Raw genomic sequence first — 72,089 nt, forward strand, 5'->3', positions numbered from 1 at the left:
TGTGACCACGATTCACAGGCAAGTGTAGAGCGGGCTTATTCAAAGACAGGTGAGGGTAATCACGCACTGCGAAATTTCACCGCAAGTCAACGTTTTGCCGGCAGCTATGGCAACTGCAATTGGTTGATATGGCAACTGCCCCGATAGACGATGAGGTCGCAAGGTGCTGGAATGGCGACCTCGCACATCGCTCGCGCATCGACCTCGCTCAACCGACAGGTGGGCCGACATCAAACGAGTCGCAGGGAACCGCTGAATTCAGGCAAAGCAAGACCCCTAATCCCTACAAGAGACATATTATTATGTCCAGCAGTGGACGTCTATCGGTTGATAATGATGATGGTAACTAGCAACGTCTGACCTCTCAGCAAACCAGAGCCAGAAATTATTTAAATATATAAAATGAAAAGCTGACTGACTGATCTATCAGCTCAAACTACTCGACGGATCAGGCTGAAATTTGACATGTAGATAGCTATTATGACGTAGACATCTGCTAAGAAAGGATTTTAGAAAAATCAACTCCTAAGGGGGTAAAATAGGGGTTTGAAATTTGTATAGTACAGTAGTCGACGCGGAAGTCGCGGGAATAAGCTAGTAAATTATACCTGGGGTCGAACCTTGGTCATTCCATTTATAAGACCTCAGCGCTCACCACTGCACCTGGGAGGTCATCTTTCTACTTTAATTAAATAGCATTTGGAAACCGATCGTCCCGATAGTTGAGGTACGCTTTTACGGAGCTTTGTTTATCAATGGACGAAAGCTTTGATCTTCTGAGTCCTACCACGTTTTCCTGTCGGTTCAATATCCCACTGCCGTCAGACGTTCCTTATTTTTCTGAGAAACAAAATGTGTGGTAGGTATAGAATAGTGCTAGTGTGTACCTACTTTTAATGTACGCATATTTGCTAGCTTGTACATCGGGCCAATTTAAAGTCGCTATCAGTTGCTAAAGGCGCGTAAAGTATTACTCATTTTTCTTAAAGTCTGTACTAAATTTTATGTATATTTCCTGACTATCATATAATATAAAAATTAGGACTCAGTCTATAGGTACGATTTAACTATGTTATTTTTTGCGAGCTTTAAAGTGTTTGGCGAAAATTACCGCCGGCAGGAAGTGTTTGGCAGTCATCATGATGATCAACATGATGACTGCCAGTTCTCACTCTGAGAGGGTTTTGGCCACCATGGCCATGTGCGGATTGGCAGACCTCACACACCTTTAACAACATTATGGAGAACTCTCAGGCATGCAGGTTTCCTCACAATGTTTTCCTTCCCCGCTACATGAAAATCAGCAGTCAGACTTTAAGAAAAGTGAGTAATTTTTTTAAATAGGTACTTTCAGTAACTGATACCTGTAAATTGGCCCACGATACAAGCTAGTAGATATTATGTATGTATGTACGTACGTTAATTGACCGACTACTCGATGCCACACATTTTGTTTCTCAGGAAATAAGGAACGTCTGGCGGCAGTGGGATCTTGTGCTACGCTGGTTGCATGCCTAGTTTTAAAGTTTTATTTTTACTTCTAAGTAAACTTGGCTTGGCTTGAATTAAAACAATTTATTATTATTAAGGACCATACCTACTTATTCGATAATCGTTGAAGCCGAAAAGTTCTAGAACGGCTTTATTATTGTAACTAAATTATTATTTTTAACCGACTTCCAAAAAGAAAAAGGAGGTGGTTCTCAATTCAGCCCGTTTTTTTTCTCATTTAGGTAAAAGGTGCTTTAAAAACCTTACCCCCCCCAAGGTAAGTTCCGAACTTTACTTACCTACCTAGCCTTATTATAAATATTGATATCTTAACTGGCCGCATAATATTGTTATACTCGTAGGCAAACTATAAAATTTAACAGTTTTTTTATTAACTCTTTACGTACAGAATGGCGTAAATTATGAAAGTCGTAAATATAGAGTTGAGCGGATTATATTATGCATAGTTCCGGGTGTAAAATAGGAAACTAATAAAATTAATGATTGCCTATTGAAGGTTTTTTATTGACATTTTAGTATTGGCATAAAATCTCATCTCTTGGTACCTACGTAAAGATGATAGAGATACCATATTAAATTTGTTTTGGGCTTCTTCTCAAACCAGGGCGCGTTTGAAACCATCGTTGATATAGTTTTAGCTTTACTTAGGAACGAGGGAATTCGTAGGAGAATCAGAGTAACCGACATAGCTCAACGAGTTAGTCAGCTGAAGTGGCAGTGGGCAGGCCACGTCTGCCGCAGAACCGATGGCCGAATGGGGCAGACGTGTTCTGGAGTGGAGACCGCGCGACCAACCCGCTGGACTGATAGACGAAAGGAAAGTTAAGAAGGTAGCGGGAAGTGGGTGGATGAGGAAGGCGGAGGATCGTGTGTGGTGGCGTGCCCTTGGGAAGGCCTATGTCCAGCAGTGGACGCAAACAGGCTGATTAATTGATTGATTGATACTTAGTAAAGATGCTATCTAAACGCTAAGTGTCAACTAGCAATAATACTTGCAGAAGTCGTTGTCCATATCATGTCAACTATGTCAATTTCTACAAGTTTTCAGCAATCATAACTTGCAGAAGTTGATTTCCTCGTGCTACTTGCGAATTGTACAACGCAAAAAGCTGACTTGTGCAGAAAATTACGGGAGTTACTTGAAAAGACACTAGATCTATAAAGGAAAACGGTAACATGGAAGGGAGTTTTCTCCAAAATTCTGTTATAATCGATAGTATGGATTAGGACTATTATCAAAAAGGTGTTATTAGGTATAGTACGCGACAAGTTGTAATGGCAATCAAGGGATGAGGCGAAGGGACGCCTCGGACACCCGCACTTCACCAGCCCTCGCCCGCACCGGGTTAACACAGGGGCTGTAGGGGTGTGCGGGGTGTTCCCTCCCCGATTGCCATGTCCAACTGTCTCGCATTATAGGTATATTTCTTGATAATTATGAAATAACGTTTATCCACGCGACCACATATTTTTATTTATTTATTTATTATCAAATCAAAATGCAATTCAAAAAGCTTAGTCTAAAACACCGAAAAAACCACAGAGGTTTGTCCTCAGTGCCTAGCTGCAACGATTAGGTATTAACTAATTACTTAAGAAATAATCCATGAAAAACATCGATGTATGAAAAACGTCACACAAAAACTATAGACTCCATAAATGATAAAGCTACAGCGAATCCGCTAAAAGCTGTGAAATTAACGGCTTCGCGCCCAAGATAAACCGCCCCCGTGTAGTTTTTGTTTGTTTGATAGCAATGCACGATGCACCGCGCCTACATATTTTCCACTGCACACGCATCGCCGCTGTGGTGCAGTCGCGCGCACGCATCGCGGATGCAGCACGGTGCATCGTGTGACCTCGCCCTTACATTCCGTACGCAGTAAAATAGAAAAGTTAACCCTGACGAACTTTGGACCAATTTTTTTTATAAACTTTGGTCAAATTTTTATTTATTTAAGTAATGTTATGGTGGGTTTAGGCAACTATCGCGGATTTTTAATTAATTTGAGTGTTAGTTTTGTAGGTATTTTTAGTGAAATTTAGTTATATTTTATTGATTAAAAAATTTGGTTATCTATTTGAAGTTTTTAGTATGTTCTTTTTCGAGTGTTGCTTTTTTTGAAAGACTTTGTTGCTGAGAGTTTTGCGAGAGTGCTGTTGATTTAATAATAATATATTTATTTTCTTACATTTATTGAAAGTGAAATTTAAACAATAAGTATGTGTAAAAAGTCATATTAAAAGTCTTCATAATTCACAGTTTAAATTAAAATAGAACTTTCATGATGATTTTTAATGACTGCTTTGAATGACTAGCCTTTGCCCGCGACTTCTTCTGCGGTACATAACTTAAATGACTTTCGGATAAAATAGCTTTCTGACGGTGAAAGAATTATTATAATCGGTTCAGTGGATTTTATTTTCTTAATTTATTGAATGTGAAATTTTAAATTTTAAAAGTACAGATTATTGAAAGTGAAATTTAAACTATTAATTTTGTAGAACATCATAACGTCTTCATGATTTACAGTTTTATTTAAAATAGAAGTTTCATGGTGATTTTTAATGGCTGCTTTGAATGACTAGCTTTTATCAACAACTTCGGCTGCGTTATATAGTTACTATATGTTACTTCTGGATAAAGAAGCTTTCTAATGGTGAAAGAATTATCAAAATCGGTTCAGTGGTTTCAGGGTTTATCGGTTACAAATAAACAAACTAACAAATAAATCTTTCCTCTTTATAATCTTAAGGGAAATAATCCCAAAATGTTGAAAATCTGAGTTAAATCTGTGGCGTAAATCGTGAGATAACAATTAAGGCTAAATCAGATTACAAGTCATGAATAGTAATACAATTTGACCAAAGTTCGTAGTGTAGGTGTCGGATATAACTTAACCCTTGCATTTCGAACACAAAAAAATATCCAAAAAAACTATTCTATTGACTCCCGTGGTATAATCTCAATAGCAAAGCATCACTATGGGATAAAATGCACATTATTATACACCCATAACTGTCAGCTTCCACTTGCTGGGTGAATAATTTAGTTTTACACGTTCTTTCGTTTTTGGGCTAGCTCTCAAATGTTGAACCCATTTGTCAACATCGCATTGAATTTCAAATATGTCTTTATAAGCGTGATTGTTTTTTTATTGTGGACTATTCCCAATTTGTTGTCCCACGGAGGTGGTTTGTGTTTTAGAACAGTGCAACGAAAAAGGAATATGAGGTAAGGGTTTTTTACTTTTTTGCTTAACGGCTTTGTGATGGTTCTAATAAGTTTCAATAATTTTGTAAGCGGTGATAATAAAAAGAATACTCGGCTGAGTTTGTTGTGGGCTCTTCTCAGACCTGGGCGCGTTTGGAACCCTCGTAGCTTTAGTTTTAAGTTTGCGTCATAATTATCACCACTATATCTTACTAATCCAACATCTGACCATCAAAAAGAGTAATTTATTACCTATTTTGAATAAATCATTTGACTTTGACTTTACTATTATTTCAAACTCAAATTATGTATTCAGAATTGGTAAAATTTCACGCTTCCTGATTGTCATAAATTTTTATGTTGATAATTAATACGTAAAAACTAATGCTACGAGGGTTCCAAACGCGCCCAGGTCTGAGCCCAGAACATACTTAACTAGGTAGTGCAGTTTTTTTTAAGAAAATATTCTTGAAACATTCTTCATCTTCTTGTTATCTTCTGTCTAAGCTCTATATCTTTGAGATAATGACTTTGAGAAATTTTACATTTTAGTAATTTTACCCTTTTCCAATTACCTATAAGTATACTGCTAATATTTTTCTGAAATCTATAATTACTCCAATTATTTATTAACTGTCGATGTTGGTAAAATTGCTTAAAATAGATAGGTACTATTTAACCGATCGATCCACTTATATTTTCGTAAGTTTAAATTTATAATAATAAATATACCTACATTACCTACATAGGTAAAAAAAAAAAAAAAGTACAATTGTTAAAAAAATAGTAAACTGAACATTAAAAAGGCTTGGAAAAGTTATTTTTCCCTTGTATTAATTCAAAATGTTTTGGCGGCAAATTCATTCATTTTATTGCCACCAATAGAAATCAAGCGGCAAACTTTGTTTTAAGGTGGAAGATGATATTTCTAGGGGCGAAATTTGAATGCCGTAAGTCTACTTTGTCGCATTAGTTTACCAATTGTGAAAAACCAAATTAAATTTGAATTTCGCGGGCAGACCCGTGTCTTAGGCCTTAATGAGAATTAAATAACGCAAATGAGTAATTTAGATACACACAACATAAACTTATACGGATAGATGAACCGTGCACCAGGAAATAACAATTATACAATGCAATTATACCAAAATCAAAATGTCACGTTGTCAATACATTGTTCTATAATTTATATTCTAACCGAATATTGAGCCACAAGGACGTTCGGTATACGAAACTGTAATTTGCCGTGCCATTTTTAGACTCTCATAGAGTCAAAGATAATATGTTATACTAGCTTATGCCTGCGACTTCATCCGCGTGGACTACACAAATTTTAAACCCCTATTTTACACCCTTAGGGTTGATCTTTAACTATGAGATTTTAACATATGAGCTTAATAAAATATGTAATACTGCTAATTGCAAAAATATTAACTAAATTGTTAAAAACAGTTATTAACAAAACTGACAGACTTTCATACAAACTTCAAACCCCTATTTTACCCCTTTAGGGGTTGAATTTTGAAAAACTCTTTCTTAGCGAACGCCTACGTTATAATAGCTATTTGCATGCCGAATTTCAGCGTGATCCGTCCAGTAGTTTGAGCTGTGCGTTGATAGATCAGTCAGTCAGTCAGTCAGTCACCTCTTCCTTTTATATAATACTAGCTTATGCTCGCGACTTCGTCCGCGTGGACTACTCAAATTTCAAACCCCTGTTTCACCCTCTTAGGGGTTGAATTTTTAAAAATCCTTTCTTAGCGGATGCCTACATCATAATAACTACCTGCATGCCAAATTTCAGCCCGATCCGTCCAGTAGTTTGAGCTGTGCGTTGATAGATCAGTCAGTCAGTCAGTCAGTTATTCAGTCAGTCAGTCACCTTTTCCTTTTATATATTTAGATGTTATACTAGCTGATGCCTGCGACTTCGTACGCGTGGATTTAAACTATATAGACTAAAACTGTTCAGTTACAATGCAATCACTCCCTTTCATAATATAATATTTATAAGACAAGAAAAGCAACAGTGAAACAAAAGTATAGGTAATCATTGATTGCGTGCAAAGTGGAGGGTTAACTTGGCGCCATGATAAGCGCTTCAGTCTAAAGGCGTATTCACACTGGTGTATATTTTAATCGGAACACATAACCAAACGTCAGAATACGGTATTTTACACCAAGCGAGAAAAAAATGTAAAATTGTATAAACAAGAATTAGCAATACGCAATCAAAAATTTTTTTTTTTTTTTTAAAAGTATGTAAAGGCGGCCTTATTGCTCTCAGCAATCTCAACTGTTCAGTTTATAAAATTATATTATGAATTTTATAAACATTTTAAAGATTTCACTTTTTTTATCTGTTCTACAAATATCCAAAACGCATGATACCGTAGCCGCCATGTTAATTCCGACGGTGACGTCACATGGATTGAAGTTGTAATATATTTCACTAAGAAAAACTTTTGCTTACCAATCCGACGTGTGACGTCATGACAGCTCATGAACCTAAAAAGGTGGCGGGTAGCGTTTTCACGGCGAAATTTGACATGCAAAATTTAAATGCATTTTTATGCACTTATCGATCGAATTTTTTTGTAAAATTCTTGTAAGCATTTTATTATCACTTTAGGATCAAATTAAGACACTTTTCCAAAAACTGTAAAATTTTGGTTATCCGATGCACGAATGAGTTGTGAAAAGCGGATCCCACATGATTAAAAAAAAACTTATCCGCGCGGGTGAAGTCGCGGGCATCATCTAATTTTTTTAACACACAAGGTGTCGTAAAGCCTCGTCCACACTTTCCCTGAATTAATTAGGCAGGTATTAGATATCGATTCGATACACATAGCAACTTAACCCCTTGTAACGGAATCGCGAAGCCCCGCTGCGACATAATTACTACATCGTTAATGTTAGGGAACATAACACTCGCACGCAACTCAGCTTGTAACGAAAGGGTTAATTTTTCAGTAACTCACAGCTTGCTTCAACGCTGATTCAGCGACGAATTCAATGGAATGCCTACTAATAAATGCGAAAGTATATTTGTTACACTACTTCCCAAAAAAAGGAGTGTAGGTATAGTAGTGACAGGTTGAGATCGCAATCGGGGTATTAGGCGGGGGGGGGGGGGGGACTTTCGCCTTACGTATGCTATAAGAACTACCTACCTGTCTAGTACCCTAAAGCACGGTAATATTATCTATGCAGTATTCCAACTTCATACAAACGGGCGAAACGCGAGCTATACCTACGCGCCTCGATCTCGCGGTGCGCTCGCGGTGCAGCCAGTCGCGACTGTGCCGCAGTGACGAACGGACGGTGTTTTGTTTTTTTAATAACCGCTCAATTTTTTCACAAAAAATAAGTTCAAGTAGGTACATATTTAATATGACAAATACATATTTAAACACAAAGTAGGCAAATGACAAGTACATATTCAAACACACAGTAAGCAAATGTAATTAAAATGCCGGAGGCGGGCAGCCCTATCGCATGTTTACGTACCACGCTGCTGTAGGTATTTATTTCAAAATACGCCCGAGTTACAATACTGTATAGATAACATTACCGTGTCTAAAGGTTTCTTGACAGACACGACAGACAGACAGACAGACAACGAAGTGGTCCTATAAGGGTCCCTTTTTTCCTTTTGAGGTACGGAACCCTAAAAATCTAAAAATAAGTTCATTTCGTTGTCGCCTTGAAAAGTTTCCATCGTCCAAGGCTTTTATGTTTTTAAACAAAAAATATGGAATTCGTTCATCCATACTTATCCTTTGACGCCTAGATTTTTTTCTCAGGAGCTAGATATTCATTCAACCACTTTATTCATGCAGTGAACAAGGACGTAATAGGAGCCGATGGGATGGATAGAAAAATATCTATTTTATTTTCTCAATTCTGCTTATGTTATACCTACTAGCTGAAAGTGGAATTTAGAAAATCGGCGTGCGGGTAGAATTCAAAAATCCTGAAATAGGTACCTAAGCATTTTTCTTTTGTAACCGAAAACCCAAATATCAATTTTCATGGAAATAACTTATACATAGAGTAGAATTTTCAAAAATCGTGAAACATGTATTTTTTATCCTTAACCAAAAGCATGTATACCAATTTCAATGTAACTTTAAAACTGATAAACTTTCCATACCCTATTTACTTTAATTTCGAAACATCCTTTCTTAGTGGCCATACCTACTCTTTACAAAGAACACACCCTCCAAATTTCATGTCTCTAGAACCAGCGGTTTAGGCTGCGCGTTGATATATAAGTCAGTCAGTCGAATTTTATGTAATACTAGATGATGCCCGCGACTTCGTCCGCGTGGATTTAGGTTTTAAAAATCCCATGGGAACTCTTTGATTTTTCGGGATAAAAAGTAGCCTATGTCCTTCCCCGGGATGCAAGCTATCTATGTACCAAATTTCGTCAAAATCGGTTGAACGGTTGGGCCGTGAAATGCTAGCAGACAGACAGACAGACACACTTTCGCATTTATAATATTAGTATGGATATAGATTGTGTGTCCTGCACTCTATTGGCTATCGCGAATCGTTTATTAATCAAACATTACACTCCATTTTTTGGGTAGTCTTGTAAAAAAGGAATAAATACAATAAAATACAAGTGTTCCACACAAATAGACACTTCCTGGCCTTTGAGTTTGAAGGTTGGTAGACATGATAAATTCCTACAAACAAAAAATGTTTTATAATATTACAAGGGTACCAATACACAATAGCGAAGGTAGCCTCCAAAGCCTTTTAATCCTAACCATTGAGACAGAACTCGTTATTTTTCCCGGCCCTTTTTACGAGTACATCCCTTTTGAACTTCCGCGTGTGTTTAATTGTACAAAAAATACATTTGGACGAATATTTTTAGGGTTCTGTACCCGAAGGGTGCCAACGGGCTGTATCTCGTGAACCTATAATAATTAGTGACTATAATTTATAATTAGTGATAATGAGTAAAATAATTATGAGTAAAACAACGGGTTGCGAAGCTGAAGTGGCAATGGGCAGGGCACATAGTTCGTACAACCGATAGACGTCCGGGTCCCAAGGTCTGGAATGGCGACCTCGCACCGGAAGACGCAGCGTTGGAAGACCCCCCACTAGGTGGACGGGCGACATCAGACGAGTCGCAGGGAGCCGCTGGATCCAGGCGGCGCGGCGCGGCGCAAGACCGTAGCGTGTGGAAGTCCCTACAAGAGACCTATGTCCAGCAGTGGACGTCTATTGGTTGATGATGATGATGAGTAAAATAATTATTTAAAAAGATGTAAAATTAGTAAAACTGATAAATAAGTAGAAGGGCAATGTCACAGTTCTCGACCGATAGGGAGCTTGTAACAAAACGTCGAGGCCAGGCGACGAATGTTACCTACATTTGACGCTAGGTAGACTATGAAACGACTATTTTTCTTTAGTTTCACGTCACCTATAATAGCCTAATAGCTATTTGACAGATCGTCTATTCAGGATCAAATCGAGAGTTCTCTCACTCTAGTTCACTCTCGCAATGTTAAGAATCTGACAGTAATGTAATTGTTGTATAGAAGCAGGCGTTACTTTGCGGAAATCCATGATATGGAAATCCATGATGGGACCTATAAAATCTAAAGCTTAATTTGCTATAATCCGCTGAAACAGGTCGAAACTCGAATCTATATAGTGCAACATGCAGCATGCGACATGCACCGCCCGCCCTCCTACTGCTAAAAATGCAGGAAAAAGCAGCAACCAGGCAAGCAATACACGCCACCACCACGCAGCACCACACAAATCCTTGACGCACGTTTCGCCCCGACACTTTTTCAATTGTGGATTGTAAGGTCTACATTTCCTGAGGATGCTCCGGTGTCGGGGCGAATCATAGCAGCGAAAAACTTTTGGTTCATTGTAGTAATGTAATTCGCACACGGACAAACAATCGAATCTAAAGTGTAAACAAAAAGGCAGGTTACTCGGGTCGATAAACAGACATCAAAGCTGGCTATAAATAATATAATGTCGTTACTCGTTGTCCAAAGTACTTTATAATTATCCGTCTAACCTTTGTATTGTGAAATAACTGACTTACTGGTGCGCGGATAAAGGGAGTCTCTTTCTTTTCTTTGTTCAGTTGAAAAGTTTCTAATACGCATCATCATGATCAACCCATCGCCGGCTCATTACAGAACACGGGTCTCCTCTCAGAGTGAGAACGGTTGTGGCCATAGTCTACCACGCTGGCCATGTGCGGATTGGTAGAATTCACACACCTTTGAGAACATATTGATAACTTTCAGGTTGCAGGTTTCCTCATGATGTTTTCCTTCACCGCTAAAGCAAGTGATATTTAATTACTTAAAACGCACATAACTCCGAAAAGTTAGAGGTGCGTGCCCGGAATGGAACCCCCGACCTACGATTAGAAGGTGGACGTCCTAACCACTAGGCTATCACAGTTTCTTTCTTCACCATATAGAGCAAGTGATATTTAAGTAGTTGTCGACGAAAAGTTAAGTTGGATCAATAAATTTCTGGCGATCCCTTAAACTCTGATACAGACCTACTGCAAGTACATGGCTTTATTCACATTTGATGAAGTGCCTCACTTTCTAGTTTATCTGCTATCTTCTATCTATCTTCTTCCTCTTCCTCTAAAAAGGAAAAGTGACTGACTGACTGACTGATCTATCAACGCGCAGCTCAAAGTACTGGATGGATTGGGCTGAATTTTGGCAAGCAGATAGCTTTTATGACGTAGGCATCCGCTAAGAAAGGATTTTGGAAATTTCAATCCCTAAGGGGGTGAAATAGGGGTTTGAAAATTGTGTAGTCCACGCGGACGAAGGCGCGAGCATAAGCTAGTTGATTTATAAACAAAATATGGTTATTATTGTATTCTTTATCTTTTCAGTTAAATGATAGGATAGACTTGTTAAAAATCATTTTATCAAAAAACGAATTTAATCAAGATCTTGTGCTACTTATGCCAACACGGATGATTTTCTACTGGTTTTATGAGCTTTAGATGGGACCTATAAAATATACGGTTGCCGTAAGGAGAACCGACGCCTTATCAGTCCATAACTCCATATTAGAGAAAAGGAAGCGAAGGCTTCTCACGTAGGTACCTACTGTTGGAATTTGACGTGTGACATGACGTCATGTAATCTATTTACACATATTTTTATACAGAACTCTCACGAATGAAATTGATATTATATTGTTGTTTTTGTAGTGATCAGTGGTCTCAGTGGTACGGAGATTTTTAAAAACCTAAATCCAAAGTCGCGGGCATCAGCTAGTTACCTAATGATAGGTAAGTTGTCAAATGATAAAGGTAGAGCGGAGCGAGACCATGAGACCAATAATTATTGATCAATGGATAAAACAATGTAATTCATGACGTGGAAACTCAGTATTCCAAAGTTGTTTTACCACAATATTAACATCAACCTAATTACAACAGTCTCGAATTCTAATTACCAAACGCAATATCACGTTCCGAAATAACAAACTATGTATTCAAACCAAAATACACGAAACATAATAATTTGAGATATACAAGTAATAGCTAACACAGACGACAGAATTTCGTCTGAACCCGATTTATATCCATCAACGGTCGATTTTAGGTGGGACAGTGGAAAATCGGGAGCCGATTTTACGCCAACGCATAGCAAAATCTATATTATAAACTAGCTAAAGTAAGTTAAAAAAATATATAAGTTTGAAAAACCTGTTGACATGTCCGGGTTCTAGGCTCTAAAATCCGGGGTTTTAAAGCGTCATATCCTGGTTGCCAAATTTTAGAATAATTATGACTATTATTCCCCTTTCCCTTCCAACTAAGCGTAAAGCTTGTGCTAGGAGTAGATACGACAATGGTACAACGGATGGGATTTCCGCCAACCGCCAACCTTTCGGAATTCAGTCCGCTCCTTAACCGTGAAGCTATTAAGAAATGAACACGTGCACTTATCTATTAAATGTTTTTTTCTTCATCCAGGAATCGGACTGAGTTGACGAGAGTTGATTAAGTAGCTTACTTAATCAACTCTCAATTACTTACCTACTTTTGCAGAACCGTTTTCATGCGATTAGGTACGTCTGCTCTAGCAAATATCCTGTGTTTTTTTCCAATCGAATATTTTATCGGTAGTGTGCGCTAAGATTGCATTGTAACAACGTTGTGTGTTCAAGAGGCACGTTTCAGTTTAGAAACGAATATTCAGGAAAATGTAAACACTGGCGCAATTGTGATTCGGCAATCGAGGTCGGTCTCAATTTTTTTTTTAATTTTGACCGTTATAAAAATTGGTATAGTAGACGTTTACGTAAGATTTTTTTTTTCTTATACAAGTTAGCCCTTGAATTGCAATCGCACCTGGTGGTAAGTGATCTTGCAGTCCAAGATGGAAGCGGGCTAAACCGGAAGGGGTATGTTTCTAGAACATCTAAGATACCTACTTATAGAATGTGCCGGAAACACAGAGAATTCAACTTCAAGATTACGCATATAAAAGGTTTTGCGTGAAAACAAAATCGTAATAATATGTTGGCGGGGACTTGCAAATAAAATATAAATAAGTCTGTTGTTACAATGTGTTCTTAGAACAATGAAAACAAACACAGATCCAGTGATTAAAGGATTTCAAAAGTTGTAACATCCTGTAGCTTAAACACGTGAATTATTATTATTCAGGGGTGTGATATTGATATTGGCAAACATTATACTTGTACGCTAGAATTCAGAATAATGATGCAATTATACTAGCTGTTGCCCACGACTTCATCCGTGTGGATTTAGGTGTTTAAAAATCCTATCGGATCTCTTTGATTTTCTAGGATAAACAGCAGTGTGCGTCCTTTTTTGGGTTGAAAGCTGTCTGTATTAATCGTGGAAAATCGGTTAAATCGAGGGTCCGTGAAAAGTTAGCAGACAGCTAACTATCTAGCCTATATTGGTATAGCTATACTAACTGTCAGCAAGGTTTATGAGCTATGACGTAATGCTATTTGAGAAGCCTTATAGACATATTTTATAGTTATACACCATTACTTTTTAACTACCATCGAAAAAGTTAAGCGCAAATACAGGAAAGGTTTATTGTTTTAAATGTGCAATCGATTTTTTTTAACTTTAAGTAATTAAACAAAGTTAATATAGTAATTTCTTTTATTTTAAAAATAAAAGTAAATATAATATAATAAACTGACTGACTGACATATTGGCGTATAACCACATAATACAATAATTACTCCGAGGAGCGTAGGTATACCACCTCAAACCACTAGGTCAATAAACCGAGATGAAAGTTCTGTCAATATCATAGAGCCCCCAAAAAGAAAAGGTAAAGATTAAAAATACTTTCAACGATATCTTAGATTTTAATAAACATATCATTTTTCTTGTCATATTAGACGAGCAAAGTTCGTAAGTTAATCCAATTTCGTTCTCAGAAGCTGTCTAAACGATTTTCAATACACTAAGGGATTAGGGTTTCTTTGCTTCCAAGAATCAATATAAAGCCAATTATTTTTGGCTAAATAACCTCGATATTATGAAATGCGATAATAATTTTGACTGTTTATAACCTTTTTACACTTAAACCACCGAGCTCAACAAAATTTGATAGAGAGATGCTTGCATCCTTCAGTCAGACATAGGATAGAATTTATTCCGGAAAATCAAAGAGTTCTCATTTTTTTTTTATATATTTTTATAATAAACCACACGGACGAATACGTGGGCATCAGCTAGTCTTTCAATAATTTTGCTAGACCAAGTTAAATTGTGAGAATCTGAAAAGAAAATACGGATCGAGAAAATTTAGTAAAAAATTGTAAAAAAGGTTGACTTGCAATTGATTTTTTCTAAAATATTTATTGCCACTGATCAATGGGAAAATTAAGCGATCCCGACTGATAAATTAAAATTGCACAAACTTGGCGTAATAGCAAACAAATATAAATTATTTGATGTACCTAATGTTAGCAGTATGATGAAAACAAACAAGACTCAGTGGTTAAAATAATATAATATTTAGACAAAGAAGCATTCATTCACATTGAACAGATGTTTACTCGAGGATGATTAAAAGGCTTTTATAATAGGTATACTTACTAGCTTTCTCATTGATATTTTCTGAAAATCCATTATTTTTTATCCATTCCATTACTATCCGTTAATACGCGATTAACTGCAATCACTCCAAACAGTAGGCGATGCAGCCTTACGGCGGTTATGCACTCATCCGATCCCAGTCCGTGAAATAACGTTCCTTTTTGTTTTGTATGGTAGCTTATGAGTTATGACATAATATGTTGTAGATATTTCTTATATCAGTATTTTCACGGCTTCGGATCGGATGAGTGCGTAATCGCTGTAAGGTGGAGCGCGCCTGCCTAGATGCCTATTCTCTTACATCGTGGGTAAATTAAGCTCAATTAGACACCATAATGTTGCAGCTATACATAGGCATATTTTTTTCAGGGTTGCTACCTTCTGAATGTATTAAAAGCGAGAGCCAAAAAGCCAAATTTTAGTTTTTTAAGCAATATTTTCACGTACCTAATGTATAATTTTATTCATCTAAACAATGAGCAATTTGTGGCAACCCTTGCTATTCATATTTGTATAAGGGATGTTCAAGAAACGTCCTGTTTATATAAAGATTGCACAGTCTTAGTCATTATACATACCTACATTAATCCTAATATTACAATCCATACAAAATGAGATGTCACGCGCCATTTTAACTCTAGGTATAGGTATGTCAATTACTGTCATGTCAAAAGTACGGTTCACCTTTAAAATAAAGACTGAAATCGTACTTTGGACATAGCAATTGACAAATAGATAAAGTTAAAATGGTGCGTGAGAACTCATTTTGTACGCATTATACTTACTTTTATTGTCTAAATAATTTTAAATACATATCAAAAATTGCGAACCGGCAGGAATCGAACCCGCGTCTCCTGGCATCGCCCCCGACGCTCTGACAATTTTTTGATATGTATGTTTACTCAGTACTCATACAGTAAACATACATATAAAAAATTTCGTCACTGGCAGTAGGCGGGCTGTAGCTTCGTGGTCAGAGCGTCGGGCGCGATCCCAGGAGACGCGGGTTCGATTCCTGCCGGTTCGCAATTTTCGATATGTATTTAAAATTATTTAGAAATTTCCCTGAAGTGTAGGTAAAACACTATAAAAATTATAAAAATACTTTTATTGTGTTTGTTTTACTCATATTGTTCTGCTGGTGCCTTCAAGCTTTTATCTGACGAAGTCAACAATTATTGTTAATAAAAAGTGAAAAAAGATAACAATGGTACTATGAGGACTCCATATGTACTGTATGACTCCACGTCAAATGTAAAAAAATTCGTAATAAATAAATATTCATTCATTCATCATGGTACCCAATTTGAATAAAAGCTTTGACTTTGTCCTAAATGATAAATCAATCAATTTTCTTTTTGACAAGTAAGTACGGCAAAAAATTCTATTCTCACCGATTTTATTATACACAAACTAAGACAGTAAAAAAGACAAATGTGAGGAAAAATTCGTTCCAATGCCAAAACTCATATTCACCGAATTAATTAACCATTTCGCCAAACTTCCTTACAAATGTGAAATGAATCTAAATCGGCCGGCACCGCGACGCTTTTCTGCAAACCGTGTAAATCCTTGAAGTTATTTATACGCAGACGTCTCGAAAAGCGCTAGCATTAAGAAAAAGTCAAAGACATTCAAACGTTATTATTAGTGACAGACAGGACAAACGGCAAACAGTCCGTCGGATAATAAAATCCTTTTGGCTACTTTTTACTCTTGTATAAAGTTCAAATAACAAAGCCTAAGGCTCAAATAAAAGGCCTCCAATTATACAAGGCTCAGATATTCGATAAGTCGAATTGCAGCAACATGTTTTTCAATATTTCAAAGTTGGCTGTACTTTCACGTCTCTGTAATTGAAAATAACCTAGGGATAAAACCATGTCATGGCAAAAACCACACCAAACTCGCTCCAGTAGTTTTAGAGGAACATAATAAGTATACCTACTTGAGACAAATACATCCATAAATCAAAGATTTCTTCAAAGACGGCTTTGAAGAAACAAACTTCCGTTTATTTTTTCTTAAAACTCAAAACAATCAAAAACTCAAAACTGTCACTGTGTTTTCCTCACATAATATTGTGTTTAGGGTTATTATTTAAACCTACCCAAAAGCCCCTTAGGGCAACAAAATCGGGATCAAAGATAAAAATCATTGCCTTTTCTGCTGGTGCAGTCGGGTAAAAACTTAAGCGTGACGATGAGCGACTCTACCCTTTAAATATCTTTGACTAAAATACATCAAAACACAGACAGAAATACAAAAGCGTGGCAGACTGACGGGCAGACGGCTTATTTATAGTGATTTTTCCTCCCATCCCGACATTTATTGATATATTTGTTACACTTTACTCATTGACTTTGCATTTTCTGTAACTTTTGTTAATGTTTCAATTTATTGGTGACATTTTTCATTAAAAATTAAAGTTGATTTTGTTGTGATTGTCACACTACACTAGAAGCACAGAATACTAACTATTACTTACATAATTAGGTACCTACTTAATTATTATAATTTATAGTGGTAAAATTATTATTTAAATATATAAAAGAAAAAAAGCTGATTGACTGATCTATCAACGCACAGCTCAAACTACTGGCCGGATCGGGCTGATATTTGGCATGCAGATAGCTATTATGACGTCCGCTAAGAAAGGATTTTGCAAAATTCGATCCCTAAGGGGGTAAAATAGGGGTTTTAAATTTGTGTAGTCCACGCGGACAAAGTCGCGAGCATAAGCTAGTACCTAATCAAAGCTATTAAAGTAAAACCTAACTAAATAGAAAAGGTTTCCCTCGTAAAGAACAGTAATTCAAAAGAGCTGTCATTTACATCGTAGGTATTTGTTCCCAGAAAAATGATTGCTCATAAATCTTTTTATACTGTAGCAACTGGAATTTTGCTGGTGTGTAGGTAATAAACAGGGCTACCTCTTGTGGTAGCCTAACCTACGTTTTGAATCTGAAAATTAGGTATTAAAATATTACAATAAAACTTTAAATTAGCCTTATCTAATTACTATACAAATCATGCCCGCGTGAAATGGTGCCAAGAATACTGGCTGCATTTCCGCGCTGGACAGCCAGGCTGATCCGTTGCGCGAAAAATGAGCCAGCCCTTCTGTCACCAGATGAGGCTATTAATCGCGGTGAAATGTCTCGTAAAAAAATGACTCCATGGCCCCAGGGTCTCCACGGCAAACGGAACAAAAATGTAACTCTTGATAACAGAGGCATACTTGCGCCGCTTGCCGTTTTCAGCTGTTTCTGCTGCGGCTCCGGGTCTTGGTGCTGTCTCCCTGATATGACACGGGGCCAATGTGTCAACACATTTGCGTCCCACATTAGTGCCCGTCCAACGGGGAACCAGCGTCAATCCATCAGGTCTCTTTCCATGATAATGTCTAATCCTTGCCGGTTCAGTGAGCGCAGGAATATATATGGTGGCAACTGGCAAGATAGCCCGTTTAATCGTATCTTTCTTCATTATCGTATATTATTAAATTTTTATATTTTTTTTAAAGAATATTAGCCATGTTAAATGACTAATATTCCCCTTTCCTCTCCAACTAAGCGTCAGGCTTGTGCTCGGAGTAGGTACGACAATAGTGCAACGAGCGGGGTTTGAACCGACCTTTCGGTTTTCAGTCCACTCCTTTACCGGTTAAGCTATTGAGGCTCTAAAGCATTTATTAGCTCCGCAAATTGCTAATGCGCGTGGCCGCCATTTTAGTGACGTCAGCACTAGACTAAAGTTTCGAGTTGATGGTATATTTTTACTTAAACATACGTCAAATGAAGTTATAATGACGTCATTTCGATGTTAATGAGACATGGTTCCCGTGCAATAGCAATTTGCGGGACTTATACTTCCTATAACAGTCATCCATAGAACGTAAACTTTTAATACCTTTTCTCGTTAAGTAAGGCATGCATAAATAAGTGGATCATACAGTATGTGTGTCAAATCAAAAATTCGCTGACATACTTTCAGCGTTCTCACCACATGCTCGCATTAGTTATACGTTGCATCACTATGTGTAATGTGTCACTATGATATGTTACACGGGATTTTTGCTAAACATATAATATATAACTGTCAGACCACCAAATACAGCGCTTGTAACGACTAGGTGTTGATTAAGTGCCAGAATTAGGGACACCAGATGTTGCTGTTCACTTTCCGGACATTCCAATTTTCACAATTTACTAAAGTTGAAGAAGTTGAATTCGTACAACCGATAGACGTTGGGGTCCCAAGGTACTGGAATGGTGACCTCGCACCGAAAGGCGTTGGAAGACCCCCTACTAGGTGGACAGATGAAATCAGATGAGTCGCAGGGAGCCGCTGGATTCAGGCGGTGCAAGACCGTGGTGTGGGGAAGTCCCTACAAGAGACCTATGTCCAGCAGTGGGCGTCTACCGGTTGATGATGATGATGATGAAAGTTGAAGAAAATAAGCCGATTGCCAAGCATTTAAACCTAGACGACCGACGAAAAATGGAAAAGTATTCTGACGAAACGTTTTTGGTTAGTAAATAAGATTCAATTTAAAAATAACCATATGATGCTCAAAAAAAACAATTTTTTTACCAATAAAATATCAAAATGTATAAAGTTGAAAAAATTAAACATAGGTACACTGAAACGCAGAAACGAAATATGATTAGTACTTAACGGCCTTTATCGGTTTAAAAATAATACGCAACGATAAAAAAAATTATCTGGAAATTGAATACTAAGTTTAGTTTTTAATCTACATATATTATGTAAGTAGGGAAGGACTAAGGAGGCGCAAATATGAATATAGAAAATAGTTTCATATTTGTGCCTTTTGGGATGGAGACCATGGGTTCGTGGAGCGAGGGTGCTAGATAATTTTTTTAAGGACCTGTCATCTCGTCTCCTGCCACAGGAGACCGGAAGGTTGGCAGTTACCTCGGTCAGCATATTAGTCTGGCTTTTTAACGAAGTAACGCTTGTATTCTACTAATAAATAAATAAACTATATACCTACATAAAACTGCGATCAATTAAAAAATCTATCTTTTCTTGTCACCTAATATAATAGGTAGTTACCTGATATTGTACCTATATCTGAAGGGTTGAGATGATAATATAAAATTATTGACCAATATTTTAGGATTTTCAAATCACAAGGATGTCGTCTTGAAAAGATGTTTTGTTATGGGAACACTATCCAAAACATAAAGTGGTCGTACATTACCGATTCGTCATAACACCTATTCCTGTATCACACCGTTTACCGTTTTATCTTGATCAATGTACAGCATCAAATTATAATTGAGGCATTAATAATTCAATAAGTTATTGCGCACTCACGTTGATCATTTTCTTGATCTATATTAAGAAGCAATCGTTAGTTATACTATGTTTGTTTACATTAAATCCACAGCATACCTGAGATTTGAAGGAAACTTTAATTTAATAGGTAAAAGTTTAAAACCCGACTAACTTCTCAGCCATATTGGTTTTTTTTTTAATTTATAGCCAGTGTCATTCGAGATGGTGTAAGGATTCTAACGATATCCCATACATTCAAATCTGTTTGCAGCGATCACGCATTCACCCGATCCGTATTCGTGAAAATACGGATATAAGAAATATCTACGGCACATGTCATAAGCTACCATATAAAACAAAAAGGAACGTATTTGCACTCGGATTGGATGAGTGCCGTTAGGCATTTAGAAAGTCCATAGAAAGTTTTGGATTTTTCAGTATAATAAGTATCTATTAGATGTTCTTTTCCAGGGCTTTCCTCAAGTTCGGTTCAGCGGTTTAGCTGGTAGTTTGAAAAGGTGATAAAAAACAGACAAACTTTTGTATTTATAATACTACCTACTAGATGGTGCTCGCGACTTCGTGGATTTAAGTTTTTTTTAATCCCGTAATTTATTGATTTTCCGAGCCTATGTCCATCTCAGGGATACAAGCTATCTGTGTACTAAATATCATCATAATAGGTTTAACAAATGGGTCGTGAAAATATAACGACAGACAGACTTTCGTATTTAGTAGGTATTGATTGAAGTAAGATCATTGCTCTAAAGTAATTATGGATCTAGTAAAAACACAATGGAATGTAGATCGATAGTATTTTTTAACCCGTATCAGCAACTAAATACCAAATACACACTCGAGCTGGCCCCGTACAGCCTTCAAGTGCGCTTACCTTACCAGATTCCAATGGATCTTCTTTTTTCGCAATGAAACTATCACTAAAGGCTGAAACAAACAGAACGTATGGCGGTAGCATGTCTAACGCGACTACTAGAAGCTGTATTACCTTTTCATTAACGGGGGTGAAATCTCCTTGATAGGTACCCGGCGTCCTGAGGAAGACATCAGATTATGTATAGAATGGGACGCTCAGCGGGTGAGCGGGGCATCCCCTCGCCTCATACCCGATTGAAATCTCGACCTCTCGCGTACTATAGGATTTATACCTACTAAACCCCCTCGGTTAACTACCGGCAGATATTATTAGAAGGCTCCGAGATGGAATTGGAGGAAATATCCCCTTCAGTGCATGCACCTCGCTATGAGGTATGATGGCTACTTGTCCGACAAAAAGCTAACAGCGATCTGGAGGTCTGAAATTTGATAGCACGTTTTTTGTCCTGTGAAAAGAAGTTTAAGAAATATAGATACAACAGTATTATAATGAGGAGAGATATAATAATGAGGAGAGAAGAAAAAGAGGAAGAAAAACAACATTTACAGGGTTAGCACGAGGTAATTGCAATGCACTTCTGTGATCATCTCCGCTATTATTATTAGGTTAGTCAGTGGCGTGCACAGTGTTTGAAGCCAGGGTAAGCATTAGTTAGGTAGGAACCTATTTACTGGCAGGTCATAATGAAAAATATGCATTGAGCCATTACAACTGGGGTAAGCAGTGCATTTATGCCTCTATGACCTGCACGCCACTGAGGTTAGTGGGTCCGTCATCAATGGACTAACCCATGCGAGACAGACACACTCTGCCAGTGCAGCGGTAGGGATTTCTTTTCCTTTCCTGAAAAAGAAAGAAAACAAGTTGTAATACAGAAACTGTATGAAACTGCGCTTCTGTTATCGTTATGTTGTACGATGTGCTTTTTAATAAATAATCGATGCGTTATGCGTTCTTTGCAGTTGTATCAGCGTATACGACGCGTACGCATCCGTCTAGTGTGTTGACCTGCCGTGCAGTTGCCGCCGAGCGGTGTGTGTGTTTTAGGCTTTAAGAAAACGTGCGCGCGCGCATGTATTGTTTGCAAAAAACACTGCTAATGGAAACACTAAATCATTGTGAAATTTACTACACCCAACTACGCCGAGATTTATAGAGTATGGTCAGGGATCGCGGGCTAATGTTCGATCTGTCAAAATTCGCGCCGCCATTTTGAAATTTGCCTCAACGCATATACAGACGTTTTTGGCGTGAACGTTTTTTGATGTATCGCTGGATATTTCTTACGTGCGAAACAATGACCGCTTGTGGTATGGAGTACAAATTTATGGTCATTTTGCCATATGAGCTTATTGAACTCCGGTGCGCTACTTAGTTCCAGGAATTTCACGAGAAACAAAAAAAGGTAGGTTAAGGTAGGTAATATCCGTTGTACATTTTATCGGCCACACTTATGTGTGGGCCTAAGGTTTAGCAGGCTATAGAAAAGGTATTTATGGACGGAATAATATACAATTATTATACCTATATGCGCTTACACCTCATTTAGCACGATCAATTTTTTTTTTATCAAATAAGATAACTAATCTAACGATAGATTTTTCGTATTAGCAAACTTTTATTCGAAGTACCGTAGTGTACGAAGTCTGTACTTAGTTGTTTTTTATTTAAAAAAAAAAATGAGCTAGTCCTAATTTTTAAGACAAAAGTTGTAACCATAATACTTATTGTGTTATTCAATTTATTTTGAGACCCTATATAAAATTGCTGATTCATCTAAAAAGAAATGGTCCGTAAGACATGCGTGATTAGACAGTTTTCGATCAAGTTTTGTAAACAACAACAAACCAGTTTGGTAAACTATTTAGGTATGCGCATAATGAGATCCTAACAGATTCTATCCGAGACAAAAGGTAGAATAAATTAAAGAAAAGTAAAGTAAGTAAATCCAAATTAAACCTTTTTACAGTTTTCGAAACTTCGAGACTTTGTTTGCGTGGATTTAGTCTTTTTGAAAATCCTGTGTGAACAATTAATTTTTCGGGATAAAAATTTGCCCATGTCCATTCTTTAGGATGCATGCTATCCCGTTACAAAATTGATTAAAGAGATGGACAGTGTTTTAGCAGACGGGCAGACTGCTGGGATTAGAAATTTGAGATTTTGTATCAGAAAGTTTCTTTTTAATCTTGAAGATAGGAAGGCAGGACGGACGGGTCAGTTAGTTATTGACATACGATATAGCACATAGCTTTTATTTTTGATGAAGCCTGCAACTTCGTCTGCGTGGATTTAGGTTTAGAGCCATCAATAGCTCAACCGGTAAAGGAGTGGACTTAAAACCGAAAGGTCGACGGTTCAAACCCCGCCCGTTGCACTATTGTCGTACCTACTCCGAGCACAAGCCTGACGCTTAGTTGGAGAGGAAAGGGGAATATTAGTCATTTAACATGGCAAATATTCTTTTAAAAAAAAAGTCCTGTGCGAAGTCTTCGATTTTCCGGGATAAAAAGTAGTCTTTGTACATCTCCAGCATGTAAGATGTCTGTGTATAAAATTTCGTTTAATCGGTTAAACGAATGGGCCGTGAAATGTAACAGACGGATAGACAGACTTTCATATTATTAGTAGTAGTAGTTCAAAATTCAAAATTTGATGTATACCGAGAGCTAACTGCGTTCTAATAACAAAATAGTAAATAAGTTGTAGTAAACCAATAATTTTGTACTAGGCGATGTTTTATAGAGCCAAATGACGCCCTTTGATAGATTTTCTGATAGCCTTATTTCAGTAAATATTAGCTTCAAGAAATGCACTCCAATTCCCTCGATTGAAAGTGGTTCAAATTCCGATTGAAAAATTCTAATGCGGTTTTGTCAAGCAATTTGTCTCTAACTAACTTTATAAAAAATGTACTTCTGACGTTAGTAACGCCACTACTGAAGATTATGATCACCATTTTGATTACTATTATTGGAGGAAAATGGCAAGAAACAAAATTGATCCATCTGAGATCTTGTGTGAGATGATGGGGTAATAAATCGTTTTTTTCTAGCTCCTTTTCCTAACATAATATCCTACCTATTACCTGGATAGTACATACTAGCTGATGCCCAGGACTTTGTCCGAGTGGATTAAGGTTCTTAAAAATCCTGTGGGAACTCTTTGATTTTCCGGGATAAAAAGTAGCCTACGAGAATGTCACTCTTCAGCACGCCTAACATGCACCCCACGAGAAAATTTTGGCTTCGTATTTACTCGTCTTATCTTTATGAATGAATTTCTCGTGCGGCGTTATGTTAGGCTCTCGGTATACCCATGAAAAAATCACGTCGATCCGTTGCTTCGTAAATCGTAATTGAAGGACAAACCAACAAACCAATAAACTAACAAACACTTTTGCCTTTATAATATGGGTATTGGGTATTGATATAGATAATATGGGTACTGAACTGATAATATGTTATTTTTTTTCAATTAAACTTTTAGTATTTTTGAATCGTCAGATGCATCTACTACTTACCACATGGTTGGGAATGCCTTTCCTATGGGTAATGATAAAATAAGGAACACTTTTCCTCTCTACTATTCCAGAGCAAATTTCTATATCATTTCTCTACGTCTTTCTAGTGATCACACAGCATAAATTATTTCACACCGTCACGGTTGAATTCAAGGTTGAATGTTTTTGTTCATAGAAACCTAGAGGTCCTAACCACCAGGCTGGCGACGCTCATCCTCCTCAACGCTGCTGGAGCCGGGTTGGCTGCTCCAAGTGTGCTGGTCACCAGGCCCATCTCCAAGGTCTCAGTGGAATGGCTGCCCATGGACAATCAGACTTTGTATAGGCTGGAGGAAGGAGAGACTCGAAAGTAAATAATCCATATTAATATTATAAATGCGAATGTGTGTCAATTTCTCTGTCTGTCTGCTAGCTTTTCATGGTCCAACAGTTTAACCGATTTTAATGAAAATTGGTACAGAGTTAGCTTACATCCCGGGGAAGGACATAGGTTACTTACTTTTTATTCTGGAAAATTAAATAGTTCCCACGGAATTTTAAAATACCTAAATCCACGCGGACGAAGTCGCCGGCGTCGTCTAGTATTCTATATGTCAGGAATATAGAATACTAGATGATGCCCGCGACTTTATCCGCGTGGGTTTAGGTTTACCTATACATTCTAAAACAGATTTATATTTATTTTTATGCATAATAGTTTTTGATTTATCGTGCAAAATGTTGAAAAAATACGACTTTAGTACGGAACCCTCGGTGTGTGTGTCTGACTCGCACTTGGCCGGTTTTTAAATTGACACCCAAGGTCTCATTTCCAAGGATTGTTGGGTGTTGATTTGAAAGAAACGACGTCTATTTTCAAACTGATTTGGGTGTTGTTTACTTGTTTCAGCCTAGAACTGAACACGTCGCTGATCTCTCAGATGACGGTCTACATCACAGTGAGCCCGTGCTCGAGACATATGCACTGGGCTTTTTACCAGGGACCACCTGATTCTAGTGACTGTAAGTGTAATAAAATAAAATAAAATAAAATATTTTAAATTCAATTAAACTTTTTATGGTTCTGAACTTCCGAACCATAGTACAATAACACTTTAAAATCGGAACCTTTCGTGTGCGAGTCCGACTCCCACTTGACCTATGTCCAGCAGTGGATGTCTATCAGTTGACGACTATGATGATGATTGAAAAATTGGTAGAAAAGATTGTTTTATTGGATCAGTTTTTGCGGAAAAACGAAAAAAAATTTGAGTGTATTTCTTGTACTATACTATAGTAAACTACTATAGTATAATATACTATAGTACAAGAAATAACACTTTAAAATCGGAACCCTTCGTGTGCGAGTCCGACTCCCACTTGACCAGTTTTTTAGGGTTCCGTACCTACCTCAAAAAGAAAAACGGAACCATAAACGGAATCATGAAATTTGGCAGGTAGGTAGATCTTATAGCTGACATTAGGGGAAAAATCTGAAAACCGTGATTTTGTGGTTACATCACACAAAAAAAATTAAATTGTGGTCATGAACTAATAATTAGTATTTTCAATTTTCTAAGTAAGATAACTGTATCAAGTGGGGTATCATATGAATGGTAATCACCTGTGCATTCTAAAACAGATTTTTATTTATTTTTATGTATCATAGTTTTTGAATTATCCTGCAAAATGTCGAATAAATACGACTGTAGTACGGAACCCTCATTGCGCAAGCTTGACTCGCACTTGGCCGGTGTTCATGCTCTCTGCCGATTTAAAGAAAAACGTCATACATTTTTTTCTGTTACCTACAGCAAAACTGCAACTGGTACAGGAGCATGGAGGTGTCGAGATGCACACTATATCATTTTCAATATCTAAACAAGACAGATATGTTTTACAGGTATGATTATTATTTTCTATCAATTATAAAGTGAAAATTACTTGTTAGACGGGTTATAAAAATTTCATCTTGTTATAAATCCCGGTAGCAAGTGGCAATATTATCATAATATCGAAACGATTTTATTTACTGACTAGCTTATGCTCGCGACTTCGTCCGCGTGGACTACACACATTCACGATTTCGGCATTGTAGAGGGTTGTCTCTGTCACTCATACCTATATGACGTTTTGTCGGTCTCAACGACAAAGACAATTCTCTCTAATCTCCTTCAAAGGTCGATGTACATTATTTTCTGTCGCGTACTGTATGCTTTGGTAGCCTAGTGGTTACGACGTCCGCCTTCCAATCGGAGGTCGGGGGTTCGATCCCGGGCACGCACCTCTAACTTTTCGGGTTTATGTGCGTTTTTAAGTAATTAAAATATCACTTGCGTTAACGGTGAAGGAAAACATCGTGAGGAAACCTGCATGCCTGAGAGTTCTCCATAATGTTCCCAAAGGTGTGTGAAGTCTGCTAATCCGCACTTGGCCAGCGTGGTAGACTATGGCTAAAATCCTGCTCACTCTGAGAGGAGACTTGTGCTCTGTAGTGAGCCGGTGATGGGTTGATCATGATGATGATGACTGTATACCGATTTTTGGAGGTTTCTAGACCGATTTGCAAAATTTTTTTTAACAGTTATTTCATTTCAGTTGTCTTCTTCGAAAGGAGGTGCAGCAGCAGTGAGCGTGCGCGGAGAAGCCACCAGACTTGTGCGCATGCGTCTGCGTGTACGTTCCAAACGAAGGCTTTCGACCAACTGGGATCCTAGGTAATTCCTTCTTCAGTTTTTAAGTTAAACTTCTTGAGAATAACCATTAGAATAACTTAGATATTTTTGGACACAAGTAGGTCTAGGGTTAGGGGCCGAAAATGGCCGCCAAACCAAACAGTTGTTTTGAGGACGCCACCTTTTATCGAAATGGTATCAAGTCCATAAAAACAGAAAATGTGCCCACAGAAATAAAAACTGTCATTTGGATGACTTAGAAGACTTGGGTCTTTCAGTCATTTGGATGACTAGGAAGACTTGGGTCTTCTAGTCATCCAAATGGTTGACTAGAAGCCTCCTCTGTCCATCTGTCTGTCTATCAGCGGGCAGTATCTCATGTACGTAACAGATAGAGTGTTAACATCACCGAACACCTGTGTATTTATATTGCTGTTAAAACAACAAATAAATAAATTAAAAAGTGTTATTTTTTTGTAAGATGGTACGGAGCCCTTCGCATGCGAGTCCGACTCGCGCTTGACCAATTTTTATTTTTATTTTTAATGTAAAATGTCAGCTATTATTATTCAATATCACATACCCCATACCGTTAACCTGCATTTCTCGCCAATAATTTAGAAAAATATCTCGCAACACACATCCGTAGGTACCTATTGCACTTTATAGTCTCATATCTAACCATACATGGCATATCATAAATTGATCAATACTCGTTCTTGTGACGAACAGACGGACAGCTCAGATTTATGGCCTGGGAGAGTTATGGTTTAACGGTGATATTCCATACGAGTTTTTATATTTGGACGTTTCTTGTTCCCGTTAGGTCCATGGGTCTTAATTTATGGTGTTTCTATTACCAAGTTAATTTTTTACCAATTACGAAAAAGGAAGAACTCAAATTGATGCGCATTTTTTTACGATTCTTTGAATCGTATATCAGGTTGATCGTACTTTTTGGTAAAAATCAAGTGGTGATTTCCGGAGGAGAAAGATGAAACTCCTCAATGATCAGTGCTATAGTTTATGTACCAAGTGGGGTGTCATAAAATGAAAGGGCTTTAACCTGTTCATTCTAAAAAATATTTTAATTTTAATTTTTTATGCATAAAGTTTTTGATTTATCGTGTAAAATGTCGAAAAAATACGACTGTAGCTATGTAGTACGAAACCCTCGGTGCGCGAGTTTTGACTCGCACTTGGCCGGTATTTTTAATCTGATTATTATTACCTATCATAAAAATAATAACTACGTAAGTACCTATGAGTACGTAATATTAACACAAAAATTATTACAAGACGGAACTAAAAAAAATATACTTTCCCTATTAAAGAAGCTTTAATATCTCATTATCAGTGTTTCGTTAATTAATTAAACATGGCTGTATTAAGTGAAATGAGACTCAAGATTATTTTATTTTAATTAAAAAGCATCGTGTTAATTAGGTGCGGCGGCATCTTTGAGTATTTCAATCTACTTTGTAATACTTTATTAGATTAAAACGGGCCAAATATATTTCCTAATTAGCTAGTCCGAGTAACGTTTTTAGGGTTCTATATCCGAATAGGGTTCCATACTAAGCCTCCGCTGACCATCCAATCGTCTGTCCATCTGTCCGTCCGTCCGACCGTCTGTCCGTCCGTCCGGCTGTCTTTAAGCGGGCTGTATACCATGAACCATAATAAATAGAGAGTAGATATTTTCACACGGTGTGTATTTCTATCGCCGCTATTACAACGCAATATAATAAGAATTTCAAAATTTCCGCCATGAAAATTAAAAGTGTTATTTCTTTTATGAGTACCTACGGTATCCTTTGTGTGCGAGTCCGAATCGCACGTGACCGATTTTTCTTCTGGTTATCGACGAAGACAGACAGTGGGCCGGCGGCGGCGGTAGTCAGTGATCATGATGAACATTCAAAGTCAAATGCTGCAGTTAATAGCTACCAAACTTGATTATGTGTTTATCTATACCAACATTACTCCGAAAGCTCAAAAACTGTTGATACGGTAACTTTACGGTTTTAAATAATATTATGGAAAGGTAAACGTAAGCTAACGTAACGTATCGTAGAAGAGCCGTGATAGCCGTGTGGTTACGACGTCCGCCTCCTATTCGGGAGGTCGGGGATTCGATCACGGGCACGCACCCGTAACTTTCGGGCTTATGTGCGTTTTAAGACATTAAATATCACTCGCTTTAACGGTGAAGGAAAACATCGTAAGAAAACCTGCATGTCTGAGAGTTCTCCATAATGTTCTCAAAGGTGTGTGAAGTCTGCCAATCCTCACTTGGCTAGCGTAGGCTATGGCCAACCCTTCGCATACTGAGAGGAAGCCCGTGAAATGTAAGCCATAGAATACTTAACATATAAACAGAATAAATATTTAAGGACAAGACTACAAATAGCAAGGCTGTCACATATCAATCGACTATTAACTTATCACAAGTGATGGGAACCGTATATTATCGATTATCGTATGGATTTATTCAATCGAGGGCATACAAAGGTTGATAGAACGGACTATGTATGGCAAGGGTCAGACAGTCGATAAATATCGCGATACGGGTCTCGATATTTATTAATAACGATGTTATACCGTTTGCGCATTAATAAAACATTATTGACGGTATCACATCACAAATATTATGAAAAAAAAACTGAGCTTCTGAACTTAAGATTATGTCTCCAAGATAGTTTAAAAACGTTATAAACCTAAGGGTTTTTATTTTTTATTTCATTTTAAAATTAAGGACCCTACCTATATCTGCATAATACCTTGAATACTTAAGAAAAACAATAAGACGATTTTAAATAACGTTATTTGTAGATCAACATACATACCACCAGCAGTGTTGCAAAATCACTACCCATTTTTATATTAATAAGTACTTAGTAGGTATTTGTTGGTTTGTCCGTTTGCTCTTTCAATCACGCCGCAACTGAGCAACGGATCGTCATATTTTTTTTTACATGAGCTACTTTTTATGGCGAAAATTCGACGAGTTTCTGCGGGATTCTTAAAAACATAAATCCACGTGGATGAACTCGTAGTTATACCAGCTAACTTAAATTATAAAGCCACATACGACTTATTTTATACGAGGATATCAAATGGAGCGAGAAACATTAGAAAATTGGGGTGCGAAAAGCCAAATGATGCGAAAGCAAAAGATATATTATTATAATGGTAAGCCTTTTTAATCATTAGTGATGATTCGTTTAACACTGTCTTAAATCATTAAATGAATGGAAACCTCGCATACTGTTCGAAGCATACGCGGAAAGATTTGGAAGCCAACCGCATTATTATCCCAAGAAAACTTCTATCATGTGACTAGCTTTTGCTCGTGACTTCGTCTGCGTGGACTACAAAAATTTCGAACCCCTATTTCACCCTCTTAGGGGTTGAAATTAAAAACGCTTTCTTAGCGGATGCTTACGTCATAATAGCTATTTGCATGCCAATTTTCAGCCCGATCCGTCCAGTAGTTTGAGCTGTGTGTTGATAGATCAGTCAGTCAGTCAGTTAACTTTTTCTTTTATAGAAAGGGGTCACGATTCTATTATTATCAACCGATAGACGTCCACTGCACATAGGTCTCATGACTCTTGTAGGGACTGTTATGTATATGCCACGGTCTTGCGCCACCTGATTCCAGCGATTCCCTGCGACTCATTTGGGACCCCAATCGGTTTTTCGAACTATGAGCCCTACCCTTTGCCACTTTGACTTCGCAGCCCGTACGACCCTCAGCAAACGGAATATGATGCAGTAAGACCAATTACAAAATGCTCTAGTACCAATTACAAAATGTTTAGAACTCAATTATCAAAGTTGAGACAGCAAATTCTTAGACTGTTCGGAACATCAAAAAGTTCAAGAAAAAGGATAATACTAAAAATTACGATCATACCCTAGAATTTATGTTATTAAATTATCGACCTCGTACCTGTACTAGCCGGCACGTGCAATTACCTCTCCGTTTTAGGGTTCCGTAACTCAAAAGGAAAAACGGAACCCTTATAGGATCACTTTGTTGTCTGTCTGTCTGTCTGTCTGTATGTCTGTCTGTCAAGAAACCTACAGGGTACTTCCCGTTGACCTAGAATCATGAAATTTGGCAGGTAGGTAGATCTTATAGCTGGACATTTGGGAAAAAATCTGAAAACCGTGAATTTAGGGTTAGATCACACAAAAAAAAAATTGTGGTCATGAACTAATAATTAGTATTTTCAACTTTCGAAGTGAGTGACTATATCATATGAAAGGTCTTCACCTGTACATTCTAAAACAGATTTTTATTCATTTTTATGCATCATAGTTTTTGAATTATCGTGCAAAATGTCGAAAAAATACGACTGTAGTACGGAACCCTCATTGCGCGAGCCTGACTCGCACTTGCCCGGTTTTTTATTTCAATTAACATCCCCTTGTAGTAAAAACCAATCTTGCGGCAACATTGTATAGCGCGGAACTGTTAATTGTACGCGATCATGGGCCAATACTACATTAGCTCCTATATTCTCATTTATACTGGCACTTTTATGAAATGGCTGAGACTTTATCGGGGGATTAAATTGGATTTAATTTTTTTTCGTTATGGTACGGCTCCACTATAGGGTTCGACAAAAAATTCAAGTTCGGGCAAATATTAAGACAGTATGGCATTTGGCAAATCAACAGGCCATAAGTACTATTCGGGATACGGCGAACGTTTTTAAATAAGTTTGGCAAATCAGCTGGCTGGCAGACGCTGCATTCTGTGACAGCGAATAGTCCTCCCTGTGGTATATCAGACATAATCCATACCTACTAATATTATAAATGCAAAAGTGTGTCTATCTGTCTGTCTGCTAGCTTTTCACATCCCAACATTTCAACCGATTTTGATGAAATTTGGTACAGAGATAGCTAGCAGGAAGGACATAGGCTACTTTTTATCCCGGAAAATTAAAGAGTTCCCACGGGATTTTTAAAAACCAAAACTTAACGGACGAAGTCTCGGATATCATTATTACATCCCGGAAAACAATAAAATATTAAAAACCTACCATTCGGCTTAGCGCGAATGTGCAGAACGATACGATTGCCGCCAGTCACACAATTCGCGATATCACGAATAATTTGTCGAGTCCCGATAGTGAGACCTAACCATTACAGTGGTTGCTCTTATAGGCCTTGCCAACAGCTTAAATTTTTATGGAATTAATGAGGCTCAGCTATTCCTACTATTCTTGTAGGTTCATAAGTATATGTATCTAACTATTGACATGAGTAATTAACATTCTTCTGCAGGTCTTAGGTACATTAGGTAAGATTAATGTTTTTTATGTCTTGTCTGCCAACAATTGCTTTTCCCTTATTTTCAAGTATATACTTCACCATCATACAGTACTGTGCTTTCTTTCTCATTTGTGACATCAGCAAAATCCACAAAACTAACTTTCATAATATATTATCTAGGTACTATTTTCTGCAATATCAGGATTAAAACCATCTACATCTGGTATTGGCTTTTTACAAGCTTCTCTATTTTTCCCGATCATAATCGCAAAACAAGGCGCAATCATGAAGTGAATTATACCAATTTTATATCCACATAAGCTCCATGAAGAATTCAATCGGAGCAAAAAAGAGCAAAATTTAAATTCTCGGTAACACCGACAACGCCGTTAACAGCAATAACGTTAATTAAACGAGTAACAAGTTTCTACATGTTGTATCAAATTGCCAATATAAGATGTCTTTACTATTTGCAGAGAACGCTACTGGGATAGTACTCGATAAATAGAATAAAGAGTCAGCAAAGGCAAGCTTCATTCCTTCAACTTTTTGCTGCCGATTATCCGCACCTTTAAAGAAAAACAAATCTTAACTTTTATAGATTAAAGTTGAAATTTGATCATCACATACCAACTTGATTTTACACATTTAAACTGATGAGGGATATGAAATTTAATTGCTCCAAGATAAAGTCTCATTTCCAACGTGCGTAGAAAAATCTGAGTTCCAAGTAAGCTTTGACCGAGCTTAATAAATTAGTGCGCGCCACTTTTGTTTATTATTGAAATATGGTTTATTTTCAGTACTAAAATTAATGCATATAAAATTTATATGACATCCATCGAGACAGCTAGTACTTTATTTGTTTGATATTTCAGTCCTATAACTTATGTAATTCTAACGAGATCAATAAAACTGTAGTTTCTATTCATATAATATTATGTAGTACCTACTTATTGAATATTCATTAATATTCGTTCGTAGTATTATTCATTCTATGTATTTTCTACTATTCAATAGGTATACAATTCATTTCATATTCATAGTATAACAATTCCTTTTTTATTATAAGTACGTATTTTAACAATAATTGCCAACCAGTGAATTTTGAAACCGTATTAATTCTCTATCACTGAATGCCTTGATTTTTAAGTTTAAATCGAACCTCAAAACTATTGTTTTCGTCGAAAAAAATAAATCTTTATAAACAACTTTTTTATCTCCAAGAAGTAAGACTCTATAAACGTTAAAGCCACTTTGCCTTTAAAAGAAATTGAATAGGATTTTCAAAACGCTTCACCTAGATCCAACTATGCACTCGTCGGTACTTAACTTTTTTATAAGCATTTAAAAAGCGTTTCAATGACTAATTATTTTGTAATTAGATGTGATTGAAATGAATCAAAGAAAAAAGGTTACTTATATAATTATTTTCTCCGGGCTAATAAGTGCAATTAAGGGCAATTTGTAACAGCTTCTTATCTTTTAATAGATTACGGGGTTAATCGATATAATAATTTTATTCCAAACTGACGTGAAACTATTTGTTTTTCACAAGATAATTAATAAGTATGTAATTTAATTCCCACCACAGAAATGTATCATCCATAAATTAACTCTTTACTTCCACAAAATACTTAAAAGCCTTTGCGTTGAATTTCTTTGAATTTTCCTTATCGTTATTAAGTAATTCAACTACCAGTTTGTGTTTTATTTTTAAGAGGCTGTCTTTTTATTAATATTTATTTCATTTTCCAGTTCTATTTTGCCTTTACATGCATTAACTTCTACAAAATACTTAAAAATCCCATTTCTTTCTATTTCTTTCAATTTTTCCGCATCGTTATAAATTATTTCATCAACCAGTTATAAGTTTTATAGCTTACATAATAATTTATACATTTGTTGTTTTGTTCATAGGAAATATTCGAGTCACACACACATACTTAAGTTCGTTGTGTTCCATTTTACCAATAGATTTTTTTTGGTTTCAGTCCCATAGATCCTCAAGCAACCACATACTGCGTCGTCGCATCACACAGAAAGAACTACACGTCACTCTGTGCTGCGCAATATGATGTTAGATCGAATCGATTTGATAATAAACCCATTCGATTCAATTCGGCTGAAGATCGATCCAACGAGAGGTTTCGTACAAAACATAATCAGACTGACAACAATACCGGATTATCTGAGAGCAATAAAATAGATGATTTGGATGCTTTTAATATTTACGAAGGAAACTTCAAGAGTGTCTACAGGAGAAGGAAGTTTGGTAAGAGATCTGATGTAACTACTAGATTATTTTCATGAAAAATCTAAAAATGTGACAAAACTAAAAAGTCTTATTGCGAATTTCTTCTAGCGTAATAAATAACACTATTCATCAAATAATTAAAACATGGTTGTTAACTATGGACCTCATAAGAAAGTTCATAGTCACATAGAGAGAGATAGATGCTTGGAGATTCTCTACGTGATCGATTTAGAAATGTGGAGATTCGTAGAAGAACCAGAGAAACTAGCTCAGCGGATTGCGAAGCTGAAATGGCAATGTGCAGGGCACATAGTTCGAAAAACTGTAAGACATTGGGGACAAATTCATATTCATATTTGTAGAATAATATGTTGATGATGTTTTTTTAAACAGGACGCAGTACAAGAGTGTCAAATGAGGATCCAGTAATAGCATGTGTAGGAGATAGGACACATCATTTGATAGAAAATCTGGATCCAAGCACGGTTAGTAAATTAATTGTTATTTTAAAAAAAAGATTTGAAACCTGAATGACACCATTTATACTCTATCGACGGAAATAAGTCAGTATGGCCCTCTCTGTGTTATATAATCCCATACAAATGATAGAGCAAATATCTTAGTGGGCGTTGACCATTTGAGTCACCAACTAATCACAGACGTGTTTTCAAAAAACATTAATTCGAAAACATAGTTTCGTTTGTGATTATTTGGTGACTCAAAATGGTTAAAGCCACTGAGATACTAAGATTTTCGTCTCTTTCATTTGTATGGGATTAAAATATAGAGAGAGCGTTATACTATCTTCTTTCCGTGGATACAATAATGTCACTTTTAATTACGCACATCTTTACAGACATATTTCGTTAGTATATTTGGAGTAGCAAGAGATCGAAGAATCGGTTCCTTACTTGCATCGGGTAGTGTGCGTGCAAGAACCTCCACGGCTAAGAAACTTCGGGAAAACGTACCACTCAGAGCAGATATAAAGGGGAAAAGCGTGTATTACTTGAAGGTAAAAGAGAAATTAAGAACACTATCGCTATAATAAAATGTATCACCGCGAACAAAAATCTAATTTCTGTTTTATGTACTAACACACTTTTTGGAAACATGATTAAAAAAAAAAAAAAATTACAAGTATTTTTGAATCGTCAGATCATCGTCAGATGTATCTACCGCTGGTATCATTATAGGGTGTATCAATTCCTATTTATAACTGATTGATCTCTTTTAATTTTCTCCATCTTTGCTTTTTTTTTCTTTAGGAACACCATATTTCTCATAATAATATTATTATTTCCACCTTCGTCATCTTATGAATTTTCGAATCTTCTAATCATCAATTTCATTTAGTTTATACGTACGTACGTACGTTCTATCATAATAATATCAAAATAGAATCGAGCTCCACGTCACAGGTTTAACCTAGTGTGGAGACCACTAGTAACCGACGCCAAAATAACTTATTTTTGTTAAATAAAGATATTTTATTTATTTATTTATTTATTATTTATAGCTTCATGAATTGAGAGCATCTGAGCAAAGTCCTAATCAGTTTCAAAATTTATATTGCTCATAATATTTCGTTTATCATCATCTCTCAAGCATGCAGGTTTCCTTACGATGTGGTTTTGAAATCATTTTTGAATTTTGAATAAATCATTTGATGTTTTCCTTCACCGTTAAAGCAAGTGATATTTAATTGCTTAAAACACACATAGCTCCGAAAAGTTAGAGATGCGTGCCCGGAACCGAACCTGCGACCTCTCGAATACGAGGCCCATATGCATAGAAAGGCGATAATATTATAGAGATCGGTTTTTTCAGACGATAGTTGGAAGCGGAGGAGGTCTCTGGCTTGCAGTATCAACTTGCGGTGGTTCCGTAGACATTGATGTTTCTGTAAAAGGCAAACGATTGTATTTAGCTAAAAATATTGGTAAGTTGGTAATTTTTTTTAAGACGGCAATGAGTAGGTACAGTGGAGTGGAGCCAATGTAGTTATAAAACTTACTAGATGATGCCCGCGACTTCTTCCGCGTGGAATTAGGTTTTTTAAAAATTCCGTGGGAACTCTTTGATTTTCAGGGATAAAAAGTAGCCTATGACACTCTCCAGGTCTTTATCTATACCCATACAAAAAATCACGTCAATCCGTTGCACCGTTGCGACGTGATTGAAGGACAAACCAACAAACAAACACACTTTCGCATTTATAATAAGGGTACTGATTATGGGCCAAAGAATTGAACTGTTGAAATAAAATTAAAAATAATTGTTTATATTCATTTTGTAAGTGCAAATTTGGTACAGAGGGTGGCTTGCATCCCGAGGAAGGACATATGCTACGTTTTATCCCGGAAAAATCAAAGAGTTCTATTAATACTATAAATAAAGTACAAGCCTATAACAATTAAATATTAAAACTGCAATTCATCTAAACCATCGTAACGAGGCAGCGTGCCCAGAGCGCTGGCAGCGTTACCTCGTTGAATGGCCAGACTGATATGCTGACCGAGGTAACTGCCAGCCCTCCGGTCTCCCGTGGATTCCACGAGACAGGATGACATGTCCTTAAAAAGGATCTAGCACCCTCGCCCCACGAACCCATGGTCTCCACCCCGGCACAAAATAATACGAAACTATTTTCTGTATTTTCATACTTGCGCCTCTTCGTCTTTTTAGTAGCCGCCGCTCCGGCGTTTTTTAGTTTTTCTCCGGAGTTCTTATTGAATTGTTAAAAATCTAAATCCACGCGGACGAATTCGTGGAGGTAGTCAGTGGGTAGGTCGCGCTAGTGTAGCATCAGTATATAGTTCTGCAGAATATCATGTCTCTACCTATATGAGACGAAATTATTTTTTTCAGAACCACATCTAAAGTTCTACATACCATCACCGATATCAAGTTCGTCAATACAAGAAACCAGTGATGAAGGCTCAGTCCAATTTGATTCGAGCTCCGAAGAGTCAAAAATAAGATACGTGATAAGAGTTCTGCCTAATAAGTGGTACAGAGATCTAGCAGTTACTGTTGAGGTATAAGTGTTTTATTTTGTTATATTTATTTTAGTATATTCTAAAACAGATTTTTACCGATTTTTATGCCTAGCTTATGCCCACGACTTTGTCCGCGTGGACTACACATATTTCGAACCCCTGTTTTACGCCTTTAAAGATAGAATTTTCAAAAATCCTTTCTTGGTGGATGTCTACGTCATAATATCTATCTGCATGCCTTTCAGCCAGATCCGTCCAGTAGTTTGAGCTGTGTGTTGATAGATCAGTCAGTCAGTCACTCAGTCAGTCACCTTTTCGTATTTATTATAATTAAATAAATTAAAACTAATAAAGTTTAAGACCCGGAGAGTGGCATAGGCTACTTTTTATCCGAAAAATCAAAGAGTTCCCACGGGATTTTTAAAACCTAAATCCACGCGTACCAAGTCACGGGCATCAGCTAGTAGGTATCTAGTTATATAATATTGTCTTGTATAAATTAGTTTCACGGGTTTTTCACAATATGGCGAGGTATTTTAATTTTCTGGATTTTCTTTACAATTTGTTGATCATACTCAAGTAACTAAATTAACTAAAGTTACTAAATTAATTTGGAAGTTCTCAATCATGCCCATGAATATTGAGGTGCAGACCTCATAGTACCTAAATCCCAAAACCGTACAAAAGCCAAAAGTGTTCAGCAGTCCTTTGAACTTGTATAATTCAATTAATTAAGTAGTTGAATGTTTTGCTTGCTTCGGGCGATTCTCGCGTCAGACTTTCCAGACAGACCCTTTGACGTGTTAATCCTGCCATTAGCACGTGGTGCATACACATTGTATACAAAGTTAATTTACAGGGAAAGCCACGTACTCTGCAATTTAATGGACATATTGAATTAATTTAGTGTTGACAAGGGTGTACCTATTGGATTAAACAGTTCCTAGGTGCCCTTAGCGGAACCCTAGCCCTAAACCCTTTCTTAGCGGATGCCTACCTTATTAGCTATCTGCATGCCTCAGCCCGTCCGTCCAGTAGTTTGAGCTGTGTGTTGATAGATCAGTCAGTCAGTCAGTCAGTCAGTCAGTCAGTCAGTCAGTCAATCAGTCACCTATTCCTTTTTATATATTTAGACTAATTTTATTGTATTGATGTGGGTGTGTCACAATAATCATTTTAAAATTGAGCACTCCTTTTCTCCTATCCTCAGTAACTAAACCAATATTTTGTCTCCTACTCTAGCTTAAAAAATCTATAATTACAAAGTGTCCTGTAACCTGTCCCTTTCCAGCTCACGGCATCAACAACACGATGGGGCTTCAGCACTCCAGAACTGGATGGAGAAGATGGCGGCACGGTGCGAGAGTTGCGACCGAGGAGATCCTGCAACTCCGTGGACATTGCCTTCTTACCAGCCTCTCATAATGCTACTGACGTTATTAGGTACTTATAACGCTTCATTCTGGTTCCTTCGATCTTTGTTTCCAGCCACCGTCCTCATTCCCGCCCCCCGATTATGTAAGAAAACGTAAGTATTCATCGTAATCGCAATCGACAGCAAATTCTGCCCCATGATTGGCTATGAAAAATGTGAACAGCGAATTTAACCAATCAAGGGGCAGAATTTGCTGTCAATTAGGTACTATTGTGATGAATACGTTCTTCCTATACAATCGGGGAGCTGGTTCTAAAAATTTACCTGACTCGCACTTGGCTGCTTTTAAGGGTTCATACTCGAGGGGTGCCAACGGGATGCTATTACTAAGCCTGCGCCTGCCCGTCCATCTGTCCGTCTGTCTGTCTGTCTGTCAGTCCGTAGGCTGTATCCCTGAAACGTAATAGACAGAGGTTGAACTTTTTACAGTGTCTTTTTCTATTTCCGCTACAGCAACAATCAATAATAAAAAAATAAAAATGGCTGCCATGCAAATTAAAAATTATAAAGTAGGTAGGTAGGTACAAAGTATTATAATAAGGTAATATCTTCTATGATGGTTGATGGCACGGAACTTTACATGTGCGAATCATTATTAAAAAATCCAAGTTCACTAAAGTCACATTTTTTGGCACAGAGCTTGCATCTTGGAGCATAGGCCCATTTATCCCGAAAAATCAAAGAGTTTCCACGGGATTTGAAAAGAAAAACGAAATCCTTGTCGACGAAGTTGCGAGTATTATAAGGTAGGTAGGTTCTTCTGTGCAACCCGTCGTGCTTGCGTTGGCTACGGTACTGGCACTGGTATTGGCAACGGTACTGGTATACTTATACCAGTACCGGTGTTTATATACTTTTTGGGTACTGGATAGGCGAAAATGGGCGAGCTGCGGGGAAGTGCATTCTAGCGAGGTGCTCAGATATTTCCGACGGGTTGTATGCATGGAACCCTGCATGAAAGTTGTGATTATCCGCATTGCTAAAATTACAATTATTTACTAGTTTCTCTTCTCAATAAATCTAATAATTTCTTTTTGTTTCAGATATTGCGTCCTAACTCGAGAGATAGTGAATAATGACAATTTTATTTGTACCTTATCAAGGAAATCCTCAATTAAAGCCCCATGTACAAGTCACTTACAACGACCTCCGTGAGTGATTATTTTAATATCAGCTGTTTAATCCAATCCTACCAGTACGCTTAGTACGAGATTTTATGTCTCATCAACGTTGATAGTATTCGAGTGTTGTATCACTTCCGCGGCATAGTAAACTGGATCTTAACTGGCTTGTTTTAAGCTCAAGTTTGTCTACACATCTATAGCCAACGCTCCAAGCGGAAACGTTGCGAAATTAAAATCAGTGGCATTGAATTTTGACATCAGTTCAAGGCAATTTAGGTCCATTTTACTTTGACGTTATTATGTTTCTACTCTCGAATTCTAGCTACATTGCTTGGTGAGACGTAAAATCTTATACTAAGCGTTACTGATTGGTATTGGAAGGCCCTGTCTTTGATACTTACCTAATGCAATCTCAAATGAAAAGCTATAGGCGACACACGACATTGGCGAAGTAAATTGCGCCCGTTTGGTGCAGCCGCGCGCCATATAATAAAAAAAAAAAGCTATAGGCGGCATATCCTCCATTTTATCCCGGGAATAATACAGACGGAATTACAAATATTACTTACGGAAATTCCACGGATACGTACGAAGTGATTTGCCTCCTCATTTCTTTTTCGTTCCGCTACGATATGGAACGCCCTTCCAGCATCATTATTCGCTTTCAATTTTAATATGGGTATAGTAGGGTAGGATAGTCAATAATAATTACAAACCTGCTCAGTGGGCAGAACCGGCATACCCCATTTCTTTAGGGGATTAAGTAGATACCTAAATGAAAATCTTTACATTTCAGAACGAGGGTGATAGTTCAGAAAGTCACCGGACTAAAACCTGGAAGAAAGTATGCCCTGCAAGTGACCGCTGCTTCACAAGGAACCTCAGTGCCATACAACGCCATAAATGTAGAGACGAATGCCTCTTGTAAAGAAGAATAATAGTTTTGTCAACTGCTGTATAACTTGACTACCATTTACCTAACTACCAATACCACAGAATTAATTAATAAATTATAACATTATGTATAATAGCACAGTGCGTAGTGCTCAACCAAAGCTTGCTTATTTTACACTACATCTGTTTATTTGTATGGTTATCCATATAGTTCAAACTGACTGCCTAAAATAAAATTATTGTAATCTTTGCAAAAGTAAAATGAACTACATAATACGTAGGTATGTACTGAGGTTCGTTAACTAAAAAGCCGTTAAATTAAAAAAATTAATGTTTTAAGTCAATTTTCAAAAACTTAGTAGGTAATATTTAAAAAAAATATAGCTTCGTAGAACCAAGGTCTTTTAGTTAGTTTTTAGTTTGTTGGACCCACGTATACTTAGCATTATTTTTTGGAAACATTATAATATTTGAACATCCTCACGTTTTTTGGTGACAACTCAAGAATTTTTTTTTGCTCCGGCTTTTTAGTTAGGCGGCAGCATAAATTATGTAAGCTTCTTTAAACACAAAAAATGTTTCTACCATTGTCCATTCTTTGAAACCATCCAACCGACGATGTGCTCCAAACCGGTTTTATTAGAAAGTCAATAATGCGAAGATGAGCTTAGAGTACTTTTTAGTTTTTTAGTTTTTTTTATCCACTAGTTTATTATATCTAAAAATGTTGAATTTTTATCTAGTGTATATTATAAAAACTGTCTCATTCGAGTAATAATGAACATTATACTTAATAATAATAATAACTAAAAAAGTAAATTGCGGTAGTCAAGTCACATACCTGTAGCAGCTCCGTATTGTAATAGTAAATCAGTATTAGTTACATTAGGTTTATTTTGTGTAGGTGCCTACTGTGAAAATAATAATTAAATAACAATGTATAATAAGCATAGTACGCGACAGGTCGAAATGGCAGTCAGGTAGAGACGCCCCGCACACCTGCACAGCCCACGTGGTAACCCAGTGCGGGATAACGCGGGAGATGTGCGGGTGTGCCGGGCGTTTCCCCTGTCTCATACCCCGATTGTCCTTGACCTGTCGCGTACTATACCTAACAAGATGATGCCCGCGACTTGGATTTAGGTGGATTTAGGTTAAATCCTATATCCTAAGGCTTTCCCGTGAACCGTGATGCAAGCTATCTCTGTAACTTCGTCAAAACAAAACCGGTCAAACGGATGGGCCGTGAAAAGCTAGCAAGACAGACTGACACTTTCGCATTTATAATATTAGTGTGGATTAAGAGGTTTTCAGTAGGTAACAGTTAGTTAAAACATAATTTAATTTTGTGTAAGAAGACACCAGTTATACTGGAGTAATTTTTGTAAATAAACTAATCACAAACATCGCAATTTTTAAACTTAAAATTAGTGAAACTGAACGTACTTAACATTTTTTAAATAACATAATATACTTAGAGGTTTTTGTAATAATTTATTTCTATAAAATAAAAGATATCGAGGGTAGTTTATAAAAATACACTGAAGCTATTTGCGCTAAGCATTCAATGTCAGTTGCTTTTTAAATTCCAACCAGCTATCATTCATCATTCATTAAAAAAACATTTTGTATAGTTTCTGTGCTATTATTAACAGAACATGATTGCGACTGCGTTGCGCAATTATTCCCCTGATCACTCCTATTAATAGGAGTAGGTATTTACTTAAATAATATAATTATAATGAATCCTGATAGATACCTAGATTTACGGTATTTTTAAAGATAAGTTTACTTGTGGCATTTAGTTGAACAGAATGTAAGTTCCTACTATTTTTATGCAGAGTGTATTTAAAAAAGATATAGAATTTTAAAATATAATAAGTTTTAAAAGATTTTTTGTTTCATTGTCGACGATAAAAAGAGATATATCATTGTTTTTTTTTTAAAATTTATAGACTAGCGCTTGGCTGCAATCAACCTGGTGGCAAGTGATGATGTATACCTACTTACCTAGCCTAAGATGGAACGCGCTTGCCCAGAAGATGCCTATTCACTCTTGAGTTGAAGTGTACCCATATAAAAATTGGAGGAGAATAGGTACTGATGCGAATTAGAAATGAGGAGGCAAATCGCTTCGTACGTCGCTATGGTACATCCATGATATTTCGACTACGTACTGGTGCAGACCTTGGCGATGCTTTGCGGTACGATATTAGCAAGAAAGTTGGAGGAGGAACCAGGTCAAATAGTTCTTGGGCACACTCCGAAATATATCCTGTAGAATACCGATAGCCAGGCAACTTTGCGCCGATGCTTTAAACTGAAGTTAGAAAAAAATGTTTTCTGAATGAAGTTGGATCTCCTTAAACTTTGAGTATAATCTCGTAAAATGGTGTATAGAATAGATACCTAATGTATTTTGCTATTTCCAGCTATTTTATTACTTATTTTTTCATTTAAATTTTTATTTATCATATTTTATTACTTATTTTTATTAACTTATTACTTATTTTTATTAACCACGTTAAACGAAACGTAAGCTTTTGAACCTTTTTGAACTTTGTTCTTGTTGTCAACTGTCAATGTCAATGGTCGTTAGTGCAATGTGAAATGTCAAAATATTGTTTTATTTGGTTGTAAAGTGCTGAGAAATCCTAAATTTGACTGAATATCTGTTGCCTAAAGAAGTTAAACCAATTAATACACAAATAAAATGGCTACGAACGAAAAACAGTTTTTCGGACCGTTAACTTTACACCAAAAGAGTGAAAATCCGTCGATCTTCAAGACCGAGACTCCGAATGAATGCGCTTGTGTTTTATGTGACGAAGTGTTCGTTTTGCCGGTGTCTGAGAAGCAGATGTTGACGCATCTCTTCATGGAACACCGCCTAGTTGTAGCCGATGCTAACCAGATTGCGGATTTGGAAGGTTATATGAAGTATTGGAAGTTGAGATTTAAAGGTTAGTTGAGTTTTAATTTCAATCACAAATACCATAAGACGACTTTTGTGACAACTTTAAAAAGGTGGCACAGTATCTACTCATGCTAATATTCACCATGCAAACAGACCTATGAATATTCTAAGATCTTTAGAAAACTTACCAGATTAATGATGTCTAGAAGTCTAGTATTTTGAAAAGAGGCTTTAGCTGTTTCCATTTTTTCAACCCGACTATGGCATAGCCATAAGGAAGGCAGCAGAAGAATCAGTCTATGTTGTATCTATGTATGTTCCATCCTAGTGCCTAAACTACTGGGCCGATTTCAATGAATGATTTAAATGAAATTTTTTAAAATTTCGTTATCAAATACCAAGTTATTTTCCCGAGCAATAAGTAGGTATCTCCCTTAATTTGTCTATATTGCAAGTTATTTATTATGGTAAAGTGCATTGAATTTACCAAGATAAGTACTAAGTTTTTATGTATATTTTCAGATCAAAACCTGCCATTCTTTTGCACTACAATGCTGCTAGACAACAAACCAGATGGAACTAAATCAAAGGATGAAGAATACTTCTTATTGAGTGATGTGCTACCTGAGGACAAAGAACTGCGCCTTAGTCTCCGCCAAACTAAATTGGAAACTCTATTAGAAAGGCATGCATTTGAAAGAGAAGACAAGGACTACTCAAAAGAATGCCTCTTTTGTAGATTCGTTTCAAATGGAACCAGAGCAAGCTACTTAAATCATTTGTACGAAAAACACAACTTTCATGTTGCCAAACCCGACAACCTAATCTTTATCGATGATCTCATAGATTTAATAAGTTCAAAGTTAGATAAACTACAGTGTATATTTTGTGAAGGTGTGTTCAAAGATCGGACTATTTTGAAAGAGCACATGCGTAAAAAAGGCCATAAAAGGATAAATCCTGTAAACAAAGAGTATGATAAGTTCTTTTTAGTTAACTACATAGGCGATAGACATCCCGTGAATAAACAGAAACCGTTTAATATGTCGAGTAGTTCAAAAATGTATAATATCAAAGTTAGAGAAGAGGAATTCGAACCGGACTCTAATATAGACAGTGATCCAGAGTGGTCGGAATGGACTGAAGAAAATGGACCTGTAATCACATGCTTACTATGCGAGCATACAGAAACTGAATTCGAAAATATGCTAGACCATATGGAAAAGAAACACGAGTTTTCTTTCTCAAAAGCCACTGAAGGATTCAACTTCTATTATAAAATTAAAATAGTGAATTATATTCGAAGGCAAATACATTTAAAGCAATGTTTAGCATGCGAAACTAAGTTTGACGACTCGAAGAATTTAGAAAAACACTTAAAAGAAATGAAACACTGGATTTTAAGTAAGGAAAAATGGGACCAGCCTGAGTATTACTTCCCGACATATGAAGATGATCTTTTCTTATGTTTCATTCATGATGATGATGAGAGTTGGTGGTCCGGTGATGAGAGGGAAACTGAAAATCAGAATTGTATGTCAGATAATATATCTAAAGAGATGGCAATGGCAGTTCTTGGTGATTGAACATGAAATATTACTACTTGATAGTTGATATATAATATTATTTACTGCAAGCTATACATATGCCACAGACGTGGTGTGTGGAAGTCCCTACATGAGACCTATGTCCAGCAGTGGAGCAGTGGACGTCTATTGGTTGATGATGATGATACATATGAAAGTGTGTCTGTTTATTGTCTTTTCAGGGCTTAGTTGGCTAGTTTGCTGAAGTAGCCTATGTCACTCTCCAGGTCTTTAACTATACCCATGCAAAAAATCACCTCGATCCGATGCTTCGTTGCGACGTGATTGTAGGACAAACCAATAAACCAACAAACAATAAACAAACACACTTTCTCATTTATAATATGGGTACTGATGGTACTGTTCCTGAAACTATATTTAAGCCAATAGTAAGATGCTAGAAGAATTTATTAATTTTTTTGGTGTTGTAATTTTAGACTTATTTAATGGATTAGCACAATAATCTACTTATGAGTTACCCAGTTGCATAGATCCTTCAAATTAGACAAATGCAACCCTATCTGTGGAATAAAGTTCATATAGAGCTCTCTCTCTCTCTCTCTCTGTTTGATTATATCATTTGTATGGGTATGTAACAGAATAACCTTATCCGTAGAATGAAGTTAGTATAGTGCTCTATCTGTATTTGTATAGGATTTAGGTAGAGAGTGCTAATCTGTGGATAGGGTAAAATAGGAGTTTGGATTATAGTAATAAAATAGTGTGATTTTTTGCATAGCGGTAGTTTATGGGGCTAGAATTCATTATTAAACGGAATAATTTAAAAAATCATAATTTTTATTTATTTTCAACAGAATTAATTATTAACGTCACGCCTGTAACGAAAGCGATTAATGACATCACAATATTTGTCGTTTACGCCTTGTGACGTCATTATTAGCTTTCCGTTAATTATTTATGTAGGAAACAAATAAAAATTACGTTTTTAAATTTTTTTTAAATAATGAATGCATAAACTACCGCTATACAAAAATCACACCACTTTATTACTACAGTCCAACCGCGGTACTTAGAGTCGCTGATCGTTACTTAAGATTGAGTTAATACGAGACAGATTTATGTGAGAGATATAGCTCTGTCTCGTTATAACTAAACTTAAGTAACGATTAAGCGACTCTGAGTACGGCTGTTAGACCCTATTCTGCAATAAAAACATTTAAGGTTGTAAGTTGGTTGTTTACCTAAGTTTGTAACACCAAAATGACTTTAAGTAAGCAAATGTGCAATATTTTTTTAAGGATTTGTGTCTTAAATAACAGCATTTTTTTGCTAATTACAGTAATACAGTTTTATAATAATATAAAATTATATTGGTATACTCGTTTGTATTTATAATGAATTAATATTAAAATATTAATTGTAAGGTAGCTTTCTAGATTTTACACATAATGATGCTAATTTGGTTTAAATACACTAATCTCTGGAATAACTGTCAATAATCTGTAATCAAGCAGTGATAGCCTAGTGGTTAGGACGTCCGTCTTCTAATCGGAGGTCGGGAGTTCGATCCCGGGCACGCACTTCTAACTTTTCGCAATTATGTGCGTTTTAATTAACCCTTTCCCCTCTAACTAAGCGAAAAGGTTGTGCTAGGAGTAGGTACCACAATAGTGCAACGGGCGGGGTTTGAAACGGTAACCTATTGGAATTCAGTCCGCTCCTTAACCGTTGAGCTATTGAGGCTATTGCGAAAAATATAGGTAGCACTGTTTTTAGACCAGTCAATTTAGTTTATTTAAGAGGTTTGTGTAGGTGCAACCGAATTAGAATCATAGCTGATTTTGTAATATTGTATCTTCTATAATATTTTAATAAGCAATGTTTTAGCAATACTCCAATGCCTACTGTAATGGCACAACTTTAAAGTAAATTAACGTTAAGTGTGTTTGCGTTATTTATTTACAAAGGAGGAAAAACGATTATGTTTATTATTAACCTTTCCAAAATCCAAATGCCAATAGTTAGGCACAGTGTGACTGTTCCTGCCACAGAATTATATACTATAAGGTTATAGAAATATTAATTATTATCTGTCTAGAAGTGTAATCTGCTGTGTTTAATCCCTAGACACAGTTTCGCCGATTTTGACAGAAAAATTTGAAAGCACTAGGTCCCGTCTCGTAATGAAAATTGTTCGTAATGTTCCGTATGTTGCAAAACGCTGCAAATTTAATAAACGTTTGAAAACGGTAAGCACAACGTCATTATAAATTTACACCGAGTTACTAATTTTTTTTACCCCTGTTATTAACAAATTTCACTGTTTTTTAATAATAAACAATGTTCCGTATGTTGCAAACAGAGTATGTTGTAAGAACAACCTTATTATAATTATTTGCAGCGTGTTACTAATTTTTTTGGCAATGTTATTAACAAAAAACCCGTTTCAGCCCTTTTCAACCCTCTCCGTACACCCCAGAACGCTGCATAATCACACGGTAAGTTATTTCACCTTCTTTAAAAACCCCCTACAATTTCATCAAGTTACTAATTACTTTCGGGTTTTGGCTTTAATGACTGGACTAAGACATCTTTGCGGCGATAAGTTCACTCGCTTTTACCACTTCTATGACTATTATGAATTCTATGGTTCAGTCTTCCGTCAGTCTTAACTAACTTCGTAATGCTACCAACATTACTAAATTATTGTGAGATAAGAGAAATCTAAAAATATTAGTCTACAAATGTGAGCACTATCCTTGTATCCCGGGAATGCACAAAGACACTTTTTAGCCCAGAAAATCAAAAAGTTTCCATTGTTTTCAAAAACCTAAATCCACGCGGATGAAGCCGCGGGCATCATCTAGTATCTACTTTATAAACTGAATTTGATGATGTTGGTGAAATGCACGAATTTATGTAGAAGATATTCTCCGCAACGGCACGCAGTGTGCGGCCGATGCGATATTATGAGGTTGAATAATGAATTTTTTGCGTAGCTTCTGCTCTGCCTCAATATTCCTTGACCATAAATTCATGAAGCACCTAATGTTTATTAAATAATAAATCAAAAATCATATAAAATAATAAAGAGCAGGTTCTTAAAATATGCTAATTTTTTGTTTCATTATTTACCTTGGCAAAATGGCTTTACTTTTCAGATAATGACTAACTGCTACTGTCTGCTATGTCATAATTGGGTATTTGACTCTATTTTTTTTATTACTTTACTAGCGACCCGCCCCGGCTTCGCATGGGTGCAACGTAGATACTAATGTGACACCACATTAGTAGTTTTTACCATAGAGATATTATAAAGAGTTGCCCTAATATCCTATAGAAAATAGCGGATCGGAAACTAGCTCAAGCTTATCGAAATTTTCATGTGTGTGAGTAAAAACTACATTTCAACATAACTATAAAACAGAGTTTCGGCACAATCCGCCATTTGCTGTGCCAGCGTAAATGGTACTTGTTTTTCTTGTAAATAATCAATCTATGAACAAGCGCCGCCATTTTCTGTGCCAAAAACACGGTAAAACCGTAGGTATTTTCTCTCTATTAGTTTAAATACTCTAAGGTTTTTACACGGTGCAAGTGACTTGCCAGATCTGAGTACAAGTTTTATAGCTATTGGACATTTCGTTACGTTTGCTCTTAATCCGATACAAAAACTCCCACGACGGTTATTATTGAAAGCCGAAATTACTTACGTGCCTGTCGCATACTACCAGAGTAGGTCACGTAAAGGCCCTTTGGATTTGAGAGTATTTTTATTGGCAAAAAAGTATTAAGAGACTGTAAATAGGAAGATGTTATAAGATCACTGCGTTGTCTGTCTGCCTGTCGTGTCTGAAAAGACATGGACATCAAAGGGACAAGGAAAATCAAAAGTCAAAATCTATAGGGAAGGTACTCCCCGTTGAAATTTTTCTGTCTTCTATAACTTTTTTTCTTCTGCGAATTTCCTCGATCCGGATTTCATCCCTGTGAAAGATACTTCCCCCTCCCTCCCTTTCTCCCTGTGATAGATAAGACGTGAGTTTGTTTTTGTCATGTTATGTAATATTTTTTGTGTGCAATAAAGTATTTTTATCTATCTATCTATTTATACCTCTCCAATATAACTTGTTATACTTAGGTATGATATCATATTGTCAAAATAGTAATCCTGTTAATGGGCATACAATTTGTGCACACATCCGATCACCCGAAACTCAAAGGTGCGTCTTGTGTGTTGTATCTATTACCTACCGATAATTTGAGAACAATAGCTTTGTATCAGTGACGAGTTTACTTGTCTTACCTACTTGGTAAATAGATATCCCTAATTGGGTTTTATATAGCGTCATACCCATGCTAGATAATAAGGGCCTGATATAGGAAGGAACACTGTAAAGCTTTCGTATCATCGTACAAGAAAATATAACATTTTAAAATTTTCATGGCGGCAATTGTGTTGTAGGTACCTACCTATTTGTTATAGCGGCAATAGGGGAAATACACATTCTGAGAAAATTTCAAGTCTCTACCTATTATAGTTCACGAAGTACAGCCCGCTGACAGACATACGGATGGACAGCGGAGTCTTAGTGATAGGGTCCCGTTGGCACTTTTCGGGTACGGAACCCTAAAAAGAACTCTGACCTTGAACCTGTGCAGTGGGTGATTAGGTAGTCGATCTAGTTATTTGGAGGTACGAAGTCTGTGCCACCATGCGATTGCTTCGTCAGTCAACCTTTCGCTTACCCGCCCAGACCTACTTACCTGAGTCCTGCAATACCAATCTAATGGGTTTAATAAGAAAGCTCAAAATCACTCAGCGGGCGATGGAGAAAGCTATAACAGATAATATTATATTGGCGTCTGTCAGGGATAAAATCCGGAACGAGGAAATCCGTTTATAAGAACCAAAGTGAACGACATACGCACCTAACTCAAAGTCATTTCAACATGGGATTACTCCAGGGGAGGATCAATAGATTCCTAAAAAACGCCAATGCATTGGCGGTTCCTTTGGTGCTGCAAATGTTCATGGGCGGCGGTAATTACTTAACATCAGGTGACCTGCTCGTGTGCTCGCTATTTTTTTTTTAACTGATGTAGGCATACCCTTACCCTATACCCGACATTAACGGATTGCGAAGCTGAAGTGGCAATGGGCAGGGCACATAGTTCGTAAAACCGATAGACGTTGGGGTCTCAAGGTGCTGGAATAGCGACCTCGCACTGGAAGACCCCCCACGGACGACATCAGACGAGTCGCAGGGAGCCACTGAATTCAGGCGGCGCAAGACCGTGGCGTGTGGAAGTCCCTACAAGAGACCTATGTCCAGCAGTGGACGTCTATCGGTTGATGATGTTTATGTATACCTTTAGGCCTTAGTAGCTTATTAATGGCACAGAAGTAAGTACAAAATATCGCATTAAGGATACACTTTGGCATCTTTTATTACGAACCCATTATACCTAGCAGATGGCTCTTAACAGTGTCTCGTCTCCATACAAATTGTTTAGTGTTTAAGTACTCCAATCTTTTACACTCACGAATTGTTTACGAATAGGTAAGTCTATTCTGTTTTTTGCACTTTGATCAGAAATAGCTCCAATAGCTCTAACGCCAGATGTGCTGTTTTATTCTTATTATGCTCTTAGGGAGCTTTTTACGATGTCTCATAAATCAAAGTAAGTAATCGGCTGCAATGAAATATTTTTGATGCTCCAACGTCGTTTTTATTAGCTTACCTAATAGTACGAGTACCATACTTACCTATTTATGTACATCATCTAGATATTTCCGGATCACTATTGAGCACAGGGACCCTCTAGAATGAGAAGTGTTTGGCCATTATTCACCACGCTGGCCAAGTGTTGTGGCCTCGCCCTAATCCCAGGTAGGTAGGTACACACTACTAACTTTTCGGAGTTACATAATAGTGCGTTTTAAGCAAAATTAAACTTGCTTTAATAGAGGAAAATATCTATCGTGAGGAAACAAGCAGGTTTCAACCTGCTGAAAGTACAGTTTTTGAAATTGAATGCACATTTGACCAGCGTGGTGGCCTAAACCGTCCTCCTTCGGTCGAAGAGGCCGGTAATGAGTTGATGTAATTAGACTTGTTCAATAAAATTACGTAAGTAGATACCTACCTAGCGTAGGTTTCGAATAGGTACAGCAGTCTTTTTAAATTATTCGCCCAAATAAAATCAGGAGCAGCAATAAATTGTGCATGGCCGGCAAACCATTTCATACGCCCACAGAAGTGCAGTGGCCTCCCACACAAAAGCATTCAGCTTCGCCGTCAACCTACCTAATATCTTAATCTGACTGTAGTATACCGTCTCTTTGTTCTATGGACTAAAATTTAATTTAGTATGCAGTCGTAGGTAGACAGATCCTGTTCGTTGACAGAGCGAGCTAAACCGTCGTTATCTATATAATATATATAAGGAAAAGGTGACTGACTGACTGACTGACTGATCTATCAACGCACAGCTCAAACTACTGGATGGATCACGCTGAAATTCGGCATGCAGATAGCTATTATAACGTAGGCGTCCGCTAAGAAAGGATTCTTTAAAATGCAACCCCTAAAGGGGTAAAAAAGGGGTTTGAAGTTTGTATGAAAGTCTGTCAGTTTTGAAGTGTCTATAAAGAAGTTTTGTAGTTAATATTTTTGCAATTAGCAGTATGACATATTTTATTAAGCACATATTAAAATCTCATAGTTAAAGATCAATCAACAAAGGGTGTAAAATAGGGGTTTAAAATTTGTGTAGTCCACGCGGACGAAGTCGCGGGCATAAGCTAGTTTTATATAAGTAAAAAGTTTTAATTAATTTTAATTTTCTTTCTTATATAATATCTTAAAATCTATAATATTTAAAAAAAAAATCTTTTATCTGGTAGGTAAGTAATAAAATGTCACAAACTAGAATATATTACAAAGAAAAAGTCTATTTTATATTCCCTAAAATGATCACGTATCATAATAATACGTATTCCTAACTTTTAATAAAAATGCGACTCATGTCCATAATCATAAAGGCAAATATTCTTTTGATAACATTCCAATTTCCTAAGGAAAATCTGCGCTTCATCTCAAAAATTAAACGTGGAAAACTGTTATTTTTCTATTTGGCTACTATACTCCTTTTGATATCTTACTTATTTATTTTGTACAGTTAAATATTTTAAGATGACAAATAACTTTATTTTTAAAAGACCTACTGCCGTACTCAGAGTCGCTTAATCGTTACTTAAGTTTAGTTAAAACGAGACAGAGCTATATCTCTCACATAAATCTGTCTCGTTTTAACTTAATCTTAAGTAACGATTAGCGACTCAGTACGGCAGTTAGGTACCTACGAGGCATGCCTTTTAAGTTTTGTCGTTTGAAGAAAAAAACACAACTAGAATCTTATAGTACTGTTTATTGTTTTTCAAAGTATTCACCACGAAGCTTAATACACTTTTCCATTCGCTCAAACCAGTTATTATAACATTTATTCCACTCTAAAGTGGGGGTGTTCAAAATGGCTGACTTGAGAGCGTCGACTGCTTCTTCACCGGACTGGAACCTTTGACCACGAAGACTTTTCTTAATTTTAGGAAATCTAAAGAAAGCGTTAGGGCTTAGGTCAGAACTGTATGGAGGATGGTCAAGAATTTTCACTTTTTCCTGCTTCAAATACTCAATCGTTTGACGAGGGCTGTGTGAGCTTGCGTTGTCGTGGTGCAGGATGATGCGTCGCTTTGAGTTAGATTTTTGAAGTTCGGCGACGACTTGTGGTAAACAAACTGTGGTATACCACTCTACATTAACCGTTCTACGATCTTCAAGTGCAATAGTTGCAACATGGCCGGTTTTTCCAACGAACGAATTCCACCATCTTCTTTGAAGTGGTTCGAGAACGAACAACTTTAGTTGGCTTTGGCTCGCCTTGAAAGACCCAGATTGTAGATTGTTGTTTGGAATCAGGCTCGTAGGCATAGATCCAAGATTTGTCACCACTGATGATGTCGTAGACGTGATTTGACTCTCCTCGGTTGAAACTTTGCAGAGTTTTCTTGCACCATCTGACGCGGGGCGCCTTGTGATCGTCGGAAAGCAGATACGGTATCCAACGGCAAACTAGCTTTCTCACACCAAGCGCTTCACGCAAGATCTTCTGAATGGTTGTCCCTGAGATATCTAATAGATCCTCTATCTCTTGATATGTCACATGACGATCTTCGAGAATTAGTTGTCTCACAGCAATGATATTATCTTCAGTGAAGGCGGATTTTGGGCGTCCTTCGCGAGATTTGTCACTAGCACTAGTATGTCCACGCTGAAATTCTAAATACCAGTGTTCGACAGTCCGCAGACATGGGGCTTCATCACTGAACACAGATGTTAGCTCTTCAAAACACTGCAGCCGTGTCAGGCCTCTTCTAAAGTTGTAGAAAATATTGCACGAACATTTTCCTTCGAAAGATTCATTTTCGTACGTAACCTGACAGATTCCAATCGACGCTGTGACTAAACAAAAGCATTAATCCTGATACTTTCAACTGTTTTGAGATCCAAAATTTAAACACATTCGAATATAGAACCGTTCCAAATTCAAAATTGCCGGGAAATATGGAAACGACAGAACTTAAAAGGCACGCCTAGTATCTAGCTTGTGTACTGAAATACATGTAGGTAATACAAGTACTTACTTATAGGTACCTACCTAATTCTATGAATTTGCAACTAATAATATCACAGCGCACCTTCCTATCGCAAAGGCGATTAGTGACAAAATGCGAAACTGTATTTTGTGTTGTTTCGGATTGACTATGCTGCGTAGGCCCTACTGGCCGCTACAGCGTCACGGGGGGGGGGTTGGCGAGCGCGAAGCTCCGCCTGGGGGTGAGCCCTAGGGCTCGAAGAAATAATTCGAAAGGTCGGGGGGTAACGTCCTCCTAAGGGCGCCTCCTGTGAGGCTCGGACCACGGCTTAGGATGACGTTGGGATGGGTGGAGTTGTTGCTGTTGTTGGATTACTGGTTAGTCCGTACGCCCCCGAGGCCGTGGCGTGAGTCCACGTCCGGGTGACGTTAGAAATCGGGGACCTCGTCCGTCTTCGCCGGCGAAGACGCTGTGATGAGGTTGTGTTGTGTAGCCCTACAAGATAGGGAGCATTGTCGGTCATGATTTGATCGTCGGGATCGTTAAGGACGTGCTTAGGGCGTCTTTTATCGGAGGGGGGGGGGGGAGCTGCGGAGGTCTCGATGAGGTTTTAGATTTATTTTAATTTATTTTAGTTTTAATTTAATGTTGTTTTTTTAGATTTAAGGTTACTTCGCCATGTTATTAAAAATCGAAATTAAAATAAATGAGTAATCTGGACACCAATGAATGAACACTATTTCGTATAAACTGCCCTAGCCCTTCCAGGTTAGCCCGCATCCATCTTAGATTGCATCATCACTTAACACCAGGTGAGATTGCAGTCAAGGGCTAACTTGTACCTATATCTGAATAAAATAAAAATAAAATAAATAATAGTATAAGTATTTTACTTTTATTTAAAAGTAAATGATATAAAATATATAATTTTATGTATTTTTAACAATATGGACAATATGGTTGGCAACCCTACTTGTGGTAGAAAACAAGCCTTTCCTAGACTCAGACCTAATTAGTTTAGGTGCCTCTGTTCAAAGTATTTTATACACAGTGCTCTAAATAAGACAGACATTAACGTAACTACCTATGTATAAGTACGGGACAGGTCGAGATGGCAACGGGGAGGGAACGCCCCGCACACCCGCACAGCATCCGCGCTAACCCGGTGCGTTCGTGCGCGGGTGACGTGCAGGTGTGCGGGGCGTCCCCCTGCCTCATACCCCGATTGCCATCTCGACCAGTCGCGGACTTTACCTAACACATTTATTGCTGAACTAGCTAATGCTCGCGACTTCGTCCGCGTGGACTACACAAATTTCAAACCTCTATTTCACCCCCTTAGAAGTTGAATTTTGAAAAATCCTCTCCAGCTTTCCAAATTTCAGCCCGATCCGTCCAGTAGTTTGAGCTGTGCGTTGATAGATCATTCATTCAGTCAGTCAGTCAGTCTGTAAACTTTTCCTTTTATATATTTAGATTGCCAATTTTTCAGGATTATCATAATAATATTTTAACATCACCAAATTCCCAACTCCGGGCTACTACCTATGGAGAATACCTTGACAAAAGAACCAATAACTTCTTTGGCCCGACCCGGGATTCGAACCCGGGACCTGATGAACATGACCCGCAGACGAATGAAACAGAGGGCACTAACAATAATATCAAGTGAAGGAAAACATGTCTGAGAGTTCACTATGATTTTCTCAAAGGTGTGTGAAGTCTGCCAACCGATACTGGGCCAGCATGACGGACTATATGACCTTAACCCGTTTCATTCTGCGGGGAGACTCGCTCTCAGTAGTGGGCCGGCGATGGGTTGATCATGATGATGATTAACGAGCTTGACATTATAAATTCTATTAGCTTATGCCCGACTTCGTCCGCGTGGACTACACAAATTTCAAACCCCTGTTTTACCCCTTTAGGGTATGAATTTACAAAAATCCTTTCTTAGCGGATGTCTACGTCATAATAGCTATATTATGCGTACCAAATTTCAGCCTGATCCGTCCAGTAGTTTGAGCTGTGCGATGATAGATCAGCCAGTCAGTCAGTCAGTTTTTCCTTTTACCTACACAATTTGTGGACGCATGCATGCAAACAACAACAACAATAAAAGATAATATTTAAAATTATTCTCGTAGGTACCACAGTGGATGTCGAACGGCGGCAAATGGCGACGGGTCACGAAAAAGACCCATAAATCACGCACACGAAAGGAACCTTTACTCAAAATCTTTATTGTAATTTATGTTCGGTCAAACTTTCGTTTGGCCCGGTTACCTGCATTGATTGCTATTCTTTATTCACACCTTTTCGTAATAAAAAAACCCGAGACTTAACTTAAATTATTACATAAAGGTTGTTATTTAAGAAATTTAATAATAATACATCCTCCATACTAATATTATAAATGCGAAAGTGTGTCTGTCTATCTGTCTGTCTGTCTGCTAGCCTTTCACGGTCCATCCATTCAACCGATTTTGACGCAATTTGGTACAGAGATAGCTTTCATCCTGGGGAAAGACATAGGCTACTTTTTATCCCGGAAAATCAGAGAGTTCCCACGGGATTTTTCAGGAAAAACCTGTCCACCACGCGGACGAAGTCGCGGGCATCAGCTAGTATTATTATAAATGCAAAAGTGTGTCTGTCTATCGCTAGCTTTTCACGGCCCATCTTTTTAATGCACCTACGTAATAATCAAAATCAAAAAGAAAAAGTCCTGGCTCTCATTGACTGACTGACTAATCAACGCCCAAACCCTTGGAACTAGAAAGCTGAAATTCTGCACAGATGTTCATTTTTTAATCTTGACAAGAAATAAATGGGATTTTTCATAATTCCCACGGGAATGAAGCCACGGGTGGTCGCTAGTTTATTTTGTATAAGTACTATGACCTAAACACAAAACGACTTTATCTTCTAGAGAAAATCCTTAACCGGTCGTTTTTCTGAATCCCTAGGATTAATAGTTTTGGAACGCAGATAGGTACACTCGTGTCTGATAGAGAGAGAGCCAGTGCGTGCCAGACCTTCCTTATTTTATAAAAGCTGAAAGTTTCTCTGCGTATTGTCCCCAACACAGGGAGGAACGATCAGCGACTATGAAGTTGGTATCACTATCATGGTGACTTTGGGAGATAATGGGTCATAAAGGTGTGAAAAACGGTGCGGGGCGTTCCCTCCCCGATTTCCATCTCGACCTGTCGCATACTGTACATTATCCCAGAGTGTTTAAAGGCTATTTATATTATAAATTATATCACGCAGATAGAGAGTAAAGACGCGGAAAAAAGCTTGTTTCTAGATACAAAGTGGCACAATATAAGTGTGTCGCATTCCAAGTGTCGTATAAATCCACATGTTGTCTCATCTTTGTCCTGCAACCCTAGCACAATAAATGCGACAAATTATTATTGCTCTCGCGGCTTTTGCAACTTTTTGTCGCTGAAGAAGTTGCGAGAAAGACGCAAGAAATCGTGGTCGATTTTTCTTTATTATTGTAATTTCGAAGTAAGATTTTTCTTTATCATTTTGAGAATAAAAAAGAAAAACTAGACATTTCATTTCAGTTTATGATAGACGAGACGAAAAATTGATGTTGATTTGTTGTGCTTATTTGACGACCTTTGTAAGTCACCCATGTATAGTACGCGTAGTCGAGATGGCAATCGGGGTGGGGACGCCCCGCAAACCCGCACAGCCCCCGCGCTTAGCCGGTGCGGGCGAGCGCAGGTGACGTGCGGGTGTGCGGGACGTCCCCCCCACCTTATACCCCGATTGACATCTCGATCTGTCGCGTACTATATTATGTGTCTAGGTAGGTCTTCATTTTTTGTCGCTGGCAATAACATTTGAATTAAATCTTTTGTACTGAATACGTACGTGATTGTGTATTCAAGTTGCCAAACCTTGAATTGGAAGAGACTATTCTTATTTCTTACAAAATTATTTATCTTTTACGAATACAATTGACAGAAGTATTCAGCTGGGCTGGGCAGCATTTTCAAAGCTACGTCGGATCTTCGAATCGTCAATACCGCAAAGTCTTAAGACTAAGGTCTTCAATGAGTGTGTCCTACCTATGACGACGTATGGATCGAAAACGTGGACACTGACAGTTTGTCTCGTCCACAAATTAGAAGTCGCTCAGCGCGCTATGGAGCGAGCTATGTTGGGTATCACTCTAAGGGATAAAATCCGGAACGAGGAAATTCGCAGAAGGACATAGCTCAAAGCATTAGCAAGCTGAAGAGGCAATGGGCATTGGGCAGGTTATCTCTCTTGCAGACGCCTAGCAGTGGACGCAAACAGTCAGATGGGTTAGATTGGATTAGATTGAATAAAATTGTAGACAACATAATATTTCTCATCAAACAAAATCAAGCGTAGGTAACTGTCACTATTTAGTCACACATACGGGCTAACTGTAACTTTTGCTGTAACTAAATACAAAGTACCCAGTGATAAAAGTTAAGATAGTGTGATTCACCTATATAGCGTAAGCACTACGATACTTTCTCGCGGCATTTTCATCGACAAAGTATTTTAAAAGGCGAAATACCTACATAGGTATATACTAATGTAAAAAGGATGCTTATTAAATTGGGTCTACATTTACAAGATTCTACCAGAGCAGCATTGCAGCTAGTTTACACAGGAAAGTGATGTCTCAATCAATCTAGCCATCGATATTATTTTCAAATCAAATCAAATCAAATGTTTTATTCAAAATAGGTATTAAATTACACTTTTTGATGATCGGTTGTTGTATTTGTAAGATGATGACATAGCGGTGATAATTTTTTTGCGAACTTAAATCTAAAGCTACGAGATTTTAAAATGAAATGCATTATTTTATTTCAATCAATCATTGAAATTATTATTTTTAATTGAAATGTTCGTGCCATTCGTTATAAGTACCACTCGACTGAATTTTCAATTATGCTGAGCCTGTCTCGAATATTATTGTGATAAGTAAAATTATTGATGAATATTATAAAAAGCTATATACACATTGGCCTAACGTACTTGGCAAACATGTACAGGGTCACTTGGCCGCGTCGGCATAGGTAACATAATTACTACTAAGTAAATATTATAAAAAATGCGATAGCGTGTTCGTTTGTTGGTTTCTCCTTTATTCACGTCGGATCGGAGCAACAGTTCATAGTTAAAGACGGAGACTGGAGAGTGACACAGGCCACTTTTTACCACGAAAAATCCCACGGGTTTTTTAAAAACTCAAAAGATCCTGCTGTAATTCGGAAGGAACGTTTACACATTGGCTGGCACTTGTCAAATGTATTTGGCCAGTGTGTAGTGGAGCCTTTAGTTAATTATAATGTGAATTCCTAATTTAATAATAACATTTGTTTTAATCATTCTAATAGGTAAATATTGCTTCTCAGCGCCGCCGCCGCCGCGCTGCGATGCGCCTTAACCGCAAGATCGTAATTTCGACAGCCCCTCAGGCTCAAGTTTGGTAAACTCAGATAATACCTAATTAATTAATTAATTAATATACTTACTAAATTTAGCCCGGGACTACACCCACGTACCATTATGTTCTTTAAATATCGCGTGAAAGTTTAAACTCTGGTTCATTTTCCGGGATAAAAATAGCCTATCTATTACTTGCTCTGATCTACATGATTTTGCTCGTGAATTCGTGAATTTAGGTTTTTCAAAAATCCCGTGGGAACTCCGATTTCCTGGGGCAAAAAGTAGCCATCCTGCATTCCTACACCCACGCGGACGAAGTCGCGAGCATCGTATACTAATAATAAACTAAACTAATAATAACTAATAATATAGTAGGCAATACGAATCATCATGATCAACCCATCGCCAGCCCACTATTGACCACAGGATGCCGTCGCAAAATGAGAAGGGTTTGGCCGTAGTCCACCACGCTGGCCAAGTGCGGATTGACTTCACACATCTTTAAGAACATTATGGAAAACTCTTATGCATGCAGGTTTCCTCAGGATGTTTTCCTTCACTGTTAAAGCAAGTAACATTTAATTGTTCAAAACGCACGTATCTAATTCTGAAAAGTTAGAGGTGCGTGCCCGGGATCGAACCCCCAACCTCTCAAAAAGGAGGTGAACGTCGCTGTCACGGCTCTCAAGGAAAATATGAATACACTTTGCCAAAGCACAGAGTAGGTATATAACAATACTGTGCCCAAAGTAAGTAACAAAAGAAAAATTGTTTTTAACCAATCTAGACAAGCCGAAACTCCAACAAGGAATTTTCTTTGTCTTAAAAAGAACCATTTTGTACAAAAAAATGTAACATTATTTATTTTACAGTTCAGTAAACAGAGTTAAAAGGTTCCCGATATAATTTGAATAAAATAACTTGTAAACTTTTCCTGACAGACAACTTATTTGTAACGCTGGGTGTCCACTGTGTTTGCGAACTTGTAACTGTGATTGGAAATTGGAAACTTTCCCGCGCCCTAAGTTAGTATACTTACTTTAGTTTTCCTTAGGCTAAGGCCACATTTTATGTGTCAAGCTCAGGCGCGGATCCAGACCTCAATAAAGTTTGTGGACACAGCCACCCGAAAATCGGCCAAGTGTGAGTCGGAGTATGAATTCGCTCATGATCGATAGAATTAACCAACACGTTCGTTCGCTACGCGACTTGTACCGTGGCGCGCGTCGCTCTCAGTATGGCCAACTGCGATAGTTTGCAATACGTTTGTTCACTAGGATCAGGTCACTAAGCGAGTAGCTTGGCTCTTTCAAATTCTGTAGACATGTTCTAGAAGTCAAATAAATCTTTTTGTGGTTTGCCAGAATTCCGTAAAAATGTGTAGTTTCTAAGTTACACGGACTCAAATATTTGTAGGTAAGTATTTGAGCTCGTGTAATTTTACATACATACTTATGGTGAACCACAGGGACAGATATTAATTTCTAGAATGTGTTACGAAATTTCAGAAATTTAATTGGTTAGTATTTAAATGAAGTACGTTTATTTAGAACGGTGTTTCGACTCTAGAAAGCAAAATTGGTGAGATGTAAAATCTAAAGCTGACCACACTGAAGTCTACAGGTTTACGAACACAGTGGGTCCCTAGCTTTACACTTATTTTTATGAGCGGTTCTTAACCCCTTTTTTCGTTATAATTAAAGAAAACTTATTTTCTTGTTTATTTTCAGCGATAATTAATTATTTTGAGGTTGACATCCAATTACTATGTACAGCCGCCATGTTTTATAATTTAATAATAACTTGGCGAGGCAAGTATAAAGTGTCGATGGCATTCATTAATTATTTACTACACATCTTCTCTATATATAAAAATGAATCGCTGAATGTGTTGCTGATCGCAAATCGCGAGAACAGCTGAACCGATTTTGCTAATTCTTTTTTCATAATATTCCTTGAAGTACGGGGATGGTTCTTATGGAGAGAAAAAATTAAACAAAATCCTTAAAAAGAATCGACTGTTGGTACGAAGTTCGCCGGGGCAGCCAGTATTTCTATAAACTTATACTTAACTAGCTTGTTCCCGCGACTTCGTCCGCGCGGACTACACAAATTTCAAACTCTTTTACACCCTTAGAGGTTGAATTTTCAAAAATCCTTTGCCTACGTCATAATAGCTATCTGCATGCCCAGCCCGATCCGTTCAGTAGTTTGAGCTGTGCGTTGATAGATCAGCCAGTCAGTCAGTCAGTCACCTTTTCCTTTTATATAGATTATTTGGGGTTACTTGGCATAATCCATACTGTCATCTCTTACCTTTTTACGATTTATGACCGACTGAATGAACCGGTTTTCGGTCGATAACTTTTAAAAAATATTGGAAAAACCGGTTCATTAAATCGGCCACAAATCGTAAACAGTAAGTTTTACAAAAAAGCTTAAAGGAAACAAAAGATGCGAAATTTTATTTTCTACAATAATGGTTTTCATAATTTTTGCCCTAAAGTGGATAGTTTTTGAGATATCAGCCAAAAACTTTCCTTCAAGATTGCGATCGAAGCTCCACCTGGATCTGTCAGCATTTTGTCATTTTATGGTCAGTAAGTGACCCTTAACCTAAAAAAAAAAGAAATTGGATCGGTCTGATCGTAGTCAAACGTGCGCCTATAACGAATATTAAAAAAAAATTAGTGCGACGTTAAATTTTTTTTTTTTTTTTTTTTTTTTTTTTTAAATAATATTAGCCATATAAAATGACTAATATTCCCCTTTCCTCTCCAATGAAGCGTCAGGCTTGTGCTAGGAGTAGGTACGACAATAGTGCAACGGGCGGGATTTGAACCGTCGACCTTTCGGTTTTCAGTCCACTCCTTTACCGGTTGAGCTATTGAGGCTCTCTGCTCTATTGCTATCTATGCTCTATTTACTGGACAAAAGCTCTCAGTATCTATTTGGAGGAAGGTCTCTATTAGGTCTCTACAAATATTTGATCAGAAGTGCCCTAATTGGGTTCTTTAAGAAAGTCAGAATTAAATGTTCTTGGCATTATCAAAGTATTAATGTTCGCTAGAGTGTAGATAGTTAACTTTTATTGATTTTAGGTGGTCTTTTCTACAATAACGTCTATTTACATCTATATGTAAATATGTGTATATATATTTATATATATACTGACTGACTGATCTATTAACGCACAGCTCAAACTACTGGGCGGATCAGGCTGAAATTTGGCATGGAGATAGCTATTGTGTCGTAGACTATAAATAAATATTTTATAAGTAGGTACGTCTTTGTTACCTGTTATCTGCCTAAGCCATATGACCCAAACTTCATAGTCGCTGATAGTTCATCCTTCTGATGAGAGGAAAATGCGCATAGAAACTTTGATCTTTAACGGAACGCGCCGTTTCTCTCTCTCTCTCTATAATTCAAATTAGAGAAGAAGCAAGAAGCCAACAAAATAAAAATATTTTGTACAAGTCTCTGATGCGAGCGTACCTACGCTTATTAATACATAATGCCACCCTTTCTTATTAGGCTGATCTTTCACAGGAAGGAAATGTTAACGATAAATAATATTTTCTTTGACAAAATGTAACATAAAGTTACAAAAAATTTCCGGAACCCGTGTAATTTCCTTTTACAAACATGTAAAAGATTGGATAAAACATTATAACAATCCAGAGTTTTTATGTTTATAAATGTATCCAATATTTTCTTTTTATTATACTTTTATTTATCCACGGTAATTATTCATTGGTTTGCAAGCACATACTTCTTTAATACCCTGAACAGTACAAACTATTGTATTCTGTGGTTATATCTACGAACGACATGGCCAGCGTGGTAGACTATGGCCAAAACCCTTCTCACTCTTAGAGGAGACCCGTGCTCTGTATTGAGCCAGCGATGAGTTGATCATGATGATGATGATGATCTACGAACGGAGCTCCCAATACCAACTGTGACGTAGAGTATAGAAAACTGAAGAGCTTATTTTTGAATTCTGAAAAGCCATGTACAGTACGCGGCAGAAAGCATCGACCTTTAGAAGGAGGAATTTGTAGAGCATTGTCTCTGTCGTTGAGACTGACAAAACGTTATATAGGTATGAGTGACAGAGACAAAGCCGAAATGTCATTCTAATGGCTGATGTACATTACTTTCTGCCGTGTACTGTAAACTGTTTCCACCTTGCATAATATATCGTGATTACACCACACCCTGCGTCGCCGAAACAACGTTTGTCCATCTGGATACCTACTTGCGAAGTCCAGCAGTGGACGCAAAGATACTGATAATGATGATGATGGAGTGTTCTACCACATAGAGTAACTTGCTGATGCCCGCGACTTCGTACGCGTGGATTTAGGTTTTTAAAATCCCGTGCGAACTCTTTGATTTTCCGGGACAAAAAGTAGCCTATGTCACAATCCAGGTCTTAAACTATACTTACCTATGCAAAAAATCACGTTGATCGGATGCTCCATTGCGACGCGATTGAAGGACAAACCAACAAACCAACAAGCAAACAGACTTCGCATTTATAATAGGGGTATTGATAAAAGCTCATAAATATTACCACCTACTGTGTTAAATTAAAAAACACCAGTAACAACGGCCATTCCTTTAAATTATGCTTTTATCAGCCAAGTTTGTTTTATAGCAGAAACGTTGTAAATTCCTTGCTAGAAAATGTAACGTGGATTTATACGCTATGGAAAGGACAATTTTCATGATTTATTGAGGTGAGACTTGGCATCCCGAGACTTATTTTAAGAATAGTAGGGCATGCTGTAACATGACTAATATCTTGAAATATATAAAAGGAAAAGGTGACTGACTGACTGACTGATCTATCAATGCACAGCTCAAACTACTGAACGGATCGGGCTGAAATTTGGCATGCAGATAGCTATTATGACATAGGCATCCGCTGAGAAAGGATTTTTGAAAATTCAACCCCTAAGGGGGTGAAATAGGGGGTTGAAATTTGTGTAGTCCACGCGGACGAAGTCGCGAGCATAAGCTAGTTTATAAAAAATTGCTGTTGATCGTCGAGCTAGGAGACTCATAGGCGAAGACTCCCCTTTACTGGCAAAACTACAAAGTCTCGATCACCGCCGCAAGGTCGCCGGCTTATCAGTGTTTTATAGGATATATTTCGGAGAGTGTGCTCAGGAACTTTTCGATCTTGTCCCCCCTTCACCATTTTACCACCGAACCGCAAGACGTCGGGCGAGTTTCCATCCTTATGTCGTCGACATTCCATCTACACGTACGAAACGTTTTGCGTCATCATTCCTCATACGTATGGCTAAGGTTTGGAATACTCTTCCGCGATATGTGTTTCCTACCAATTACAACCCGGGTATCTTTAAAACAAGAGTGAATAGGCATCTTCTAGGTAAACGCGTCCCATCTTAGGCCACATCATCACTTCCCATCAGGTGTGATTGTGGTCAAGCGTATACCTATAATGAATAAAAAAAAAATTAAAAAAAAGTAATAAAAAATTGGAGTCAAATACCCAATTGTTATTTTTCTGCTTAGGCCCATCCATTGTCTCTATAAGTGCGTAATAATGCTTAGTAACGGTCAATTGCATAGGAGGTGGGATTTATGAGGAACTTTCATCTAACGCAACTTTATCGCCGCTTTAATTGCTGGAAGGCTACGAGCCACGATATTAAACTTCGGACGGACATGGTCTGCGTTTCAAAGGAAGTCGTTTGAGAATGTCACTAATGCTGACCCGCTGATTAATTTAAGTGGACCCGACCATATTTTAAGTTGTCCTTATGGTTTTGTTGCTAGTTCAAGAACATTTCAAGTTCAAACATTTTGACGACCTCCCTAGCGCAGTGGTGAGCGCTGTGGTTTTATTAGTGGGAGGTCCCGGGTTCGATTCCTGGCAGGGGTTTGGAATTTTATAATTTCTAAATTTCTGGTCTGGTCTGGTGGGAGGCTTCGGCTGTGGCTAGTTACCACCCTACCGGCAAAGCCGTGCCGCCAAGCGATGTAGCGTTCCGATACGATGCCGTGTAGAAACCAAAGGGGTATGAGTTTAATAAAAACTGCCATACCCCTTCCAGGTTAGCCCGCTATCATCTTAGACTGCATCTTCACTTACCACCAGGTGAGATTGCAGTCAAGGGCTAACTTGTACCTGAATAAAAAAACAAAAAAAGTGTTTCCGGTGGTGCCCCGAAGTCTCATCGTTCCAATTGGGATGATGGCTATATAATTTATTTTTGAGTTGAAAATCCATACTAATATTATACATGCGAAAGTGTGTCTGTCTGTCTGTCTGTGAGCTTTTCAGGGCCCAACAGTCTGACCGATTTTGATGAAATTTGGTACACAGTTAGCTTACGTCCCGGCGAAGGACATAGGCTACTTTTTATCCCGGTAAATCAAAGAGTGCCCACGAGATTTTTAGTCGTTAGAAATCGTGGGCATCAGCTAGTATTACAATAAAACTTAAAGCTAGCCTCATCTAATTACTATACAAATACGTACAAAACGAAATTTAGGTTTGATGAAAAATTACAAGATTAGCCAATGAGGCAATTCTACAAAACCTTAAACCATAATTATTATGAAAAGCATAACCATTTTACGTAAATACTTACTTACCTACTTTTTAATCAAAGCGACACTTTCTGTAAAATTTTATATAACGTGACGTAGGTATCTTTTCACGGTGGTATTGTTTATCTAAGCATATAGGTGCTTCTACTATGAGTCGCAATTAAAACGTAATTATATTATAGAAACAGAAATATTAGGTATGCCTATATAATCGTAGATCCCATAATATAATATTTTTACCCTCATTACGCAAATTGCGTGAAACAGCTGTGCCAGCGAGCTTTTCCTAATTTGTAGGTATTTCTTATACTATATTTTACAGTTTATATGAATTGAAGTAGGTATTGCATATATCGCGAGGTGTTTCGATTTTTAGGGTTCCGTACCTCAAAAGGAAAAACGGAACCCTTATAGGATCACTTTGTTGTCTGTCTGTCAGTCAAGAAACCTACAGGGTACTTCCCGTTGACCTAGAATCACGAAATTTGGCAGGTAGGTAGATCTTATAGCTGGCATTTGGGGAAAAATCTGAAAACCGCGAATTTAGGGTTAGATCACACAAAAAAAATTAAATTGTGGTCAATAATTAGTATTTTCAATTTTCTAAGCAATATAACTATATCAAGTGGGGTATCATATAAAAGGTCTTCACCTGTGCATTCTAAAAGAGATTTTTATTTATTTTTTTGTATCATAGTTTTTGAATTATCCTGCAAAATGTCGAAAAAATACGACTGTAGTGCGGAACCCTCATTGCGCGAGCCTGACTCGCACTTGGCCGGTATTTTTTTATGGGAAGTAAGTCTGTACCTACACTGTACACACTGCAAGTATAAAATTACTAAAAGGCATGGATATAAAACGACAGAACACAGTTACTTGAAAGCGTCATAAAAGAGTCTTTATTTTCTGGTATGTTGCCAGAAGACGCAAGTTCCATTTGGTAACAAATTTTCGACTTCACCTGGGAGATGCCCCGACTTTTATTGAGATGGATGAAGATAGACGTGGAATTTTGCCATTTTGAATTCCTTTTTTAGGGTTCTGTACCCGAACGGTGCCAACGTGACCCTATTACCACATACTTAGGCTTCTCGCTGTCCGTCCGTCTGTCTTTCGGTCTATCGGTCAGCGGGCTGTCTCATGAACCATAATAGGTACAGAGTTTAAATTTTCACAGAATGTGTACCTACCTATTTCTAATGCCGCTATTACTGTAAGAATACCTAAGTATGTTATTTATTTGATCTACTCAGTACCTATATTTCATTTATTTTTCATTTTTGACTAGGTAAACCAACTTAAACAAAAAATATTAAAAAACGTAGACCTATTTCTAAAAAATAAAATGTTGGACATATTATTATTAGTAGGACGATATTTAGGTACTTGATTGTTTTGTCAAAATCAACAAAAAAAAACTGAAACCTGACTCAACCTAACGTGGATTGGCAGATAAAACACATCTTTCAGAATACTTGGCAAGCGTGGAGGACTATGGGCTAAGCCCTTCTCACTATGCCTCGCTGCGGTGTTCTCGATGAGGTTTTAGATTTAATTTAATTTATTTTAGTTTTAATTTAATGTTGTTTTTTTACTTTTAATTTAGACATAAAAAAAGTATTTCTTTCTATATTCGATGGTAATAAAAGCAAAAACTGTGTTATCAAATATTGTAGCTAAGGAACCTCGCATTGTATTCAAATTATTATAGGAAGTAAGTCCAGGAAAACCTAATAACGCTGTTCAATGTACGGCGATATTATAATAATATATTTAGAGAATTACGAAATGAGATTTATGAAAATATATTAGGTAGGTACTTTGCGCCATACCTCCAAAATACTTGTAAAGATAATATAGACTACAATTTTGGTGGGTGCATGAAAAATAGAAATAAATAAATAAACAGAGCGCAGTGAGTAGGTGTCTCATTATTATTAGCAAAATTTAGAGTAGCTCTCTCATAAATAACAATAATTATTATTTTCACAATATAATATTAATTGATGGCGCTCGAACAAAGTGCTTTTGAGAAGGAGTGTTTATATAAACAAGTTCTATTACAAATTACTTAGTTAAAGTTATCAAAAGTTATAAATTAATCCAATTTACTTAACAGTTTAATTAATTTTATTATTAAGCAAAATAATAATCTCTAAATACTAAATAGTAACAAAGTCGTGATCCGAGTTCGACCATGTATTTGCCTATCTATTCATATAAAAACCGGCCAAGTGTGAGTCAGGCTCGCGCAACGAGGGCTCCGTAATACAGTCGTATTTTTTCGACATTTTGCACGATAATTCAAAAACTATGATGCATAAAAATAAATAAAATCTGTTTTACAATCTACAGATGAAGACCTTTCATATGATACAGTTATCTTACTTCTAAAATTGAAAATACTAATTATTAGTTCATGACCACAATTTTTTTTATTGTGTGATGTAAACACAAATTCACGGTTTTCAGATTTTTTCCCTTATGTTAGCCATAAGACCTACCTACCTGCCAAATTTCATGATTCTAGGTCAACGGGAAGTACCCTGTACATAGAGATAGTATACATCATCCAAGACGATGTAGGTTTCTTGACAGACCGACAGACAGATAAAGGTTGTCATTCAAAACCAATGAGAATGAATGAATCTCCATCACCAATGAAAATGATTGTTAAATATTACGTAGGTATGCAGTGATGTGATGGCTTGATACAGTTGGCCTCGTCCACAAACTAAAAGGCTATGTTGAGTATCATCACTCTCCTCATAGCTCAAAGGATGAGCAAGCTGAAATGGCAATGGACAGGCCATGTCTGTCGCAGAACCGACGGCTGATGGGGCAGATGTGTTCTGGAGTGGAGACTGGAGTATCGGTAAGCGCAGTGTGGGACGACCTCCAGCTCGCTCGCTAAACCGATGACTTGAAGATGGTGGCGGGGAAGGCGGAGGACCGTGTTTGGTGGAGCGCTCTTGGAAAAGCCTAACAGGCTGATGGAACGGAACGGAATGTATGGCTTAAACAGTAAATCAATTTGCAAGTCAATTATAGGTACGAGGAGGTATTTGGTTTACTCTGGGTAATGCATTTAGTGTCTAAGACTTTCATACGAACGATGCTCGTCTAACAGTGCAACTCGATTGTGCATTGAGTATTCGCCAAATTGAAGATACCAGCGGAGATTTGATTATGCATCTATGCGATTGTATCATAGATGCCTTGTTTGTTGCGTTGTGAAGATTGTGCCTTTATAATGGGGAGTGCTCTAAAGAGTTGTTTGATCTCATTCCACCCTCCTTTTTCTACAACCGCAACGCACACCACCGCAAGAAATTACACCTGGTGCACTTCGACCGTCCGTTGTGCCAGATCCTTTTTTCCACGCACATGCAAAGTGTGGAATCCACTCACCCGTCGACGTTAGCCCGACTATGTTTCGAACCCATCCGGGGTCCTTTTTGACGGGGACTCAGTTTGCGCACGCGTCGAGACCAAAAGTCGGTATATTTGGTCTGGTTCGCTTCTGGCTTCGGCCGTGAATAGTTACCGCCCTACGGGCAAAGACGTGCCGGCAAGCGATTTAGCGTTCCGGTACTATGCCGTGTAAAAAACCAAAGGGGTAAAACCTGACAAATCCCTTCCAGAGTAGCCCGCTTCCATCTTAGACTGCATTATCACATACCACCAGGGGCACTAGGTGAGATTGCAGTCAAGGGCTGACTTGTATTTGAATAAAAAAATATATCACTCTCTTAGTAGTTGTCTGTAGGAGAATCTGGAAACTCATCACATTATTATCCCGAGAAAACTACTACCATTTGGGAAATGTTCGCGATCATGACAAAATCAATCCATCTAATCCATTAAATAAGTGCTTCCCTGTCCACTTTTGTGACTTTTACTCTCTTTTTAACCGACCTCCAAAAAGGAGGTGGTTCTCAATTCGGGCCGTTTTTTTTTAATTTTAATGTACCTACTATGTATACCGATTTTTTCGAGGTTTCTGGACCGATTTGAAAATTAATATTTTCTCTTTACTTTAAATGTTATTGGTACAAATAAAAAAATACACAGCAATGACAAATAAGACACAAAAAGAGAGAGTATAATCTAATTCAGTATTCAGTAGTCTAATTAAGTCTACCTATAGTGGTTTATAGAAAGACCTCGAAATGGTAAATATCTTCCAGTTCAGAGCATTCTATCTTACAAGCAAATTGCATCTGCCTTTACACGGACTGAGCTGCTTACCTTCAGGTGAGATCGTTGGAAGCCTTGACGACATAATAGTCTGGTGGAATGCCGACAAACTTACTACTTCAAGTCAAGTCATTTATTCAATGGCCCCCCATTGAACACTTTTTGAGTGTCAAAGTCAAAGTCAAAGTCAAATGATTTATTCAAAATAGGTAATAAATTACTCTTATTGATTGTCTGGTATAGTGTTAGATTTGTAAGATATAGTGGTGATAATTATAACGCAAACTTAAAACTAAAGCTACGACTAAACTAAAGCTGTCAACTATCAAATGTCAATTGTTGAATTTGTATGTGATAAATCCATCCATACTAATACTAATTTACTAATTACTAATTACTAATCCATACTAATATTATAAATGCGAAAGTGTGTCTGTCTGTCTATCTGTCTGTCCGTCTGTCTGTCTGTTTGTCTGCTAGCCTTTCACGGCCCATTCGTTCAACCGATTTTAACGAAATCCATAACCTATGTCGGTATTGTTTATCCATTAGCACTATTGATAATTTGTCACCTAACTACCTCAAGGTAGCATATTTATTTAGCGATGCATTACTTAAAAGGTTTTTTAGGGTTCCTTAGTGCCATTCAGCCGATTTGTCAAACTGTCTGTGTCATAGTCAGCTTAAAAATAATCTATAAAAACTAGCTTGAAAAGAAGGTAGGTAGATGCAGTTATAAAAACCTATCACCACTACACATAGGGTTGCCTTGCCAGGCGTCCGGATAAAGCCGGACATAGGTAGGCTTTTTGATTGCGTTTCCGGCCAAAATAAACGGTGTACGGCTTGTCCTGCTTTTGTTAGGCTTTTCACATTTCGCAAACGAGCGAAGCCGAAAAAAAATCGAGTTGACTGTTGAAAGATAGTTTTTGGAAAATATTGCCGTTTAAGAAATAATGACCGCCTAAGTTTTTAGCAACTAGAATAGCTACAGAACCCTACCTATGCGTGTTCTGACATACACTTGACCAAGTGATGTGTAAACGCTATGTTTATTGTGATGTCATCATTGGATCATCGCGGATCACAATTTTTAGGGTTCCGTAGTTAACAAGGAAATATTTTACACGAAATTTACCCTTCTTGTCTTTTAATTTAATTTAAAACATTTTTATTGCTTAATACTGTGACATAGAATAAAAAAAACAGGAGCGGTTTCGTAGAGCGTTGTCTCTGGCGTTGAGACCGACAAAACGTCACATAGGTATGAGTGACAGAGACGACGCTCTACGTAGCCGAAATCCCTTTCTAAATCGTGAGGAATGCATGAGAGTCCTCTATAATGGTCTATCAAAAGTGTGTGAAGTCTGCCAATTCGCACTTGGCCAGTGTAGTGGCCAAACCATTTTCATTATGAGAGGGGGCCCATATGCTCAGTAGTAAACTGGCGATGGATCAAGCAATGCTGCTATATCTATAA

At 37.4% G+C, this 72,089-nt stretch overlaps 2 protein-coding genes across 9 annotated transcripts; both read left to right on the forward strand.

Moving 5' to 3' along the window:
• The first annotated feature begins 3,305 nt into the window (after positions 1-3,305).
• On the forward strand, positions 3,306-43,077 carry nord. 8 transcript variants are annotated; one of them, XM_069505173.1, is made up of 14 exons: positions 3,306-3,387; positions 4,595-4,747; positions 24,756-24,929; positions 25,470-25,582; positions 26,374-26,462; positions 27,158-27,276; positions 34,521-34,801; positions 35,177-35,268; positions 35,640-35,798; positions 36,614-36,725; positions 37,655-37,824; positions 39,077-39,228; positions 40,264-40,371; positions 41,141-43,077. In XM_069505173.1, the coding sequence occupies exons 2-14, from the start codon at positions 4,602-4,604 to the stop codon at positions 41,280-41,282; spliced, it is 1,857 nt and encodes a 618-aa protein (XP_069361274.1). In that variant the 5' UTR covers positions 3,306-3,387; positions 4,595-4,601; the 3' UTR covers positions 41,283-43,077. The 8 variants fall into 8 exon arrangements, with proteins under 8 accessions (XP_069361274.1, XP_034834768.1, XP_069361270.1 ...); XM_034978877.2 differs by having other exon boundaries at positions 3,308-3,387; positions 4,486-4,747; XM_069505169.1 differs by having other exon boundaries at positions 3,312-3,534.
• Positions 43,078-43,837: 760 nt separating this feature from the next.
• LOC117990986 (zinc finger protein 277) lies at positions 43,838-47,868 on the forward strand. The gene is made up of 2 exons (XM_034978493.2): positions 43,838-44,201; positions 44,678-47,868. Exons 1-2 carry the CDS (start codon positions 43,952-43,954, stop codon positions 45,739-45,741), a joined length of 1,314 nt encoding a protein of 437 aa, XP_034834384.1. The 5' UTR covers positions 43,838-43,951; the 3' UTR covers positions 45,742-47,868.
• The last annotated feature ends 24,221 nt before the right edge of the window (positions 47,869-72,089 follow it).

Source organism: Maniola hyperantus, chromosome 19 (assembly GCF_902806685.2).
Source record: "Maniola hyperantus chromosome 19, iAphHyp1.2, whole genome shotgun sequence".
Taxonomy (NCBI): Eukaryota; Metazoa; Arthropoda; class Insecta; order Lepidoptera; family Nymphalidae; genus Maniola; species Maniola hyperantus.

Excerpts from the sequence above, each read along its gene's own strand:
- nord (XM_069505168.1), top strand. Across the intron at positions 34,802-35,176 it reads CTACAGGAGAAGGAAGTTTG|GACGCAGTACAAGAGTGTCA; the intron begins GTAAGAGATCTG and ends TTTTTTAAACAG. Across the intron at positions 39,229-40,263 it reads AATGCTACTGACGTTATTAG|ATATTGCGTCCTAACTCGAG; the intron begins GTACTTATAACG and ends TTTTTGTTTCAG.
- LOC117990986 (XM_034978493.2), top strand. The coding sequence starts at position 43,952 with ATGGCTACGAACGAAAAACAGTTTTTCGGACCGTTAACTTTACACCAA. Across the intron at positions 44,202-44,677 it reads TTGGAAGTTGAGATTTAAAG|ATCAAAACCTGCCATTCTTT; the intron begins GTTAGTTGAGTT and ends GTATATTTTCAG.